Source organism: Chelonia mydas, chromosome 4, assembly GCF_015237465.2.
Source record: "Chelonia mydas isolate rCheMyd1 chromosome 4, rCheMyd1.pri.v2, whole genome shotgun sequence".
Taxonomy (NCBI): Eukaryota; Metazoa; Chordata; order Testudines; family Cheloniidae; genus Chelonia; species Chelonia mydas.
The window spans coordinates 39,201,596-39,273,684 of NC_057852.1; the positions used below are offsets into that span (position 1 = coordinate 39,201,596).

Sequence of the window (72,089 nt, forward strand, 5' to 3'; positions counted from 1 at the left end):
TCAGGTCATATACATTTATTTATAGGTGTATTAACATCCTTCAGATGATTAGGAATATCAGTTGTAACCTGTGTAGTTGTTATAAACAGCATGAGAGTCAATGAGCTTGCATGCTTTTTATAACAGTTATTAAGCAATAGCTCTTTGTTAAAGTTAATATGAAAGATATTATTCAGTAACAACAGTCCTAAAACCTTAACTATCCAAGAAGTTATAATACAAAGAATAATAAGACATGTAAGAGCTTTGACAGATGTTAGTGCCAAATATTTTAACCCTTAAATTATTCTCAAGTATTTTATAATGTGCAGTAGAAAATACTTAAATATGTTTCAATAACTAATGAATACATAGTGTTTGCCCATCCTAAAGGGAAAGCATGTTAACAGCACATTCAAACAAAAGTATTTATGAATTTAAGGAAGCACAAAGTATATTTTAAGGAGGACATATTGACTTCAGTTAATTATATAAAGACTGGTTTTTAACAGAAATTACACATACAAATGGGAGCACATAGGGTTATAGATAGACAGGAGCAATACCTTCCAGGTGGGATTTTTCAAAAGCGCCTAAGAGAGTTAGGCACCCAGCTCACATAGAATGTCAATGGGCACTGAGCACCTAAGAACTTCTAGTGCTTTCGAAAATCCTACCCTCTAGTCTTAAGCACCATCAGGAGAGTGCAAAGAAACAGAGAGATTAAAAGGCCAGTGTCTCTAACTCAAACAAGTCTGTCCTCTTTCCTTATTTTCTCATCTTCGCCCCCCCCCCCCACCACCACCTCCCACCCCAATTGCTTCTCCTTTTCTATATTCCATCTTCCAGGCCAAATAATTATTTTATTTACAATGTCTTCTCTGGTGCTGACCATTGTAGTATCTGAACACTTCACAAACTTAATAGATTTAGCCCCACATCACTCTTGCTGTGAAGCAAAGCTACTTGCCCAGGTCACAGAAGACTGTAGCAGTTCCAAGAATCAAAACCTGATTTTCTGATTCCCAATCCTGTTTCTTACTCTCCCTCTCCAGTCAGTGGTCTACTTTCTCTTTTCAATAGATTCTAATACTTAGAAAAAATTCCAAGAAGTAGCACCAGAAAAATTAACACAAAACAAATTTCCAATTTCTTTTACCAACAGTTACTATGCTGGGGCATCTGAAATTCTGCTGTTATTTCTTAACATATAAAATAGGAGATAATGGCAGTAGTTTAAATGCTGTGATGTGGTAACTGATGATATATTATTGACTGTATATTTGTAACCAGAACACGGTGATGGAAAGAGGATCTCTATAAATGAACATGGTGCTTTGAAGATAAATCTTTGTATCTATAGGTTATCTGGCCTCACGAACAATTCTGATTTAGGGTTTTAGATGTGGGACCTAGAGTGAGTCTATCCCAATAAGACAACATACCATACAGACAGAGCCTCAAAGCATGTATGTGCATATGTGCACACATTACTATGATGCAGTGAGGTGCTCTCGGTTTTGCCTAAGGATTGGAAAGTTGTGGCCCTATTTTTATAAAGCTTTCTGTTTTTGTTCTCTTTCATAAACTATTTTGCACTCGTTCATGTCATACTACAAATTGATTACTGTTATCAAGGCAGTAATGTTTGATTTTTTTCATAGCTGTGATGAAAATAGCTTTGTAACATTCTATTTATGTAAGAATAGGAGAAGTAGTTGAGGCCATTTTGACTCAAATGTCAACATTTTGTTGGTCTCCATTTATTTTTTGAAGTTTTTCACTCGACTAAGAACAATCTCTTTCCCCCTCAATTTTCCAGCTTCCCTAAACTCTAGGTGTTAAGATTCTTGATCTAGTTGCTAGAATTTTTGTCTGCTGGCTCCATTTTTTGGTTTATAGTTGCATGTATCATTGCTCAACATGTTTTAGGGTGAAATTTGCTCCAGTGCAGAGGGTCCTACAGAGGACACTGAGTGCCACTTTAGTTTTGTGTTAAAGGCTTAAGTGGGGCACAGAATTTTGTGTGGGTCATCTGTACAGGAAGCAATTTCATTGTGAATGTATTCTATTATTCGTATCCCCATAGTAAATAGAGGCTCCAATCCCTGATTGGGTCCCCATTGGATTAGGCCATGCACTACATCTGCTAGTAAGGCAGTAAACATTTTTCCTCCTTAATCAAAAGTACTTTCTAGTGGAAAGAAATCTGAATGCCATATAGAATAGTGGTTCTCAACCAGGGGTGTATATACCCCTGGGTGTACCCAGGAGGTACATCAACTCATCTAGATATTTGCCTAGTTTTTCAACAGGCTATATAAAAAGCACTAGCGAAATCAGTACAAACTAAAATTTCATACAGACAATGACTTGTTTATACTGCTCTATAAACCATACACTGAAATATAAGTACAATATTAATATTCCAATTGATTTATAATTATATGGTAAAAATAAGTAAGCAAATTTTCAGTAATAGCATACTGTGACACTTTTGTATTTTTATGTCTGATTTTTGCAAGCAAGTAGTTTTTAAGTGAGGTGAAACTTTGGGGTATGCAAGACAAATCAGGCTCCTGAAAAGGGTACAGTAGTCTGGAAAGGTTGAGAGCCACTGCTATTAAAAACCTGTAGCAACAGGATTTTGACGGGGGAAAGGATTTGAAGAATCTGTATTTTCTCTCAACACCTGTGAGTAAAACATAGATGACATAATTATAGACACTTGTCAAAGGGATAATCCCCCCCTTAGTAAAGATGCCAGCATACTTCAGTGACTAAGAGTGAGTCATGTGAGAAATATAACTGCATTTTAAGTCAATGCCATTTGTACTAAGGAAGTAACTGCAATTCAGTCGTAATGCAGAATCAGTCATAGGAATTTTGTTAGTTTTAAAAGTTACCACAGATAAGAGAGGTAAGCCTCATGGATTACTTCTCAAAATTATTTGAGACTTGTATTAATAGACAGTGCAGATCAGCAACTTGTAGGAAGAGAATATTATGAAAGAACATTAAAACAGCATGACTGACTTTTATTAATATGGCGGCTCTGTAAAGAAGCATGAAGAATTAATTTTTAAGACTGAATATTTATACATTTACATCTGGTATTATGATTGTACAGTAGTGGGCACAGAACAAAACATTCATCCCATCATGACAAACGAACTTCTCAAAGTAACTACTCTTCCCTCCACTAAATGCAGACAAAATTGAGGAATGGCCCATTAACTGCAAAGCACACATCATTAACTAATCTAAGCAGACTTCCCTGCCAACTTCATACAAGTGTTGGTAGTATTGAAATCACCTCACCTGGTCTGTTATGGACCAGGAGTAGAAACATTGCCAAGTATGACATTCATCCTCTCACAGTAAAATGTTTTCTGTTCTTTATTTCCAATTTAAAAGCACAAGAACTGGGGATGTGGAGGTGGGAGGGAAGAGTAGCTGGCATTCATTTTTACATAGAATATCAGGATTGGAAGGGACCTCAAGGTCATCTAGTCCAACCCCCTGCTCAAAGCAGGACCAATCCCCAATTTTTGCCCTAGATCCCAAAATGGCCCCCTCAGGGATTGAACTCAGAACCCTGGGTTTAGCAGGCCAATGCTCAAACCACTGAGCTATCCCTGCCCCCCATCATATGTTATATTATATAATATAATATGGAGATATAGCTATCTCATAGAGCTGGAAGGGACCTTGAAAGGTCATCAATTCCAGTCCCCTGCCTTCACAGCAGAACCAAGTACGGTCTCTTATTTTGATGCCTAAATGGCCCCCGCAAGGATTGAACTCACACTGTTGGATTTAGCAGGTTAATGCGCAAACCACTGAGCTGTCCCTGGAAGGAGGGATCACTCTGTGGTTTGAGCATTTGGCCTGCTAAACCGAGGGTTGTGAGTTCAATCCTTGAGGGGGCCATTTAGGGCTCTGGGGCAAAAATTGGGGATTGGTCCTACTTTGAGCAGGGGGTTGGATTAGGTGACCTCCTCAGGTCCCTTCCAACCCTGATATTCCATGATTCTATGACTGTTACACTAAAATCAACTCCGATTTACATTGGTTATGCTCTCCTGGTATTCTGTATATCCTGTAGGAATTCCCTGATCCTGCAGAGAAAATTGCATTGAGTAACATTCAGTCCCTGTAAACTGCTCCCTTCTGGCAGGGCAAGTGAAGTTCTAAGTTTCCTGGACATCAGTATCATTAGACAATGTGCTTGAATCAGCTAAGTACTTTTAGAGAGGAACTGAGAACCCTCCATTTCCATTCAATGTGAGTAGAGAGCCCATCCCAGTATACTGCAGGATTTATACCATTTTCAAAGACCTGTATGGTGATCATTGTAAAATATAGCTGAAACCTACAGATCTGACTATGAATTCTTACACATCTAGGAGGAAATTCTGGCCTCACAGAACTTTGAGTCAACCTCAAACCTCCATTGACTTCAGTGGGGCCTGGATTTCACCCCTAGTCTCTAGAATGGAACTAAATGTCTATCCATAAGTAAAGCATTAAGATACTGAGTTTCAATAGAACATCAGAAATTATTTCACTTCTAATCTTCATTTTCACACTAAGAAACATCACCTGTAAGGTGCTGGGCACGTCCCACAAATAGGCCTGAAGAGGGATCAGGGCAGTCAGCCCTTCACAGAAGGTAGCTAATACATTGTTAGATTGGGCCCAGACAGAAATACAGCCATTATGTCATGATGGAATTATACTGTATTGTAAATCATTCTCTTATTTTGGCCCAGTCATGCATGGTGCTGAGCAAGAACTCCATTTAAGTCAATGGGAGCAGACAGTGCTCAGAATATTAACCCAAAAGAGCTTACCACATTGCTTGTGCCCAAAGATTGGGGGTTTTCAAATTAGCCCAGGGGAGGTGCCCAACTCCTGTGGAATTTCAATGGGACTTGAGCACCTAACTTCCCTAGGTGTCTTTGGAAATCCCAGCCTAAATCCTTAAATCACGATCAGCTGGGCACATAATTTAATGTAAATACACTTGATTAAGTTCTCTGCTTCTGTTCTCAGCTTATGCAACAGACTTCAATATTTATGAACGTGTCTATTAGTCAAAATGATTTGACAAAAGATGTACAGAAATGGTTGAGCGCTCTTTAGTAACCACAAGTGACAAAGAGCCCTATTTGCATCTGATCTGAATGATTAGCCTCCAAAAGAACAGCTCCCCTTACACTATGCTGAACCATCAGTGCTGGATTGATTTCAAGGGAAGAGTGTCACCAACTGAATCACCATTACTTTCTTAATTGCCTACAACATGTATTCCTTTCTCTCCCATTAGGGACAACATGAGTTGCCCCAAGACAGCAAAGATTTCAATGTGCTGAAGGGAGAATGTTGTGCCATGAGTGTCTTCTCTCTGTGTGGTTCTGTTGTTAGTGCATGAGAGGGATATTGTCTTATGGCTGAGTGGAGTGTGACTCCTCTCTCCAAGGACTGGACCAGCATATGAGTTATTGGCTCACTTAAGACTACAGGGCCCTTAAAGCATATACAGTGGTGCTTATGCTCAAGAACTGTCTTGCTGTCTTGTATCAATCCAGCTACTCCTTGCTGATAGAATCTCAGGTATATTAATATGTACTATACCTGTGTGTACTATTAGTTTTCAGATTTTAGCATCTAGTACTACTGTGAAGGGCAGCCAGAAGAGGTTAAAAGAAAAGAATAAAGACTGAAAAGCACAAACCATGCCATAGATGATTTAGAGATTAACCAATGCAACCTGACAAGGTAGTCAGTTGCAGTGATTATAGCAAAACTGCTTTTAACTGTAAGAAACTTCTCTCTATTCCTTGTGCTACAAAGTGCTGTCTTACTTTATTTTTCAATAAATAAATAACCTCTTTTCTCAACAAGGTTCACTTTTATCTCTGAAAATCTGCCTTCTATTCCCTGGCTTTTTGGCTTACTACAGGTATGACGTTATTGGCATTTTTATTGACAAGCTGAAAACCAACATGTCTCAAGAAGTGGAGAGGGGGAAAAAAACCAAGTGCTATGATGGTTTTTACAGGTTAAAACATCAGTTTACACCTGTCAGGCAAATTACTGGATGTGGTTGGTGCATCATGCTTTAGACTGGCATAATGTCAGTGTGCCTAAGATGACTATTGCTTGCAGACATCACCTTTTCTCCCATGGCTACAGGACACTCCTACTGAGCTGAAAAAGCAGGTAGCTACATTCAAACAAAATTTTAAAAAGAGAAAACATCATTTTGTTTGCCCAACTTGCAAAGGGCCTGGAACTGTTCCTATTGAAGGCAATAGTAAAGCTCACATTGACTTCAGTGAAGCAAGATCTCGAACCTACAATAAAAACTGTCCACCCCATGTCTTGGCTCCAAATTGGTCACTTTAAAGGGGCATTTTGAACGTTGACAGATGTAAACACTAAACCAACCCAAAAGGTAGCATTTTTGTTTAAAAAAAGAAAGATTCTTAAATATCTACCAGCACTTCCAAACCAATAATTGCAACTTCGGTAAAATGCCAGCTGCTAAGCTTAGAGAGACAAGGTAGGTTGAGATAATATCTTTTATTTAGGGTTACTATATGTCCGTATTTTCCCGGATATGTCCGGCTTTTTGGTTCTTAAATCGCCATCCGGTAGAATTTTTAAATATCTAAAAACATCTGGGATTTTGCCATTATTATTTTTCCCCAAAGAAGAGTTGCTCATTCAAGAAAGAGAGTGAATGTTGCTCATTCAAGAAAGAAAGTGAATGTTGATCGCTCGAGAGAGTGCCCGCTTTTTCCCCCTAGTTCCCAGCGCTTGTGCTGCGAAACAGCTGTTTCACACGGCTGGGAGGGAGGGGGAAAGAGGGGGAACGTGGCGCGCTCAGTGGAGGAGGCGGGGCCAGAGCGGGGATTTGGGGAAGGGGTCCAATGGGGCAGGGTTGGGGCGGGGACTTTGGGGAAGGGGTTGGAATGGGGGCGGGGAAGGGATGGAGTTGGGGCAGGGCCGGGGTGGGGACACGAGCAAATACCCTCCCCCCAGTGGAGTGTCCTCTATTTTGAATGTTCAAATATGGTAACCCTATTTTATTGGACCAACTTATGTTAGAGAGACAAGCTTTCAAGCCACACAGAACTTTTCTTCAGGTCTGCTAAGTTGGTTGACCCATCAACACCAATGCCAAGTACACTAAATCCCACTAATCTTCTTTGCCTGCCTTCCATATTCTAGCAATGCAGTGAAGCTTTTGAAATTTGTAAGAATAAGACTTAACATGAGGCTGGCCAGCTTTCAGAGTGAGCTTTAATAGCATCAACACATCACTAACCTTTGCTTTTCCATCTTGACCCTGTAGTTTAGAAATTGTATGATTCTCCTCTTTTCTAATTGACAGGTTTCAGAGTGGTAGCCGTATTAGCCTGTATCAGCAAAAAAAACAAGGAGTACTTGTGGCACCTTAGAGACTAACAAATTAATTTGAGCATAAGCTTTCATGGGTTAAAAACCCACTTCATCGGATGCATGCAGTGGAAAATACAGTAGGAAGATATATATACACACAGAGAACATGAAAAAATGGGTTTTGCTGTACCCACTATAACGAGAGTGATCAATTAAGGTGAGCTATTATCAGCAGGAGAAAAAAAACCTTTTGTAGTGATAATCAGGATGGCCCATTTCCAACAGTTGACAAGAAGGTGTGAGTAACGGTAAGGGGGAAAAATGAGCATGGGGAAATAGTTTTACTCTGTGTAATGACCCATCCACTCCCAGTCTCTATTCAAGCCTAATTTAATAGTGTCCAGTTAACAAATTAATTCCAATTCAGCAGTTTCTCGTTGGAGTCTGTTTTTGAAGTTTTTTTGTTGAAGAATTGCCACTTTTAGGTCCGTAATCAAGTGACCAGAGAGATTGAAGTGTTCTCCGACTGGTTTTTGAATGTTATAATTCTTGACATCTGATTTGTGTCCATTGATTCTTTTACGTAGAGACTGTCCAGTTTGGCCAATGTACATGGCAGAGGGGCATTGCTGGCACATGATGGTATGTATCACATTGGTAGATGCGCAGGTGAATGAGCCTCTGATAGTGTGGCTGATGTGATTAGGTCCTATGATGGTGTCCCCTGAATAGATTTGTGGACAGAATTGGCAACGGGCTTTGTCGCAAGGATAGGTTCCTGGGTTAGTTGTTTTTGTTGTGTGGTGTGTGGTTGCTGGTGAGTATTTGCTTCAGGTTGGGGGGGCTGTCTGTAAGCAAGGACTGGCCTGTCTCCCAGGATCTGTGAGAGTGATGGGTCATCCTTCAGGATAGATTGTAGATCCTTGATGATGCGCTGGAGAGATTTTAGTTGGGGGCTGAAGGTGACAGCTAGTGACGTTCTGTTACGTTCTTTGTTGGGCCTGTCCTGTAGTAGGTGACTTCTGGGTACTCTTCTGGCTCTGCCAATCTGTTTCTTCACTTCTGCAGGTGGGTACTGTAGTTGTAAGAACATTTGATAGAGATCTTGTAAGTGTTTGTCTGAGGGGTTGGAGCAAATGCAGTTGTATCTTAGAGCCTGGCTGTAGACAATGGATCACGTGGTGTGGTCTGGATGAAAGCTGGAGGCATGTAAGTAAGTATAGCGGTCAGTAGGTTTCCGGTATAGGGTGGTGGTTATGTGACAATCACTTATTAGCACCATAGTGTCCAGGAAGTGGATCTCTTGTGTGGACTGGTCCAGGCTGAGGTTTATGGGGGGATGGAAATTGTTGAAATCATGGTGGAATTCCTCGAGGGCTTCTTTTCCATGGGTCCAGATGATGATGTCATCAATGTAGCACAAGTAGAGTAGGGGCATTAGGGGACGAGAGCTGAGGAAGCATTGTTCTAAGTCAGCCATAAAAATGTTGGCATACTGTGGGGCCATGCGGGTACCCATAGCAGTGCCGCTGACTTGAAGGTATATATTGTCCCCAAATGTGAAATAGTTGTGGGTGAGGACAAAGTCACAAAGTTCAGCCACCAGGTTTGCCGTGACATTATCAGGGATACTGTTCCTGACGGCTTGTAGTCCATCTTTGTGTGGAATGTTGGTGTAGAGGGCTTCTAGATCCATAGTGGCTAGGACGGTGTTTTCTGGAAGATCACCAATGGACTGTAGTTTCCTCAGGAAGTCAGTGGTGTCTCGAAGACAGCTGGGAGTGCTGGTAGCGTAGGGCCTGAAGAGGGAGTCTACATAGCCAGACAATCCTGCTGTCAGCGTGCCAATGCCTGAGATGATGGGGTGTCCAGGATTTCCAGTTTTATGGATCTTGGGTAGCAGATAGAATACCCCAGGTCGGGGTTCCAGGGGTGTGTCTGTGCGGATTTGTTCTTGTGCTTTTTCAGGGAGTTTTTTGACCAAATGGTGTAGTTTCTTTTGGTAACCCTCAGTGGGATCAGAGGATAATGGCTTGTAGAATGTAGTGTTAGAGAGCTGCCTCTCGTTCATATTCCAACCTATTCATGATGACGACAGCACCTCCTTTTTGATTATGATGTCAGAGTTGTTTCTGAGGCTGTGGATGGCATTGTGTTCTGCACAGCTGAGGTTATGGGGCAAGTGATGTTGCTTTTCCATAATTTCAGCCTGTGCACATCGGCGGAAGCACTCTATGTAGAAGTCCAGGCTGTTGTTTCGACCTTCAGGAGGAGTCCACCCAGAATCCTTCTTTTTGTAGTGTTGGTAGGAAGGTCTCTGTGCACTAACAGCATTAGTATGCTGTTCAAAGGTGTGTTGGAAATATTCCTTGAGTCGGAGACGTCAAAAATAAGATTCTAGATCACCACAGAACTGTATCGTGTTCGTGGGGGTGGAGGGGCAGAAGGAGAGGCCCCGAGATAGGACAGATTCTTCTGCTGGGCTAAGAGTATAGCTGGATAGATTAACAATATTGCTGTGTGGGTTAAGAGAACCACTGTTGTGGCCCCTTGTGGCATGCAGTAGTTTAGATAGTTTAGTGTCCTTTTTCCTTTGTAGAGAAGCAAAGTGTGTGTTGTAAATGGCTTGTCGTCTTTTTGTAAAGTCCAGCCACGAGGAAGTTTGTGTGGAAGGTTGGTTTTGTATGAGAGTCTCCAGTTTTGAGAGCTCATTCTTAATCTTTCCCTGTTTGCAGTAGAGGATGTTGATCAGGTGGTTCCACAGTTTCTTTGAGAGCGTGTGGCACAAGCTGTCAGCATACTTGAGTGGTTTGTAGATTGTAATGGATTTTCTAATAATCCCCAAGGTCATTGCAGGACATTATTGAACATCACTGTATCTTGATATATAAGTAGGTTTGGTTTTTACTTTGTCTTTCCTGTTTACAAAAGATTACTTTGTAAAAAAGTATTGCTTTCTTGTTCTGAATAAACTGTTGGGCTTAAGTGCCTATTGGTTAGATTGGGACATTAGTGCATACAATTTCTCTGCCATAAGTGTTAATGCCATGGGGCTTAGTACAAAGAGATCCTGACTCACTCGGATCAAAGATAAGCACTCGTTTTGGTCTATTTGCCTAGGCCTGGGTGTGCGTTACCCTTAACTCTCCCACCCTACCACTACACACCATATACCCCAAATAAGGGCCAGGAGTAATTTCAGGTATACAGGGACTTCTCCACCAGTCAAATATACCAGTTTATAACAATCAGCACAATTGATTCAAGCTCTAGATTTTGTAATAGGAACTTCCTTATACCACGTTACTCTAGTGCATTTCTCTGTTCATAAACCCATACTGGCACTATACAGTGAAAAGATAAACAAATTAAACCCAACCCTTAAACAACTGTCTTACATTCACAAAATGCCTTCATTTCCATTAGGACCAAAAAAAAAAAACCCTCTGTCTTTACGGCTACTATTGTGTGCAACAAAATACCCCAGAGTAATTTGACTATAATGGAGAGACCCTCCATCTGATCTGAATCAGCACCTAAAATTTAACATGATTATCCAACCGGTCTCTTTGCTTTTCAGTTTTAAAGGCTTGATTGTCTTTCACACTGAAGTGTAAAGGGGCCTTGATATAGGTATAATATCTACATACACACTGCCAAAACAGTGTAAAGGTGCCTTAATTCAAATGAAAATAAGATTTGAATTTTTGTTTTCATCTTGGCAAACGTACTACACCCTTAATAACCTCTGGAGATTTATTTACACTGTCAATAATAGAAAAATATATTTTTGAAGTAACATTACTATAAATGCTCTAGTTTCAGCTGGTGACAGTAAGAAAACACAGTGTTCTGACATCCCCAAATAATCCTGTTTTGCCTGTTTTCATCTTTCCATGAATTTTAAGGTAAATCTTTGACACTGTTTTTAAAAGTGGGAAGGAAGAAGTTCTTTAAATTTATTTGTGCTGTTTAATGAGTGCCTAAAAGTGAAAGAGAAAGTTCCCGCAACATAAGGCTGGACTCTGCCATCCTTCTCACACTAAAGGTATGCCTATACTGCATCCAAGGTGTGATTTCAGCTTGGGGAGACCTACCAAATCTAACGTTGCTAAAAATAGCAAAGACAACAGTACAGGCTTCAGTACAGGCTGTACAAGCCCACCAGCAATCCTAGGTATGTACCAGCATTGCTAACCTATGCTGAAGCCCACGCCACACATCTACACTGCTATTTTTAGCCATTTTAGCATGGCTAAAAACTAGTGCGGGTGTATTTACCTGAGCTGCAGTCACAACTCAGAGTGCAGTGTGGACAGATGGTCAGTGACGCCACTCAAGTAAGTAGTAATGGGAATACATGTGTAACTGTTACTCAGGGTGAGCAAGAGTTAGAAAATCTGGTCTATAACAAACACTCTTACACAAAGGACATACGTGAAACAGGCAATAGAAAGCCTAACTGAAATGAAAACAAAAAACAGGAAACAAAACATTTTCAGAGAGGAATCATGCATGGATATGAAGCAATCAAAATGAATTTCACCCCTGTGGTAGGAGCACAATATCATTTCCATATCAAACTGCAGCATTGCTGCTGAAGAAATTGACTTCGTACAAAATCCACAAACAAAACTAGCAACCTAATGAAACCAACCAATCAGAAAATGTGCGCCTAGCATCAAAGAGCAGAAGGACATATAAACTAAAGGTCTTTTACTTGGGAAAAGTAGCCATTAAAGTCAAATGTTCTGGGGGGAAAAATCTCACATAGCACCAATACCAGAAGATGGTAATTTCACCACACAGACAAATAACCATGCATTGACTTTCCACATTCAGTGATGTAGACAGATTCATAAAATGGTGTTTAAAAATGTCATGATGAATTCCTATTAAAGTGATCCTGTATCAAGTTGTAAAATAAAGCAAATTAAGGCAGCAACTAGCTAGTCTGAAATTGTGTCTACAGAGACAGAGGTTCAAGCTGATATTGACTTTCAGCTGACAGCAATTATGCCATGTTCTGCTTCTGGAAACAACTTGCAAGCTAGCTAGAGAGAGTGATGATCAGGATTTAATGCATTTCCTTTTCCTGCTGGAATTGAATTTGGGATTTTGGTCTTTAACGCCCTGAAAACTATAAATGTTAAATGGAAGTGGGGAATTATGCATGAGAAAAATGTATATATTTTATGTTCCAGCTGATGGATGAATATATATTCTCACCGCAACTAGTTATCTACTGTATTTTACTTCATTGTCAATGAATCTATACAGTCTTATTCCTTGTAATGCTAGTATGCATTTAATGATCATATACTTCTACATAACCTTTTTTCCCACCTCTAAGTGCTATAAAGAATGAATTGGCACCGCCCTTTATAGCGCAAGGTAATAAAAAACATGAATAATAAGATTCATGATGTATGAAATCAGCTCTTTACTAGCCATTGACTTACTCAGCATGTCGCTTGCATAGATCCTTTATTGATAAATTAGCAGCTTTTACCAGAGTAAGGTCAGACAAGGGATACCACACAAGGGCTAATAGGCTGCAAAAAGTAAAGCCTGGGAAGTACTGTGGGCAGTGAAGAGGGTTGTTTTGTTTCCTGTAATTGTAAATGACAAACTATATTATTAATGCTAATGTAATACAATATTTGTTACTGCCTTGACATAGTCCATTTAAATATTCAAGAAGCTGTTCTTTCCAAATATTTGCATTCAGCTCCAGTCAATTAAACCATGAGTTGTCCACTGCAGTTTGAACAAATTTCTTGGGCTACTTCATCTCTCAGTGACCCACACTGATTATACAAAATTTGGTAATGGTATTTATAAAGAGCAGTTTTGTGAGGTTGTCTTCCATTTGTTAGTGGCTGATATAAGGGATTGTATCCAAACAAAGGGATTCTGAATCTGCTGGAGCAACTATAGCACCTTGTACTAGTATAAATAAGAAATTTGATTGTTACTCTGTACCTGTACCTGGGCACTAGGATCTGATCTGCCATTTTACTTACTCATGAAGAGGTTGCAGTGCTGATGTCACTTGTTTATCTGGCAAACCTGAGATCAATAAACTCCTGGGGAAGTCAGAACCCACACAACATTGCATTTTCTATGGAAGATTAGCTGAACTGAAACGTCTGACAGCTCTGTGTCAGCTTTTCACATTACAAAAGAAAACGTTATTCCTTTTCCTTCACAGTCTCTGAAGGAAATGAGAGAGATGTTAAACTGTCAGACACTTAAATCTTAGCCACTCATTAAACAAGAAGTGTTATATAAAATCAGTAATTTTGCCTGCCTGGAATAACCTACAGCATTAGCAATTACCTAGAAACATGTCCCCCATTACTTCCATAAGCTGTTTAATTTGAAGGTCAAGTCCAATCATTATATCCGATCATCTTTATTCCTACGCCTTCCTGCATGTGTGGTGGGGCTTTTCATTATTGTTATTTATTATTATTGCTACCTCTAAGGATTCACTTTCTGGTTTCATTTGAAAGGCTGAGAGGCTTCAGGAACATGCCTCTTGTACTTTGTGATTCAGATCAGTAAAGAAGAAATTCCAATGTTTTCCTTGTCAGTTAAAATACCTTTGTATTTATTATACATGGGTAGTTATTCTGATATTTTCAGAGGGAAAACATTAGGTGTTTTAGAGATGGAAGGGAAAAACCTAATATCCAATTAAAGATATATGAAGTCACGATGACTATTAGAACTAGTGGGGAAAATGGGGAAAAAAACTTTGAAAAAAGCTTGCAAAAAAGAAGTTGAAAAAAATGCGACCATCTCCCATGACCACGGGTCTGATATAAGTTATGTTTTAATTGGTTTTTCAAGGAGATCATTATAGAAATCTAGGTGAGAAAGTGTACAGTAGCTGCTACAGGACAGGTTTTATCTAGGAGAAGTATAAAATCAAAGTACTTACAATCCAATTTTACAAATTGATCATTTCAGTGTTACACTGCTCAATTTTTTAGTTTCCTAAACTTATACTGATGAGGCCTTCCAGAGTAAAACTTTACCTTATGCTGCATTTCAAGTCTTATTAATTTTGCTACCATTCCCAAGTAGAGGCATCACAATGTTTTCTTGTGATGTATAACAGCATTCAGATGATCTTACAATTGTTGCATAAGTCTCTAGAACATGGTAGAGACTCTCTTCCAGTTCTGAACAAACATCACATTGCTTAGTTAATGGCCATATTTACTTGGAATTTGCCTTCCTCATCAGTTATTGGGTAGAAATAGAATGTGTTTTTGTTTTTAAAAAAATCTTGCCATTTTTATGGACCAGTGAGCATAAATCTGAATTTAACTTCTCCCCACAACAGTGGCTATGACTCTCCCTTCATCAAGAAGGGAATGTGCAAAATTTATAGTTAAAGCAAATCTATGCCCTGTCACACTCATTGGATCTAATTTAAACTTCGTCCTTATTAACTGACGTGACTGGAAAAATAGAATATAGTTTAATGCATTGATATACTTATCTCTTTTTTTTTTTTTTTTTTTTTTAGATTAAGATAAATTAATGTCTCTTACAGAGCTAAGACACAAACAAAACATGCTAAACTTTCTTTTCTTTCAGAGTAGCAGCCGTGTTAGTCTGTATTCGCAAAAAGAAAAGGAGTACTACAGCTCACTTCATCGGATGCTCACGAAAGCTTATGCTCAACTAAATTGGTTAGTCTCTAAGGTGCCACAAGTACTCCTTTTCTTTTCTTTCTAGATAAGGAGCTTTCTCATTCAGCCTAAAGATAAAGTTGCTAGAACTAGAGAGCCCTTTGTTTTTGAACAAATCAAGTTTTAAATAAGGAAAATAAGAATGTGTGAGGAAATTTGTACAAAGCCTTTTCTGCGATTCATTGGCCTAGTAAAGAAAAGTAGTTGATTAAAAAGGAAAAAAGGGCACATCCTCTTGATCTGGAGAGCTCCATTATGTTTGTTCTATTTCAACAAATATATTAGAGATGTAACATAAGATTGTATGCAAATGTCCTTGATTCCAGCGAAAATGAGCAAGATGACAAATCACATTTCTGAGAGATGTTGGAGGTGATGAAATAAAGGAGGAACCCTGATTTACATGCTCTAGTCTCGCCTGAAATTATCTCAATATTGGGATAATTGGGCCCAGATGCACAAAGGTATTTAGGCTGATTTCTGATAAGTTCAATGGAGAGACAAGGTGGGTGAGGTAATATCTTTTATTGGAACAACTTCTGTTGGTGAGAGAGACACGCTTTCAAGCTACAAGAACTCTTCTTCAGGACTGACCTAAGAAAGAGCTCTGTGTGTGTCTCTTGAAAGCTTCTCTCACTTTTTCACCAACAAAAGTTAGTCCAATAAAAGCTATTACCTCACCCACCTTGCCTCTCTAATATCCTGGGACTGACATGGCTAAAACAATACTGCGTACAATGATTTCAGTGATAGTTTGGAACATAAATACCTTTGTTAATCTGGGCCTTGTTCTTTATCACACTAGGAGGAACAAATCTGGCTTTTCAATACCAGGTACTCTGGAATATTATACATTGGGGGTACTTAAACTCTACGGAATGTAACAAGAATAACTGGATGCAAATTTGCTGTATTTTATATGTGGCTTATTCATGATGATAAAGCCTCTTTGCATGGCATTTTGTAATGACTTTGTCTCTGAATATATTGCACAGCAATAAAAATAAAATTGGGAGAAACAATAAATTGTGAATTTCTTTTCACAGTTTCTAAGGGGAAAAGTTAGAGGCAGCAAGCATTTCTGCACAGGGAAAGGTAAATGTGCCCAGACAGGGTCCCTGTGATGAATGTCTGACAAGAACAGGCTTTCTGTTACGATTCTAGTACTTCTGCCTTGTGTTTGGGTCAGAAATATCTTGGCAGCCGTCTTTCTGATAGTGTGTCAGCACTTCATCCAGCTGGAACAAACAAGGGCACAGTTGTTCACAGCTGGAAAATAGTGATGACAATGAAAAGCAGTGCAAACACTTTTAAACATTCAAAAAGCTTTGGTTTGGTGGATGTTTTGGGTGAAAATGTATTCTTATTATATCCAAACCAGTTCAACCTGCCTTATTCTGATGCAAGAATGATTGAGCATTTGTGAATAAAAGACTGATGGCAATTCAGTGGCAAGAATGTGGATGAATAATAAGTAGTCAAGGTCCTTTTCTTAACCTCCCTTTGAGACCTACTGCATTCTCTTTTCTTCCTGAGTTTTTGTGTGTTTTCCCTGATAGTAGAGAAAAAATGAAACAGTAATGAAAAATATGCTATCACTGTAGGAAAGAAAGAAAGATATGTGGGGAAATATTTTATTTATTATGTGAAAGAATATTCTATATACATTTAATATGATTTATTAGGTAATTTCGCCCATCTTCATGCCAATGCACAATTATATCCTACCATCCATTCTTGGTTTTTTAGAGTCTTGTGTAAAATTTCTCAAGTATCATGGCTTCTATCATTTCCCTTTAGAAATTATTCTCTATTAGGAGGCTTTTTCTGAAAATTAGCCCAAATTTTCATTTCTTGTTTTAATTCTATTTTTTATTTAAACTTTGTTCCATTATTACTAGGTATATCCCAGGAGAACCAGTACCTCTTACTGCTGCTAACCTGCTGTGTGTCTTTGGATAAGTCATTTGACCTCTGTGTTTGTTTCCCCACCTGTAAAATGGGGACAGTAATATTTCCCTGTGTCAAAGGGAGGTTGAGTTTAAATGAATTAATGTTTGTAAGGGGATTTCAGAGCCTCAGACAATGTGTTTAAAAAAATGAAAAAAGTCTTATATAAATAAAGATCAGTGGGTCCTGGCCAGACACAAGAAAAGACCTGGTAACAAATAGATTTTTAATTTTTTAAAATGATTCACACATAGCTCTTTTTTTCCCCAAGTTAAAAAAAAAAAAATTCTAAGTGCTTCCTATTTCTTCTGGGGCAGAATTTTGTTTGGATTGAAACTCAGAAGGTGAAATGAAAATAAATGTATTGTTTAGCTACACGGCCTCTTACAGTAGACAGGAGGGAGTTCAAATGACTCTGAAATAGAGGCAGTTCATACATATTGTATACATAACTGCAACAGTTTCCAAATGATTTTTAAAGTGGCAAGGTGTCCCCATAAGTTTGGAAGATCTCTTCTTACATCAATGTAGCTGTTTATCTGAGGATCAAAGAGGATCCTACACTTACCCTATGGACATATTACTCTATAATTGTCCATTACAGACAATTTTGACCTTGCCTTCACAAATAACACAAGGAGAATCACATATAATTTTCACCCTGAGGACAAGAATGGAGAAGGAACCACAGCTTTAATTTAATTTTTTGTTACATTGTTTAAATTTATCATTAAACAGCACTATGATACTTTATGGTACAGTAAGCTCACGTTTTCTTCTCAAGCAGGTAGAATGGCCAGACTATGTATATGTATGTATATGTATATTGGAATAAATGGACCATTATTCATAGATATTTAGGTCAGAAGGGACCATTATGATCATCTAGTCTGACCTCCTGCACAATGCAGGCCACAGAATTTCACCCACCACTCCTGCAAAAAACCTCTCACCTATGTCTGAGCTATTGAAGTCCTCAAATCGTGGTTTAAAGACTTCAAGGAGCAGAGAATCCTCCAGCAAGTGATCCGTGCCCCATGCTACAGAGGAAGGCGAAAGACCTCCAGGGCCGCCTTCTTATTAGAAGGGCATATGTGTGAGAGAGAATGAATAAAGCTAAGTGGATGAATGAACTTGCTAGCATCCACACTCAAGCCTCTAATGTAAGAGGACACTTCTGTTACATCACCAGTTATCCAAGAAAAGGTTTAGGATTCATTATAGACAAGTCTGATCTACCTTTTGTAATTGTTATCATTACTGATTTCTGAGTACAATTTTACAAGTAATATGGTAAGTAATCAGTTCACAATCTTACATAGCTTCTGTGCAAAGCTAGGTGAAACAGTCCCATTTCATATGTTTTGTTTTGAATTTGGGATTGTGAACCCCCAAACTAAGGAAAAAATTTACATGAGCCCCTGCAAGGCAAAACTGCAGTCTCATACAGTGGCATGAATGTTTAGGAGTTTTGGCAACTATGGTATGGCATGGTGTACTTCCCCCTTAAGGAAGCTGGAGCTCACAGAGGAAGCAAGCCTGGACACAGTCAAGGATCACCCTGGGACAGGGCTATTTTAACACGAAGAAGAAGCTGAATAAGAGAGGAGGCTAGAAGCCATGTAGGTTGTGGTGTCTCAGGCTACAGGGACTAGCCTGACTCAGTATGGCTACACTGTATCTGAGAGCATGACTCCCAGCCAGGTAGATTGTCATACTGATGTAGTTCAGGCTAGCACACTTAAAAAAGCAATGTGGAAGTTGTGACTCCAGCAAAGATTCAGGCTAGCCACTTGAACTCAGACCCAGGGGACTTGAGAGTCTGTCTGCCTTGCCTGGGAGGCCTGCTTCTAACTGCAGCCACTGGGTCCAGAGACTTTGTTTGCTGACTCCAAACTTGGGAGCTCTGAACCAGGACCCTGAGGGGCCTTATGAACTCTGCTAAAACTGTTCTTTTCCTGAGACCTTTTAAAGGGGACGTATGTTTGGTTTTGGGGTTCCCCCCCTTGTTTGAATCATCTATATGTGGGATTAAGAAGAGAGGCCTTAGAGGGACAGTAATAGACTGAAAGCTCCTGGAAAATTCAAGGGCACCTTTCCCAGATTTCACAACTTTGCTAAACAAGTGTGCTGCAGCAGGTGTTCCTCATAGGGCTATATCTCTTTAAGAGATCAGTGGAGAAAGGGAAGAATATTGCTAGCCAGGTGCACCATTAGCACTCCACACTCAGAAGTTTCTGGAATTGGGTGTGGTAGTTTTGGGTAAGTTCAATAGGTTCCCTATTGCTGGACTTCTTCCATGAAGGCAAGAGGTCAGCACAGCTGCTTTATAAAAGGCTACATGACCTGTGTGGGTTAGAAGAGGCTGAGCCCTGTAAGTAGAAAGCAGGCTGTTTCTCTCTACCTCTGAAGCATTTTGCAACAGGGTTTTTTTTTAAGCTATATACTTAAACTGCGTGCTTAGTTAATTAGTTTTAAGTGAATGATTTCTGCTGAGGAGGAAAAAGGTCTGCATGGATTCCAGCTGAAGTTTTCTACAAGCAAATAGAGGGAAGATGTTGTTGCAGTACATTTGACTCAGCAGACTGTATAGATTTTTGGTGAGCAAAGACTAACTGAGACTCAGGTGAACTCATCCTAAGCTTTTGGGAACTCTGAGTTTCTTCTCACTGTTTCTGTGGGGGATTGACCTATTTAGATTTAATTGGTTTATGTGTATGCATAACTAACTGCAGATAATGTATGTGGATTATAAAGGAGCAATGTTATGTTGTACAAACTATTTAAAAACACAACCTGATTACTATAAATACAGGTGGATGAAGTGGGAAGGGCCCATATAGGTGAGACAGTGAGCAGATGCAGATTCTGCTGTTCCTGCCAAACATTGGTTTGTTTTACTCTTTGTCCCTGATTCAGGAAAGGTGCTCGATCATCCACTTAGTGTTAGATTCCCATCTTAAAATATCTCCTGCTCAAATGAATTGTTTTCTAACAATAGTCCAATTTTCCCTCCTGCAGTGAAACATTTGAAAGGTGGCTCTGGGTAGAATATCTCTGTGGAGCTCCATAAGAGAACCCCCCTCTGGCCTATTGGAGAGGCATGTTTTGTCCCACTATAGAATGGGCCACAGGCCACACCCCCAAACCTGGTGGATACCCAGAGATACTGTGTGTCCAGCTTTGGTCCTTGGCATCCCCCATGCATTTCTGCTGCCATGCTAGTAGGGTCTCCCCGAGCTGTGGTGTCCTGATCCCACATGATCCTGGTGTGGGGGGGCTCCTTGGAAAAGATAATACAATCTGAGACTGCTCAGCGTATGGTGTGTATGTTCTCCCACCCAATGCTCATCTTGTTCAGACCTCTTCCTAGTCTCTGTCCCCTTCCACTGTACAGACCCTGTGCCCATGGCATATACTCCATAGGGTTGATGATAATGAAGGAAAATATTGAAATAGTCACCTGACAGCCCTTCCCTTTTAACTCTGTAGGAGTGCAGCCATCTGCATGCAGATCTTGGAAGGTATAACCTGGGCCTTTAATAATAAATCAATAATGATAAATAACATCTATCACCATGGATAGAGTTGGTCAAAAATAATTGAAACTTCACCCTTTTTCAAAAAAAGAAGTCTTAATAGTTTTAAAACAGCTTATAGTGGGGTAAAAGTGTTTCAAGAAATAGAAGGTATTTCCCCAAAATTTCAAACACTTTCAACAGGCACTAATCACAAAGGGTCAGAAAAGCCCTTCACACAATTAAACATACATAAATTGTGAAATCTCCATGCATAAGCAAGCAACAGAAGGGCATTGCTTATTTCCTTGACAATCAGACAATTATAGTTCCTATAATTTATTCTAATACTGCTAATTCCATGTATTCTCTTCTCTTTATAAGAAAAGCCTCTCAGCCTTCTATGTTCAAGCCATTTTGTTGTTTTGTGGGAATGGGGAGAAAAGTTATGGGAAGGGTTAAAGAAGATCAAATCTACAGGGAAGAATTTGTAGGGGAAGTAGAAGTGGGTGGCAACCTGGGCAGCAGTGACCATGAGATGTTGAGTTCAGGATCCTCACAAAAGGAAGAAAGGAGAGTAGCAAAATACGGACCCTGGACTTCAGAAAAGCAGACTTTGACTCCCTTAGGGAACTGATGGGCAGGATCTCCTGGGAGGCTAATATGAGGGGGAAAGGAGTCCAGGAGAACTGGCTGTATTTTAAAGAAGCCTTATTGAGGGTGCAGGAACAAACCATCCCAATGTGCAGAAAGAATAGAAAATATGGCAGGCAACCAGCTTTGTTTAACAGTGAAATCTTCAGTGAGCTGAAACGGAAAAAGGAAGCTTACAAGAGGTGGAAACTTGGTCAGTTGACTAGGGACTAGGAAGGCCAAAACACAACTGGAGTTGCAGCTAGCAAGGGATATGAAGGGTAACAAGAAGGGTTTCTACAGGTATGTTAGCAACAAGAAGGTCAGGGAAAGTGTGGGACCCTTAATGAATGGAGGAGGCAACCTAGTGACAGAGGATGTGGAAAAAGCTGAAGTACTCAATGCTTTTTTTGCCTCGGCCTTCACAGACAAGGTCAGCTCCCACACTGCTGTCCTGGGCAACACAGTATGGGGAGGAAGTGAGCAGCCCTCAGTGGTGAAAGAACAGGTTAAGGACTATTTAGAAAAGCTGGACATGCACAAGTCCCTGGGTCCAGATCTAATGCATCCGAGGGTGCTGAGGGAATTGGTTGATGTGATTGCAGAGCCATTGGCCATTATCTTTGAAAACTCATGGTGATCAGGAGAGGTCCTGGACGATTGGAAAAAGGTAAATATAGTGCCCATCTTTTTTTATTTTAAAAAAAAAAGAGGAGGAAGGAGAACCTGGGGAACTACAGCCTCAACTCAGTCCCTGGAAAAATTATGGAGCAGGTCCTCAAGGAAACCATTTTGAAGCACTTGGAGGAGAGGAAGGTGATCAGAAACAGTCAGCATGGATTCACCAAGGTCAAGTCATGCCTGACCAACCTGATTGCCTTCTGTGATGAGATAACTGGCTCTGTGGATATGGGGAAAGTGGTGGATGTGATATATCTTAACTTTAGAAAAGCTTTTGATACAGTCTCCCACAGTATTCTTGCCAGCAAGTTAAAAAAGTATGGATTGGATGAATGGACTATAAGGTGGATAGAAAACTGGCTAGATTGTCAGGATCAATGGCTCAATGTCTAGTTGGCAGCTGGTATCAAGCAGAGTGCCCCAGGGGTTGGTCCTGGGGTTGGTTTTGTTCAACAAATTTATTAATGATCTGGACAATGGGATAGATTGCCCCTTTGTGGCTGTTCAATGACAAGACAGAACACAGCTTTAAGCAAGTAAACAGGCTGGTCTGCTAACGGACTGGACTGATCCTGTCAGCTTTCCACCCTCTCCTTTATTCTTTCTCTCCCCCCGCGCATTACATTCTCCAACAGATAAAAGGAATACACTGGCTTTGTTTAACATTCTTATTTACCAATTTCTATCTACCGCATTCCTTGCTCTCGGGCCTTGAGCCCAGTCCTGGGAGGCTTCCCACGGTTCATGTCATCTGGGCGAGATTCCAAGGTTCATGCCCTTGAGAGGAGCTGTGTGTGCACAGGTCCAGCACAACACTCTGGGTGTGCCCTGAATGTTGCAAAGCGCATGAACCCCATATGAATCCCACAGCCCTTAGAAAATTTGCGGATGACACTAAGCTGGGGGGAGAGGTAGATATGCTGGAGGGTAGGGATAGGGTCCAGAGTGACTTAGACAAATTAGAGGATTGGGCCAAAAGAATTCTGATGAGGTTCAACAAGGACAAGTGCAGAGGACGGAAGAATCCCATGCAGCACTTAGGACGGAAGAATCCCATGCAGCGACTAGCTAAGCAGCGGTTCTATAGAAAAGGACCTGGGGATTACAGTGGACGAGAAGATGGATATGAGTCAACAGTGTGCCCTTGTTGCCAAGAAGGCTACGGGCATATTGGGCTGCATTAGTAGGAGCATTGCCAGCAGATCAAGGGAAGTGATTATTCCCCTCTATTCGGCACTGGTGAGGCCACATCTGGAGTATTGTGTCCAGTTTTAGGCCTCCCACTACAGAAAGGATGGGAATAAATTGGAGAGAGTCCAGTGGAGGGCAACAAAAATGATCAGGGGGCTGGAGCACATGACTTATGAGGAGAGGCTGAGGGAACTGGGTTTGTTTAGTCTGCAGAAGAGTGAGGGGGATTTGGTAGCAACCTTTAACTACCTGAAGGGGGGGTTCCAAAGACGATGGAGCTCGGCTGTTCTCAGTGGTGGGAGATGACAGAACAAGGAGCAATGGTCTCAAGTTTCAGTGGGGGTGGTCTAGGTTGGATATTAGGAAACACTATTTCACCAGGAGGATGGTGAAGCACTGGAATGGGTTACCGAGGGAGGTGGTGGAATCTCCATCCTTAGAGGTTTTTAAGGCCTGGATTGACAAAGGCGTGGCTAGGATGATTTAGTTGGTGTTGTCATGCTTTGAGCAGGGGGTTGGACTAGATGACCTCCTGAAGTCTCTTCCAAATCTAATCTTCTATGATTCTACACTATATCCCTGTAACCTATCCAAATTCTCCCTGCGATCATAGGAAAATGGTTAACTTCTGAAAGCTGTAAACATCCTAGGCACGTTGGTAGAAATCATGCTTGTCTAAACCCCAGGAAATCTCTGGCACCAGCCACATCCAGTAAATTACCTAAAACATAAAAAAACAAAAAAATCCACTTGCTACAGTATCAAATTGGGTTTTGTATTTATTCCCCTTCTTCAAATGTAGTTTATATTGCATTAAACCAAAATGAAAAGAGGCCTTATGCTATTGACTTCATATACCATATAAAAGAAAAGCACAAAATATTAGTGTAGGAAGGGTTTTGTCGGATGCAACAATAGCATCCAAAATTTCAGTGGAGTGCACTCTTTTTTGCTTTGAAGCTAAAAACACAGCAAAACCTATTTAAATTAGAACAATAGTGATTATAACAAATGGCAGACATTTACATTGTATTGCTTAACTTTTGGATCACAAACAATACAATTGGTTATTTGGACTGTTTAGTACTTTCCCTGCAAAATATAATTTGAAGAGCCTTCTAATGCTACATTGTGAAGTGTTTAAGTTGTAGCAAAGCTTTGCTTAGACCTACTGTATTTGGGCTTATTACTTACACAATCAAACTGATAACTTGTATTGCTCCCTCAAACGCTACCTCCAATAAACTTGTATTTCATCCTACAGTTCGCCCAGGAATCCTGTACTTCAGGCAGCAGAATAATGTTTTGACTACAAGAAGTTCTCCCCCCACCTTTCTGAAGGAATAATAAATTGTCCTATTCATCACAAACTTTCTATTGTTGTGATAATTATTTTTGCTTTTTCACAAGCTTACAAAATCAAGGGGCCCATTTCTGAAGTTCTTGCTCTGGGCCAAATCATACCTTCTAGGGGAAAATCCCACTCAAGGACCTGGAAACTCCAAAAGTGCAGCTTCTAGACTTTTTTTCATTCAGCTTTTTGATTGCCCTGTTCTGCCACTTCCTACCTTCCCCTCCGCTCTCCCTTCAAAAACAACAACCAGCAGACTTAATTTTGAGAAGATTTTATAGGTTCCATGGGCCTGGAGTAGGAACAATGCAATTTACAAGCTCCATTTTAGCTAATATGTGTACTGGTTTCCTTTCCTCCAGGCATATATTTTGGCAGGGTGACTGTCAAGGCAACCCTCCTACTACAGGCTATAATAAGGTTTCCCAAAGTAAGGAACTGGGACTAGACCTATAACTGTCTTTTGCCAGTCTCCTTGCACTAAGAATTTTTTTCTCCTTCATTTTGTTCCAAGTAAAAGCAGATCTTGAGGGTGGTAATATTCTGTCTTACGTGAGTTTCCTGCTACAACTGACTTCCCCTTTATTCATCTCTCAGTCCCTCAAGAACAGGCCTGAGGCACTTTGATGCGGCATTGTGAGGATACCTGCATTACAGTACTATACCTAATCTGTAGATAGGCATAGGGCTTCTTTTTCCATGGGTGTCAAACCAAGATTTTGTACCAGTCAGTGGGACTCTGTGTTTGTCTATGCTAGGCACCTTCTAGTGACACAGCCATAATGGTAAAAGACATGCAGTGTAGCTGCTGTTTCTCGGCAGAAGAGAGCTCTTCCACCGACAAAAAACTTCCACCCCTAACGATCAGCGGTAGCTTTGTCGGCAGGAGTGGTCTGCTGCTGACAAAGCACTGTTCACACCAGTGCTTTTCATCAACAAAACTTTTGTCTTTTGGGGGTTGGTTGGGGTTTTTTTAACACTTCTGAACGGCAAAAGTTTTGTCATTCAGTTCCAATGCAGACAAAGCCTTAGTCTCCTAAATCCCTTAGGGGTGTTTGAAAACCTGCCCCTAAATTCACTGTTCCAAAGTGATGGGACCAAAATAATTCCTCCTTCCTCTGTGGAAAAATTTAGTAAGACTAGGTTTGCAGGCAGCCTACATCAACAAACACATCAGAGACTTCAGTTGTATTTTACATTGGCAGTATACTTTCTTTGTGAGGTACTCATCTTGCTTTTTGGCTTTGTGTACCCAGAACAGTAACCCAAAAATAATATACAAGAGTCTATGTATGTACACGAAATATGAAAGTGTTTTATTATATACTAATAGGCGCACTTCTTCTTTTTTTTTTGTCAATGGTGACATTTCACACAGCACATCTGTCAAGCAGCAGAGCGCCTCAGCTCCACTTTGAAGCTCTTACACCCTGACATGTAATGACACTCTTGACAAGTACGGCGAAGTGAAAGTGTCTTCACAGATGAGTTCATTTGAACACATTTACACATCCATCAGTGCTTTAATATGATCATCATTAAATAGGACCAGAGCTTAAAACGAGAGGGTAGGATGGGCTACTATTGTCACTGATTGAAATTATTATTTGCTTATGGTTAAACATTAAAGAGATCACTTTAAACCCCAGATGCCAAGGTCCACATAAATAAGCCTCCTTATATTTATCAGATAACATTCTGTGTTGTGGCTCAACCAATGCTCCCTCTGTGTGTTTGGTCTATGTGCATAAGACTAGAACTGAGCCCAAAATTGTTTTGCATTTATTTTCTTTGGAGGAAATGCTGCTAATTTCTTTCCTTTTAGGATAAAGCCAAACATTCCTTTTTGTTTGCCATCTTCCTTCATTGCATTCAAGTAAGCAACACAAAGCTTTTCTGCACTGTAGTGGGACAGTTGCCCCACTGTGGGAAGAGGAAGGGTTAAAGCAGGCCAGAGGGAGCATGCGCAGAACCATCCAATTAGAGGAGGGCTCAGTAAGCGAACCAATCTGGAGGTGGCTTGTTGCAGTGGCCAATCAGGGCCAGCAGGGGCCATATATAAAGGGCTGCTCAATAGAGCAGAGGGTAGTCTCTCACTGGCCTGCTAGGGAGAAGTACTGGTTGCCTAGGAGCCCAATGGCTTGAGTAGTGCTGGGCCTGGTAGCAGAGCAGAAGGGGCTTCTGGCTGACTGCTGCTAGACTGAGGCCCTGGAGGAAGGGCAGATAAGGTGCTTGGGCTGCCCCCACTTGCCCTGAGGAAAGTGGCCAACACAGACTGTAGTTTGCCCCTGGAACAAGGGACTAAACTGGTCCACCAAAGTGAGTGGCTGGACTATAAACTGCCAGTTCCCCTGAAAGTGGGGGGAGACAGCGGAGCGGGGTGCAGCCAGAGGGCTGTACCCAGAAGAGGTTGCCAGGGACCAATGTGGGTCACAGAGTGGTGGAGACAGCAAAGCGGGAGTAACAGTGAGCGAGACACCACCAGAGGAGGGTGCCCTGTGGCAGGACTTGAGCTAATTCCAGAATGGCCAGCAGGAGGCACTACAGTGGTGAGTCTCAAGGTCCATCACATGCACCATTTACATCTTCCCTTTTTATACTCTATTTTTCTGAATGGACTCTGACTAAACTCCACTGTCTAGACTACATGCAACTTCAGTTGCATGTAAAGATTTATTTAGAAAAAAATATTTTATTTTACTTCACTGACAGGCTATCTTTGAAAATAAAAATAGGCTCTTGACTGCTTTTCTTTTAGAAGACATACTACATCTTAAACCTCCTCTAGAAGCAATATAAATCTATGCCATTTATTCTGTTAAACTCCCTCCCCCCAGGTAATCATACTGTTCTGTTGATCTTTTATAGATTCATTTTGCAAAGAGAAGCTGCCAATATGTCAATAAAACCACAAAGTGAAGTCTAAAGCAAGTCCAAGGCATAAAACTTAACCCTTTCAAGCCCACATCCAATGCCCATTTAAATAGGCTTTCATTGACTTCAGGGGACACTGGATCAGGGGCTTGAAAGTGTACAGTTTGTGTTATCAGTCCTGGATATCCATAAAGACATCCACCCTTAAACATATGGATAACATTTTCACTATTACTAGCACTGATGCAGTTTCACGCTGGGAGCCAAAGTGTAGATAAGGTTCCTGTCACCTGCAGCAGCCTTGCCTACACTAAGAGGACCTGCTAACTGTCACCTTTCTTGACATGCATTTGGGAGGTCTGTCCCATTCCTGCATCTTGGAGGAAATATCACACTTTTGAGAGAGAATGCAACTTAACCTCTCCCCTACAATAATACCCTAGGGAAATCCACACTGAACTGTAAGCCAACAGGCCATACATTCTGGTCCCAGTTCTTCTACAAACCGCTCTAAATATTGCGCAACACTTATTAACTGAGATTGCATAAAGTCACTTCAGGAAAAGAGGTTCTATCCCATATGTCTCTAATATGCTAGACAGTGTGGCAAGGTAGATGAGATGTGGACCAATTAGAAGGTATGTGCCCAATTAGGTGGTTGGCTATGCTGTTTCTAATCAATGGCCCACCATCTATTCCCAGGGTCAGAAATATATCCCACAAATCCAACACCTGGACCTACCTTAAATTTATTGTTCAGAAGAAATGTAAATGGAAAAACTTTTTTTCAACATTTTCTATAACTTTTCCTTTTGAAACTTTCCAATTTTTCAATGAAAAAACCACAAATATTTTGTTTTTCACAAACACAATTTCCAGACAGCTCTACTAATACTAAACATTCCAGTGCTGTCTCACAAATAGTTGTATAAACCACTGGTAAAATATCTCTCTACATGGGGGTACATAGTGAAGATAGCCTGAAGTCCACCACCAAGTATTCCAATTGTTCAAGTGAAAAAAGTCTGTGCCCTTAACACAAAGATTATGGGTTCAAAGCCTGTTCATTTTTTGGTATGAGAGGAAAACATAAGCCTGAAGTAGAGTTATATAAACTCCACTTAAGGTAGTGTGAGTTGTTAAAAACATTTTCTATTATGACCCATTGTATTTACATGTTAACTTGGATGTTAAAAATTTTTTTTATTGTTTTCATGTTGATTTATGGAAGCTGTTTTAGTTATTGGGCATGGCAACATTTGATTACTACACACCTGGACTAGATTCACAAGGGATATGAAGCCTTATAAGTGAAGGGCTTAGTACTTTATTACTGGTCACTAGAGTCATCCAATTTCCTCCCCCATTCTTGAATTCAAATTTTCAGTCCAAACAGGCATCAGAGAAATACACAAGTCAAGTTTTTAAATGCATCTTTGCTTTTAAGTTATAAAAAAGTTGTTTAATAATCAGACTGTGTGTTATTCTAATAATTACACCAGCTCTCTTGATGATCACAAGAAGGAATAAAACCCAGTACTTTGCGGTGCTGGTTTGGTGATGTTATCAGCAGTAAAAAAAATAGTGAGAACTTATTTTAATCACTGAAGTCATCAGATATAATTCTGAGTATACACAGAAAGTAGATCAGCTCAGTACATAGGTGCCCTTTTTTTACATAGCCACTTCTCAGTTTAGAACTCCTTCAGTTTTTGCTGTTAAAAATAACAAAACATCAGGAACACAACAACTACATTTTCAATGGTAATGGTAACTCAGCTTCATTGTGGGTACATAGTAATTTGTATTCCTGTTCTTCTGGCTATATGTGTAGCTTGATGAATTACAGCTGTACACATTTTATAACAATAAGTATGTACTATGCAGCTGAGTTAACAATACTGTTAGAACCTTATTTTCTCCATTCCTGGCAGTTTTGTAGTTTTAACTATGAATCTGTATCATTGTATTAACACAGTGGAGTTTTTTTGGTTTTATTTAAAACAAAAAAAACCTCAAATCTCCCAAATGCTGAGTAAAATTATACCAAATTGTTGTCTGGAAAGAGGCTGCGTTAATTATTAATCAGGTAGAACAAATTCACAAAACTTACACACCTGTGCAGAAGTATTAGAGTGTATGCACTGTAATTTGCAGCCATTAGAGGATGACATCTCTCTTGCTGTGCACACACATGCGCACACACACTTGAGCAGATCTGATTTTCCATCCAGTAGAAGGCAGTAGGGAACATATACATACTGTAAGAACACACATGCTTGATAACTGGTTGTCATAGACAGTCTGAAGGGGCAATAGTTAAATCCATATCTACATAAGGTTTTGGGTAGGGACTGAAAACAGTGGCAATGATCTCACAGACTATTCTCCTGAGAATTCAGGTGCATAAGAACCAGAAATGGAAAAACCCAACTCAGAACACAGACTGCACAGGCTGGGTTAGATCTGGGGATTCAAATGCAATCTCCTTTAAGTCCTTTCACCCTGCAGAAGTTGACTGGCTTAATATTTCAAATTCTGGCTTTGTTCCGTGGCTGTATTTATTTATTTTTTTTTATTTATTTATATATATATCCCATAAGCTCAAATTTTTTAAACAGGTTATGGGTCAAGAATAAACTGTCTTTTGAGGACATGGGTTAACAGAGTTAAGGATAATTAATGCCTAGTGCTAGTGTTGTGCACTGCTCTTCAGCAGACACATTTGTTTCCCAGTCTCTCCATCCCTGGGACAAAATGGTGGATGGGAATACCCAACACGATGCAACAGAGACCAAAGTCTATTAACAGGTTTCAAAGCCAGCCCTGGTCAGTCCTACTCAACCAGAACAATGATGTCTGGGGTACAAGGCCTTGAGTGAAGATGAGAAGTGTGAAGAGATAAAAAGTGAGGAATTGATAGAAGTGCACCAGGGATGCAGAAGTCATCTTTAGAAAAATAAACTCTGGTGTTTAGATGCTGCTTGTAATTATTAGAACTGGGATCACTGGCTGTTGGGAGTCTGAAAGGACAGGAAATAGGAAGGGGGGGAGGAAGTTGAGGAGGCAGAGTGAGAGCTACCGAGGGTGCAGCAGCAGCTTGGTAAAGAGGTTTCCACTTTGAAAATAAAGTCCTTTTGAAGTTTGTTAGTACCTTGCCTGGTTGCTACAACATTTTGGTGATGAGGATGGATCTTCTGCCTCTGAACCCACCTGCACCCTTTCTGTAAAGCCCAGGAGAGCCTCCAATTGCTTTTATTGCCTGGATCCATATGTTTGAGACTTATCTGCTTGCAATCACTGGTACAGAGATTTCTGAAGTAAGAAAGCATGCTCTGCTAATCCACTGCCTTGGAGCAGAAAGGCAGTGTATATTTTACACTTTTCCCCTTGCAGATGATAAATATGAGACTGCACTCACTGCATTAAAGAACTTTTTTGTGCCAAAAGTGAATGTAGTAACTAATCGCTACAGATTTTGCCAGCGTGAGCAGAAAACAGGGGAGACTATAATGCACTATATAGCTTCCCTGAGGAGTCTGACTGTAACCTGTGACTTTGGGAATATGGCAGATGGCAGATGAATATGGCAGATTAGAGACCAGCTCACTGAGAAAACAACCATGTTTCATGTAAGAGAACGCTTACTGCTAGTGTAAGTTGTGGTTCTAGAAAAAGCAATAACCATTGCTACTCAGAGAGTCGGCTACAGCTGACACCAAAATAATGAGCATGGATACAGGAGGCACAGTCCAGGCTGTGACGCCTTTGCAGAAAAGTTCACTATCGCTGCAGACAAACGATTACAAGAGGAAAACTAATGGAAAACCAGCAAATTCAAAATACAGTAAAAGCATGCTTTCGCTGTGGATCCCCACAACACCTTGCAAGCTACACACTATGTCTGGCAAAAGTAGCTCAGTGCATTCATTAGCAAAATTCCCAATCTTTTTGCAAAGTATGTTGCAGCAGCCAGTTCAATCAACAGGTGCATGCAATTACAATACCAGATGTTACTGTGCTGAGTGTGGACAAAAGCACTACTGCACATATTCCAGAACAAATAAAGTGCACTGTAAATGTTTCCGCCATACCCTCAGGCAAATCACACTCTATTCAGCTAACATTGGACACTGGTTCAGCAGTATCTATACTACCTGATTCCACCTATTTGCATTACTTTAAAGATGTGCCTCTTACTGAACCCAAACTTCACTTGGTGTGCGATTTGAAAAACCATATTCCAGTACATGGCTGCCTGCCAGAAATAAGAAAAGGAGGACTTGTGGCACCTTAGAGACTAACAAATTTATTTGAGCATAAGCTTTTGTGAGCTACAGCTCACTTCATCAGATGCATTCAGTGGAAAATACAGCGGGGAGATTTAGCCGTCTGGAGTGGAAATCTATCAACTTCATGAAAAAACTTGTACAGATACAGACATCATCTTCCTTTCCAAATGCAAACAGATGGACATCATACCAAAAGGACTGAAGGTAAAAAATCCATTATAATCTACATACCACACGGACTATGCTGACAGCTTGTGCCACACGCTCTCAAAGAAACCGCGGAACCACCTGATCAACATCCTCTACAGCAAACAGGGAAAAATTAAGAATGAGCTCTCAAGGTGTATAAATCTCCCCGCTGTATTTTCCACTGAATGCATCTGATGAAGTGAGCTGTAGCTCACGAAAGCTTATGCTCAAATAAATTTGTTAGTCTCTAAGGTGCCACAAGTACTCCTTTTCTTTTTGCGAATACAGACTAACACGGCTGCTACTCTGAAACCTGCCAGTAATCGTTACTTTTGGTGATTGCTGTGTAACTGCAGAGTTCTACATTGTCCACAAAGGCACTCCTATCCTTGGCAGAGATTTATTGGCTGCTTTAAATCTCAGGGTAGTTAATGGACAAATTGATCTTCCTCAGCAAAGCACTCTTGCGGTACACACACCAATTTCAGCTGGGACCCAACACCAGGTTGAGGAGAAACTCAGCTGTGCTTATGGGTTTCTGTATAAAGTTAAAATGTGGAATAATGTGATGCCTGTATGACAGAACTTACGGCGCTTGCCATTTTCAGAATCATTTTCAGTCAGGGAAGCTGTTTCAGAGGAACTTAGAAAACTTGTTCAAAAGGACATTATTGAAGAGATTGACTCCTTGGAACGGGTTTCACCTATAGTAGTGATGCAGAAGAAGGATGGAGGCATTCGCCTTTGTGTGGACTTAAGGGAGCCAAATAAAGCTATTGTGATTGACAGCCATCCTCTTCCTCACACAGAAGTATTTGCAGAACTCCGTGGAGCAAAGATGTTTTCTACTCTTGACTTGCAGAATGCATACCACCAGGTTATGTTGCATGAAGATAGCTGTAAGAAATGCTGTGAGGTCTCATATGAGGGACTATTTTGTTTTAAACGATTTCCATACCATCTCGCATCTGCCCCAAGTGTCTTCCAAAAAATGATGTCATTGATTCTGAAGAATCAACATGGAGTTCAGTGCTATCTGGATGATATTATCGTGTTTGGGAAATACTTCTGAGGAGCATGACAATAACCTGCAGTCTGTACTAAACTGCATCAGCAAAGCAGGCCTCAAGCTCAATAGGTCCAAATACAAATTTAGACAAACTGAATTCTCTCCTTTCTGGGGCATACAATTTCACAGGATGGACTAAAACCTGATCCAGATCATACCCTGGCAATTTCAAATGCTCCTCCTCCAACAGATTTGCAAACCTGGGTCTGACCTCCTGGTATGCAAAAGTCATTCCCAATTATGCTTCTGTCATTGAACCGTTACGAGAATTATTCCCGAGAAGTTCAACCTCAGTGTGAACAATGGATGCACAAGCTAGTTTTGAAACCAGTGAAAGACTTGATTGTACATAGTCCAGTACTTGCACTATTCAGTCCTGCATTGCCCACAATTGTAACTACTGATGCTTCTGATTATGGAGTTGGGGCTGTCCTCACACAACTTCATGAGGATAACACAGAGAGGACTGTTGCATTTGCTCCAAGGACAAAGTAATGCTGAGAGGGAATATTGTACAGTCAAACAAGAAGCACTTGCTTGTGTCGGGGCTACTGAAAAATAGAGAACTTACCTGTGGGGCCGCACGTTCAAGTTGCCACAGACCACAGCCCTTTGACAACATTGCTCACCACAAAAGGACTGGGAAGAGCAGGATATCGTATTGCTAGATGGTCTGCAAGACTACTCTCTTTCAATTATAAACTAGAATATAAGCCTGGAAACCAAAATGTGGTAGCTGATTGCCTTTCTCACCTGCCTTTGTCTTCTTCACCAGATGGTCCACCGGAGGATGAGGCTGTAGTAGTTGCGCTTATTACAAGCACTCTCACTGCAGTTACAAAAGAACAATTTCAAGCTGCTTGTTCAGCATGTCTAATTCAACAAACACTATGGGAATTTCTGACAAAGAGATGGCCCAGTAACCCTAAAAACCTTGACCCAGTTTTGCTGCCTTATTTTAGAGTTCAGGATGAACTTTCTTTGCCTGATGGCTGTGTGCTACAAAGTACACACTGGCTACTTGTGACAGAAGAATTACAGTCAGAACTCATACACCTGGCACATGATACTCATCAAGGAATAGTCCGATCCAAACAACAACTACGGGATCTGTATTGGTGGCCAGGGATGGACTCTCAAGCACTCATAAAATCCTGTGTCTCTTGCCAAATGCATGATAAGACAGCAGTGACATGTACCCCTCCATTACAGCCTGTTCCTTTGATACTGCTCCAAGTGACTGTCGTTATGCCATCACTTTAATAGACTATTTCTGTAAATGGCCTGAGGTTGCGTTTACATCACAAATCTCTTCTGCTACAGTAATTAAGTTCCTCTCTTCAGTTTTTAGCAGGGAAGGAAACCCCAAAGAACTGGTTTCAGATAATGGTAGTCAATTTACTTCCCTGGAGTTTGAAACTTTTCTAGCAGAAAGGAACATTTTACACAGAAGGTCATCCCTATATTACTCTCAAGCCAATGGGGAAATCGAACGGTTTAACAGAAGTTTGAAAGAGAGTTTGCAAATGGCTAAACTGGAAGGGCAATTGTGGATAACCTTCACTACTGATTTCTTGCAAGCATACCGGGCTACAGGACATTCCACAATGCAAAGATCGCCCACAGAGTTACTGCATGGAAAACAGATGAATACTAAACTGAACATTGCTGGATTGTTAAAGGCACAACCTGATGCCCCAGACGAGGATGATGTGAGAAAAACAGTTGAACAGAACCAAGCAAAGTCTAAGGCTTTCACAGACAAGCGGCAGGGTGCAAAGTTTGAGTGTGGTTCCTTTGTTAGAATACGAAAACCTGGAATTTTATGCAAAGGGGACCATAAATTCACAGCTCCTTTTAAAATCATAGAGAAGAAGGGACCTTACACCTAATTGACTTTCTGATGCACAGGTATGGAATGCTTCTTATCTTGCACCTGCCTATGCACCACAAGGAGATTATGCCAACACCCAGTCTACATTGGATGACTTCACCGTAGTACCAACACAACAAGACATTGCACTGGAACCAGGGCTTGAGAGATGGCCTGTCAGACCCAGACGACCACCTGTCTGGACTAGAGACTATGTTATGTAGTATCTACAGTGTTTTCAGTGTAATATTTCTGCCAACAGTATAGTGTCTTGTTTCATATTTGTTCCTGTGGTTAGAACGTTTGTTTTAATTGGGAGAGTTTAAGAGAGGAGGAAATGTGGTGTTTAGATGCTGCTTGTAATTATTAGAACTGGGAGCACTGGCTGTTGGGAGTCTGAAAGAACAGGAAGGAGGGGGGAGGAGTTGAGGAGATGGAGTGAGAGCTCCCGAGGGTGCAGCAGCAGCTTGGTAAAAAGGTTTCCACTTTAAAAATAAAGTCCTGTTGAAGTTTGTTAGTACCTTGCCTGGTTGCTACAACAGAAACTAAGTTAGTTTTTGCCCTTTAATACAGGGAAAAGCTGATTGAGTGTTATGCTTCTTTTATCTTTGGATAAAGGTTTGCAGTTATAGTTCATATCTGTATTGTATTTAAACTGATCATGCAGGATTCATGGATATATATCTTAAGCTGCCTGCACCACTGTAAATTGACAAGCAAGGGAGAGGCAGTGTAAAAGCACCTCCTTGCTATCATATTCATAAATTTTAAATTATTTTTGTAATAACTGTCTGACTTCTTTTGTTTCGGGGGGGGCGGGGGGGGAAGAGTTCTTGAATGAACCCCCCAGAACTCCTTTTGGGACAAGCTGTAATAGTATAAAGAATTTTAATGTAGTGTTAAAGATTAATTGATTATTACAGTGAATTCCTTTTTTTAGTTTTATATTCCTTATAGACATGAAGACATTCTACATACAACATTAAACTTATGGGAAAATTTATTTACCAGCATGAACCTCAGATGGAAACTGGGGATCTCCGAAGGAGAGGTCTTACTCCCTTAACTGTAGCAGAGAGCCACTCTGTGAAAGCTACTCCAACTTAGTAGCTGGAATAGCCTTTGGGGCCTTAGCACACCAATTGATTACACAGTAGACTGCACACTAACTTACATACACATTCCAGATTTAACAGTTCAAATATGGCTCATTTTGGTTATTTTCTTTGCCACCTCAGTTCAAGCACACCCATCAAGGCCTTCCTATGCACAATCAACTGGGCAGGCAGAGAAGTCAGTGTCTTTAACAAAGAATTGTACTTTAAAATAAAACCCTGTTGAATTCACAGAATCCATACTTTGATATTCTTAGACGACTATAACGTACCTCCCATGGATATCACTGGCTCTCATTCTTGAGGTCATCCACAATGCTGCTGACAGTGCTTCTGTGCTGATAGAGGTAACAAGTGCCTGCCCAATAATTGACAATGAACTATACTTGGGAAAGCAAATATGGGCTTCAGTTAGTAGATCCATGACAGCTTAGGAATGGACTCCTGCAAAAGGAACCCTTTGAGAATAAGTGACCATGTAATAAGAAAGCCATGGATGTTGAGGGAGAGTAATTACTGATGTCAGAATAGAAGCAGACTAACGCTCTCATCAGCAGGAGGTTCAGGTAGCATAACCCTCCTCCTAGACATCTAAGTTTGCAGTGTTAACCATTTCACATGAGTTTGGGGTTATTTTTCTGTTGATACTCTATTTTATACACATGGATTTTTGTTTTCCAAAGAACAGGGGAGATGTATTAGTAGCCAGAAGAGTCTGAGGATACTGACCCTTGGCGTGTGACAAGAATATTAACCTTTTTGAAATACCCAGCTTCTGTCAGCTGATTGAAGCCACAAAATAAATCATTCAATAACTGGCAGCCTGTGTGCCTTCATACACCGATGGACTGATGCACTATCACTATCCAAGAATAATTTATTTCTCAACAACCATAACATAATCCCGTTTTGTTGTTCCCATGCTAGTCCATTTAGTTTAGACACATATTCAAATACACTGAATGAAGTTCAAATTAAGATTTACTTTGTTGCTGTATATTTCAAGCACTTATGACACTCTGATGAAATAGCCTTTATATATTTTATTTTTTTAGCACTCCCAAAACCTGTACCTTCCATATGTAATCAGCAGTGTCACCTAACCTCCATTTTTTGAGCTTTCCGAAGTACAGTGTAGTCATATGGACTGGTATGCAGAAATGTAGTATCTGGGTATCTTTTCCATTCTGAAGTCACACCGGAACGTAAGGAGACATAAGCGACCTTTGTGATACTTCTGCCTAGCTTTCCCAAAACACTACTATGCTGACAGAGGAAAGCTGCTAATCTCCTGTCCTCTGCACAGGTGGGTAGAGAGTGGGGGGGGGGGGGAATGGGGATGGGACGGGGGAGCGGAGGGGAGGGGATGGACAAAGGGAAAGAATAGCACTGCCTTTGTCTTCCACCCCAGTGCACCATCCAGCACAGCTGAGCTGGCACAGGAGCAGGAGGAATTAGAACTGGTTAGAAAAAGCTGTTTTCTACAAAAGGAAGAAAAAAACTTTTTGAAATGAGAAATTTCAGAATTTCCAATTTGTGGGTAATTTTTGTTTTGTTCTCAATCAGAACAAAACCAAATTTTTTTTTTAAAAAATTGACATTTCCCACAAAGTGGAAATGTCACATTTTAGACCAGCTCTAGAAGTAATTTATGCTTGTTTATGGTACAAGGAAGGAGAAAATTATGACTGAGTTACAATTCCTTTGCTTGGGGGCTGGAGAGATGGTTCTATGGGCTCTCTCTTCCTGAGGCAGAGACGTTCAGTCTGGCCTAAATCCTGTAACTAATTAGCTTTTTATCTTGTTCAGTTTACTTATTTGAGCAGTGGGTAAAATTAAAGTTTAAATCTCTTCCCCTTCAATATAGTGTAAGTAAATAAGAATTTTGATGATCTGCTTTAAATGGAAATCTTAATATTGCAGACACCTGAATCTTTCATCTAATTCCTCTAAAAGAGGACTCCAGAGATATTTGCTTTGGATTTTGAAGCTGTTTCTTATATGCCTTTTGTAGAAAGTCTCTTGGCATTAAATATTGCCAATGTGCATTCTTGTGATTTTTGTTCTGTCACTTTGCTTTCAAAAGACAGTTCCCTGGATTGCTATGCTTTCATGATGAAATTTTCTATCTTGACCCATGACATTAACTTTCCTTCTTGTTTCTCCCTATCATGATTACCTGTACCACACTGAAAGCTATTTCAGATTATAGCTAACTGGGTAACCTTAATCCACCATTTTCTAATGTCTCATGCATTAGAGTTATTTTTAGTCAGTGTTCTTTCTTTTGCCGTATAATAAAAGAAGGTAAAAACTTCTCTGATTTTTAAAAATAAATAAATAAATAAATAAATAAAAATGTTCGGTTGGTAGTTGGCAGCTCTTGTGACTAATAGTTAAACCAAGATGCTGCAATGATTTTGTTACTACGTTATTCTTCCCACATATAAACTAAAGCCCACTGTTTTCTTATTGGTAGGTCTTGTTGATTTTTAATGCCTGTGCACGTGGGGTGAAATTGACTCTGGGTGCATAAAGTCAGAGTTATCAAGTGAAGTGGAGAGGGGAGCCATAGTTCCAGTGGCCCCTCTCCTGGCGCACTCCCAGTGCCCATATCATGGCATCCTGCACCCGCTTAGGGTTTGTGCTGTAACCATGCATTTCTGCTCTGCATGCAATGGGTGGTGTGCCAGCATTTCCTCTCTGCCCATAGGTCCTGTGCAGGGCTCAGTTGGTCCCCAGGGGCTTTAACTGGGTTTCTGAGAATTTCATGCTGTGTACCATGAGGGGCTCACCTCCCATGACAAACTGATGTGGAGGAATCTGCAGTAGAGACTCTTCCAAAAGAGCTCCATCTTGTCGGTTTTCCAAGAGAGGGAGTGCTTTGGCCTACAGAATTTGCCATACCTGATCATATTAGTAGTCTATAAAATCTGGTAACTTATCCTTGGCAGAAGTCAATACCAGATATTTCGGAGCGGGGAGGGGAACCCTGTAATATACAGAACTAATTTGGCTATTGATGGTGGGGAAATTCCTTCCTGATCTCTTTAGTTAGCAGTTTATGCCCTGAAGCATGAGATCTGATTATCCTTAGTTTAGCATAATTAACTATAAATGTTGTTGATTGTAAAATGTATCCAGCAATTTAATTAAAATAAAACAGTCAGTGTTTGATACTTTACTCCTTGTGTCAGGAAATTGGCAATGATATCCTTTATGCCCTTGAACTTGTATATAACTCATAAAATAAATAAATAAATATAGCCTTGTTTACAGACAGATGGGAAGCATCTTATGTAGCACAGAAGGAAATGAGGGGCTATTTATACCTTCATCTTACCAGGCGGTAGCATAAGAGGGACATTGCTCAAGCAAAGATGTTCAATCAGCTCTTTTCTCCTTTGTGAAAGGCACAGTTTATCTGACTGAGGGATAATTGAACGCATCACAAGATGACAAAGTGAGCTAATTTTATCAAGGGGTGAGCTGTAAGGATTAATTTTTAGACTTCAGCTATGCCTAATTTCTTTTTGATCCTAGCAAAAGTAATAATGTCTGTCTTTTTGACATGGCCATTTTAGCATTTATGTTGCAAATTACTATTCAGGGTAGAATATTAGAACGTGATGGGAAAAAAGGCATAGACAGACTCTTACTGTACACAGTCATTTTGATCCAAAAGTGAGGAAAAATGACCCAGGTTGTGAAAGAAGTAATATCTGGGTCACTGAATCAATCTTGCACCAGTTTATGACTGTGCAGAGAAACAGAAAGGGAACACCGAGAAATAGTCATTAAATCCTGTTAACAAATTATATCCATCACTTGGGCTCAGTTTTTCTTCAGTTTTAGGCATACGAATACCATAAGCAGCAAGCATAGCTCTGAGCTCATAAATCAGCTCTGAAATGTAAAAATCTGTGCGGCTCTACAGGGAATGTTTAAAGAAGTGTTGTATTAAACCAGCAACACAGATGTATAAAAAGTAGATGAAGATTGAGCTTATCTACTGCCTTCCACTTTGGAGAATTACAAAGGAATGTTATCTTTTTTTTTTTTTTTTTTTTTTTTTGTAGGCTGACAAAGGCAGGAACACAATTTATGTCTCTCCCTCATTATTTCTTTCTTTCTTTTTTTTTCTTTAAGGGTGGGGGGGATTTCTGAAATTGTAAAGCACTGCTAAATCTCATCAAAGAACTGAAATGCCAATCTACCGAATTAATTTAACTTGTTCACTTGGAGCAACGATGAGTATTTTATTAGGGAGGATGTATGCATGGAGAATTGCTTTTTCATTATCCTTCTGAGTTGCAGGGAATTCAAGCTGATAGAAACTCAATAGATTCTGGTTACTGCCTGTTATGTTGTTAAAAGGAAGAACATGTCAAATCATCTGCTGATCGGATAATGTGTTGGCAAGAACAGATCTCTTGAGTTTACATTACTTGTGGACAATGCAGGAGTGTCAGATGTAAAGCAGGTTATAGTATATATCTTAACAAGGTCTCTACTAAAGATGTTTCCTCAGGCAGTGGGTAGGATGGGAGAAGGTACCTAACTGCTAATGTAAAGTGAATTATTCCTGCCTGTAAAGTTTCCACTTTGTGATATGATGTACTCTGCATACCACTCTGTGCTGAAGCTGTACATCTTGGACTGCGATCTTACCATTTCACCACGGACTGTATGGTTTTGAGACCAACAGAGGAAAATAGTGCCTCATTTCATAGCAGTTTTATTCTTTCCTCTAAGCCAGTGCTGAAGCTAATGCTTTTGCTGGGGAATGTGGTGTTGGAAGCTCTCTTTCAAATTAGTCTCAGAAATCCTTGTCCCTTTTTGGAAGCATAGGCGATTTAGCCATATTATTCTAACCAAATTCCAATGTGTGTAATTTCATTCTACCTGTTTATAATTCTCTGTGCAGTTTCATAGGGAAAGTTATGGCGTTTTTTACTACTTTCTGATCTCCATTGTAGAATAGTGCTTTTGAGTTCAAGCTATGTATGAGCCCAGAAATGGCTGCATTTTGGTGGTTGGTGAAGTGGTTCCTGAATATAAATAAGGCCAAACGCTGCAAGACGTAGGTGAATGAAGTTTACTCAAGCGAGTAGTCCCAGGTGAGTAAGGGTTACTCTTGTGAGGAAAAAGGCATGTGTTGTGATGTCTGATGTATGCATTTGCAGCAAGGGAGGCATCTGCATGCAAAGGCAGCTAGGTAACTGTACTCCATTCTTTGGGGTGTTTTGAGTCTTGCTAATGATTATCTTGCACCAGTGATGCTTCTTGAGATCTGTTTTTTTCTTTATTACATATTTATAAACAAAAAAACAAAACAAAACTAAAGTGTGGAGGTGATTTTATATATACCACCCAGCCTATGCTGGAGGGAGCCCTTGAAACAGTAGGAGAAGGAACTGAAGCAAAATACAGTGGAAAAGTTGGAGTTGGTGGGGTGCCAGGAAGTCATGGAAGAGGAACATAAGTAATGTAGAGAGGGGTGGTGGGTGCAGGCTGGCAGGCCCACTCAGACAACGAGGAAGGAACTACTGGGAGAATTCTGACACGCTCTGACAAAGATTTTGGACCAAACAACTGAGTTATCTAAGACCTGAAACTCTCAGTTCCAGCTGTGAAGGCCAAAGGCTCAACCCCAAATAGTTTTATAACCAAAACACCAATAGTGGGCTGCCTCCCAGTCTTCCAGGAGAAAGGCACCTACCTCAGCCCTTTCCTTTGGGCTTGGCTCCCCAACCAGTCTCTTATTTGAGTGTTTCTTGGTCTGTCTGTTCCTCCCCACGGGCTGCTCCAGCTAGCAGGCCTGTCTCCACAACTCTGCAAGAGACACTCCCTTGGGAGACAGCTCTAGCCTCCTTTCTGGCCCATCAGTCCTGAACTGAGTCAGGCTTTCTCCTTTTAGTCCCTCTCCAGATTTGGCATTGGCTGCAGGTATAGCAGGGCAGGGCTAGCTGGACCCAAAAGGCTCTCCTTAACACCTCTGCTGGTGTGGGACCTCTCTGCCCAATCACACTTCCCTTCATCTCCTACTCCTTTTCCTCTTTCAGGGATTCCGCCTGTGTGGTGACTTCTTTTGTTTCATAAAGATAATATCTCCTGCTTCTGCATTGAAAAGCCCAGATGCAGGGGGGAAAAGGAAGCTTGCATCATAATGCCTGTTTGCTTTGGTTTCCTGTCACATCTGGATTACTATGGCAGTTGCGGCTCCTCAATCCACCACTCCTCCTGACTACAAATCTGGAAGTGATACGTTGTGAAGCAACTTTGTTATATAGCCTAGAGCTCACTGCAGCAAAATCAAACCACATCTTCTTCCAGGGTCCAAGTACGCTGTGTTACTAGTAAAGATGTCATGGCTACCCCTGAAAATTCAATCTATGAGCTAACTAATACCCATGCATTATTTAGTGTATATCCAATAGGGTTTGTTGCTAATGCTAATAGGAGAAATATCATCTTCCAGGGACAGTACTTCCAAGAACAGTGCAGGCATGGCAGGGAGAGAGCCAGCGGCATGATGCATGATTCTGGAATGTAATAAAATTGTATGCATGTATTCATTGCTTATAGAAAACTGCACACATTTTTAAAGGTGGGAAAATCTGCAATTCATTGATCAAGAATGGAAAAATAGATTATTTACAATGTAAGGAAACTTTCATTTTTGTGAAGACTTTCAGATGAGGGGGGGAAATTACATTTGTGCTTAATTCCCCCCGCCCCCGGCCGCCTTCATAAACGTAATGTGATATAAAAATTCATCTCTCACATTTCCCAGAAGCCTTGTTAACTTCTTGCTTTCATCTCCCGGGCAACTTCACTAATATTAAAAGCTCTTCAACCTTTCTTTAAAGAAAATTAAATTAGGAGTTAAATTTTAGATGATATTTCAGTTTTAATGAACTGTCCTTGCTTTGCAGTTGTAGAAGGCAGGCAAGATAGAGAGGCCAGAAGGACAGCAGGACCTGTGAAATTTAGGGGCTGATTTGCTGGGCACTGCTGGAAGCCTGCTGGAGATTTCTCCCCACCCTCCCCCGACCCCGCATCCAGCAATGGGGATGAGAAGTGGTAGGGTGGGGTACAAAGCTTGTGAGGAAGTGAAGCCAGCCTGTGTGTGTGTGTGTGCGCGCACACAAGTGAAGAGGTGGGTGTTGCTTCAGTGAAGGGAAATGGCAGTAGAGCTACATGAGAATGCAACCCTCAGCAAGAGAGATGGGGGGGAGAGGGAGGCGAGCAGGTTATAACTGGGACCTGTTCCCCATCCACGCTGCCGGAGAAGCAATTGTCCCGGACTCTGCTAAGAAGATTCTTGCAGCCTCACCCACTGACAGAGCTGGAACCCTGGCAAAATTGTCTTTCTGTAACTCTTTGTCCAGACTAGAATTTAAAGGTGTATTTTTAGAATGTGTTAGCTTGCACCTTCTATTTACTATTTGTATTACAATAGCACCAACATCCCCAACCAAGATCCAGGCCTCATTGTGCTAGGTGTAAACACATGGGGCCAGTCCTGTCTCTTTAGACAATAAAGAAAACATAGGAAAAGGGAAAGGGAGGCATAGAGACTTGCCTAAAATCCCACAGGTCATTGATTGAATCAAATGGAACATGTCTGTCCTGACTCGACTCAAGTTCCCTATCAATTAGATGCCTCGATTAAGTAACACATTCTAGAACAGCGCTGTCAATTCTTGAGTATGTTGTGACTCTCGCTATTTGGCATTTTTCTTAAAGATCCAGCTCCTGGATTCAAGTGGTTATGTGAGACTCTTGGCTTTTTTTTTTTTTTTTTAATGAAAACTTCTAGCCCTCCTGGTTGCAGAGAAAAGCTTGGAAAAACTGACCTCCTTGTCTTTTTATGTGTATTTTGAAGAGTAGAGATATTTGGATTATTCCTTTCTTAAACAGCTGCTACTAACAGCTAGAATGACTAAATTAAATATTAGTGAAATATCTAAGCTAATTTATCACAATCTGGTCATTTGTTATTGGTAAGTAACAACAAGAGAGCCTGAAAGGATTAAGAAAGCAGGATTTTTTTTGCATACTAGTTAGATTTCATTTTATGCGTAATAGAAATGCTGATACTCTTTATTTTACATTCCAGCTGAAATAATACATTTCTGATGGGCCATCACAGCCACTGCACCATCTGCTTTCACTAGGCTATTTATTCCTGCTTTTCTAACCCCTTTCCTTTCTTCCTTAAAATCAAATGTACTTTCTTAAACCTGATTACTTAAGTAAAACATCTACTGATTTCTTTTTGAAATGTATTTAAAAAGCCATAGTGGATTGGACCCCAGGTCCATCTAGTCCACTGTCTTGTCTCTAAGTGACCACTACCATATGCCTCAGAGGGAAGTGCTAGAAACCCTTTAGCTGGACTGCTACAGCGTAGTTTGCCCACTCATAGAATATGACTACTCACATTGACCTTGGTGGGAATACTAATGAGCTTAAAGTTAGGGTTAAGCTTGAGTATCTTCCTCAGTTGGCACCTGGCATACAAGGGCTTATATTCCTCCTTTAAGAAATAATGTTCTAATCCTATCTATGGTAACTGGATTTTCTAATTCACTGTTTAAAAGGCTAGTCCTTTTTTATTTAAAAAAAAAAACTTCACGAATATCTTGACTTCAACAATAATTACTAGCAATGAGTTCCACTGATTAATTTTTTGATATATTTTCTTTTCCCAGTTTTAAATTTGCCTTTCAATGGCATTGAGTGCCCCTTTCATCTTGGATTATGAGAATGGGTAAATAAAAATGCATGCCTTACCTCTTCTAGATAGTTACTTTGAATATCTATATCACAACCCTGTGATGGGGTGTTTACCCCTCACTAGCCTAGAAAGGGTTAATGAAACTGAGATGGGGCCAGTTAAGCAGATATGCAACACCTGAAGGGGATTGGACGACCTAAATAACTGCCAGAATGACGAAGCAGCCCAGCTGAGAAAGAGTGGGCAGAGTAGGGTCCCAATTGTATAGGGACAGTCCCGATATTTGGGGCTTTTTCTTATATAGGCTCCTATTACCCCACACACACACAGCCCCTGTCCTGATTTTTCACACTTGCTGTCTGGTCACCCTAAGGCAGAGCTAGTATAAAGCCAGGAAGTTGGCAGTCGAAAAGGGTTGTAGTGAAGGAGTGTGTAGCCATACTCTGGATATTAGGGAGAGAAGGAAGGAAACCTAGGGGGAGAGGGTGTAGGAAAAGGCTCAGGGAAACTGCAGCAAGGTCAAAGATGGTGTAGACCTTGGCCTCTGATTAAAAGGTCCCTGAGCTAGAACCCAGAGTGGAGGGCAGGCTCAGGTTCCCCTACCAGCCACTGGGGAAGTGGCACAGTCAGGGCAGTGTGGAAGACTGCCATTTTGGATGGAGAGATTTTGATAACCCCTGGAAAGGGAAAACACAGTGACCTGGGTCGGAGGTCCAGGCTATAAAGAAAAAGTGCCCTGAGTTGCAGAGAGAGAGAGAGAGAGGCAGAAGGGTGCATGAGACATAGGAGGGTGTTGGACCTGGAAGGAGTGAAACCCCAGAGCCACTAGGAGGAGGCAGCCTACTGATGAGTGGACTCCATGACAAACCCCTCTTATTCATTGTCCTCTTAAACTAAGCAGTGCCAATCTTATTTATTTTTATTGTGGACCATGACCCAACTGTGTGAGGTAGTACAGAGAATAAACACAGAATAAAACACAAACACAGAATAAAAAGATAGTCCCTGCCCCAAATCTTGTCAATCTCTGTTCATATGGAAGTCTCTACATCCATTTAATCACCTTCATCACACATCTCTGAACCCCCCTCATTTCCTCTACATCCTTTTTTTTTTTTTTTTTAAGATGGGATGACCAGAATATGCTCAGGGAAGATGTATCATTGTCTTTATGTAACAAAAGTAAAATGCTTTCCATCCTGTTTCTTGCCCATTCTCTGTGGGATTGGAAAAGAAGTGGGACTTGTGCATCTAAGTCACTTGGGTATTTTTGAAAATCCCACCCTCAACACTTTTGCTCTTATACCTACTGCTGCACATAGGGTGAAGGTTTTCACTGAGCTGTCCATAATGTCACTTGACTCTTTTCCTGAGCTATTCGATAACTTGAACTAGTTTTGTTATTCTTACTAATGTACCTTATTTTGCATTTACCAACATCACATCTCACCTTCTGTCATACTGCTCATTCAACTAGCTTTCCAAGGTGCCTCTGAGGCTTCTTAGTCATTTCTAGACTTTACTACCCTAAATAAATGTCTCTCCTCTGTTTCTTGGGCCCTCTTCCAGACCATTTATAAATATATTAAACACCACAAGCCTTAGTACAGAAACTTGGGGCAGCTTACTGTTGATCTTATGCCATGATCAAAACAAGTGTTCCCTATCCTGTGTTCTCTGTCTTAGCCAATTTCTGACCCATGCCAAAACTTTACTTCTCATCCCATGACCACTCAGAAACCCTAAGTAAAGTCTATGCAGTAGATCAAAACCAACACTTAAAGTTCTCAGTGATTTTTGTCTAGATGGTCTCAGAGATTGCCTCTCTCCCTGCCTGATACAGAAACAGTTAGCAGAAGCACTCAAACTCTGTCCCTCTGGCTGAATGAGAGAGCAGAGCATCAATGAGGGATCCCTGATTCTGCAACTCCCTCTCTCCTTGCCCAAAGGAGCCAGGCTCTTTTTAACTTCAGAACATGCTTTGTTGCTTACCTATTCTCCCTGGCTTTCCCTGAGAGGCTAGATTAAGGATTTTGTTTGGAGGAGTTTCCTGGTGCCTATTGAGCCATTTGATTTGTGGTGGTTGGTGGGGTTTTTGTTTTGTTTCCCCTCCCCCCCCCCCCCAGAATGCAAAGCACTGATATTAGAAATGCCTATTGGCTATTTTATCTTTATGCATGAACAAATTCAATATTCAAAACAGTCCTGATGCAAATGTTCTCTTGCTTGTGGAAGTTAAGAGCTGGAACCCCGTGCATTGTGTCTCAAACCTACCTCTAGCAATCTTTTCTAAAGTATGAAACCATATGACTTTATTAAAAAGAGAGATTCTGAAGGATCAAGGATCTATCTCCACTTCAGAAAGGACGGGAGTCTTTCAGCCTTGTCAGTCACAATGCAACCAAAAGACCCAAACCTCGAATTGGATCTGCTAAGTAAACTTCACTGGAACTATGCACAGGATTGACAGGTTCCCCAGTATAAATCCAATTACAGGATTGGGACACAGATGTATCATGTGACGCCCTGTGGCCTCAGTTTGTCATTTCTTAAATAATAAACCAACAAACTATGGATTTGTATTACAAAAATATATTCCATTTAAAGTATTACCTTGCCTGTATGTGTGTGTTCTCTCTGCAGTAGCTTATACTGAAATTCTTGAATGACAGAACAGATGGAAACCTTATTTAAATTTAGAAAGTATGAATACCACATGCTGAGTTCAATAGAGCAATTCAAGCTAGTTTCCCATACATGAATTTATTTAATGCTGGATTCAGTTTAGAATTTGTAGAATAGCATAAACACTTGCTATAAAGCATTTGAAGATACCTGTGTTTCTCAGGAATGAACACATAATGCTTCACTTGTGTATAAGCATGAAAATGTGTCCTAAGCAGATCAAATTTCCTAGCTAGCTGTCCAAAAGGACGTTAACACTCCATTATTTATTAGAGCCAATATGAAAGAAAGTCCTGCAATGTCCCCAAAAGAGAGAATCTGTCATGGTTCCCAGGAAAAAGAAGCAAGGATTATCCTTGAAAGCAATCAAAGGAGAGAATAGGGTTGTGGGTGTTTGGGTTTTGTTTTGTTTTGTTTTTAAACCAACTTGTCAGTAGAGTTGCCATGGGCACCAGCCAGGAGCATAAGGTTTAAACATCAGATTTCCTTTCCGCTACTGTCCTTTTTACCATTTGTCACTTTCACATTGTTCCGTTATTTTTTCCCCCTTTTTTGTTGTTTTTAGAATTTCTCTGAACTCCATTCCCTTTCATTTCTATCTAGTTCCATGTCTCTTTATGCCCATTCCTAAATACTATCCAAAATGCAAGGAAAGAAATTGCTTTATTTTAAAATATCCATAAATCACCGCACTGTTGTGGTGGGATTTTTTTTTTGTATTTTTTTTTTTAATAAGTAGGACATGCAGTTGTCTTTTGTAGTTGTCAGTGTGTTAATATTTGGCCATTCTCTAAAAGAATGACAAGATTAAGAGTGAAACAACTCTGCATTTTATTTTGTGTTTTATCAGAGACTTTACTTGAACGTTATTGTGCCTTGTTGTTTTAGGACCTATGGTACATTTCACTATTAACTTACTGAAATATTCCATTTTCAGGGGAGAGGAAACGGGGGTGTGGGGTGGGAAATCCTACATTTGTAGTGGTCTCTACAGGGAGGAGGGGAAAAGGCAAATCCTACTATTTGCAGAAGATATTCATTGGATGCCGGCTGGCTAAACTGCACGTCAATTGAATTAATGTATCTGGAATCTAGATAAAAGGTTTGAAAATACTTTTTTTTGTTTCCTTAATTCCACTAAGCTGGCACGGGACATCTGGGTTAGGTTTTGTTTTTGTGTGCTGGGTTTTGTCTTGTGTATCTTCACGGTCAAAACCCAAAACAGAGCCCAGCTGTCTATTTTTAAGCCTTGCATTGTAGTTGGCTTACTTGTTAACATGTAAATGAACACAACCAGGCTATAAAGTGAACAATTTATGAATGGGTGGGTGTGAAATTTTGGTGCTATTGTTTTAGTCTGTCTGGCTGCAGACTTAGCAGGGCAGCAGTACATTCATTTACATAACTGAAGATGATATTTGCAAGCAGGGAAGAAACCCTTTTTTCTTTTTAAAGAGAGCCAAATAATTCTTCCCTCATTTATGCATATGTAAGTCCTATCCAGTTTCTGTTTGTTTTTTGGAGAGCCCAGAAAAATTTCTAGTACTAGTGAGGTGTTTTTTAAATCCTATTCTGACTCCAGTTCCACCATTTATAGTCACTGCCTGGCTGCAGCTAAAGAGGATTTGGCCCCTATGTGCTTGTGGATTTGAACTGCTGCTCTGGTTCTTGCACACAACAGCCACATTGCCCTGTCTCTGCTTCCTTTCAAAAATCATTTTAAAGATGTTTGAAGTGTGCCTTGAAATATTCCTTTGTGAATTATAGGCTGTCTTTACTGATTTGTTAATATTGCATTCAAAATTGTTAATGTGACTTTAAGGGTGCATGTTTGTGTGTGTGTGTGGGTTTTTTTTTTTTTTTTTTTTTTTTTGCCATTTTAACTAATACTGAAGTGAAGATTCCTACAGCATTCTTTAACTGGTGGCATTGTACGTCATGTTTTGTGGCATAAATTTTTATGGCCTAGACTGTGATATACATAGAAGGGACATCATGACAATGTGGTATAAACCTTTTATCGCCTTGCAATGGGGATAGTAGAATTACTCATAAGTCAAGAAGTCACTGTGCAAAAGCTCAGTGGGATCAATAAGTACCCTAAAAATATTATTTTTATATACATATGATGTCAGTTTTAAGGTATGACAGCTTGGTCTTCTAGGGCTAGAAGTAAATCTTTGGGTCCTGCTGGAAATGTCCCTAGACCAGAGGGAGAAGTGATCAACCTGGGAGTGGATTCGCCCTGCCTCCCCTCTGTTCTCACAGCTCTTAACCAGCTATTATTATCTCTTCTGCAGAGCCTCCCATGGGACTGTGGCTGTCCCCTAAGAACCCTAGTGAGATCATGCTAACAGGCAGCCCAGGAGAAGGGGACACTAGCCTCCAGAGTCCTTGTGGAGGTATAGGATCTCCTAGCAGATGACCTAGTATTCTGCTGATACCTGAGGATCTGCAGGGATTCAAGTCAGGCCCTTTTCCCTGGTCAAGAATGGGGAGCCAAACCCTCTCTCTTGGACGAGCTTTTTTCCTGTAGGTTTTTGTCTTCTCTTGACTCATTAACTTGGAACAAACCCCTTCAAAGATTCAGGACACGAACAGTAAGCATTCTGACCATGATGATGTCTACTGAGGAGCAAGATGTTTGCCAATGAGTGAGAATGACTGGGGCTGTGATGCATCCAAATAGTGTGATATCATTCAAGCATTTCTCTAGAGTAGGGACCAAACTTGCAGGCAGTATCATGGTGTGACATCAGCATACTGAGTGATAATACTTTTCCCTAGGTTTAGAAATGATCTTGCCAAGGGGCCTTTATGGTTTGAACAAACTGGGAGAGCAGAAACAGCCTTGAGGAATATTGCATTTCATATACCTAGGTGGTGATGCTGATAATCTTCAATTGTCCATCACCACCAGTTGACTCCCTTTCCTAGGTATAATTAGAGTATTTCTAGACACAATTAATATTAATATCCCTTTTTAGTTGAAACAAAATCCTATTGTCAGTTGTATCAACAGCTCCTGAGAAGTCTATGATGATCACACCAAAGGCCTATCTACTTTATTCTAAAACCAAAAAATTATTCATGATCCTGACCAATGCAGTCCCAATTCCAAAGAAGGCTGAACTCCAGGTTAATATCAAATAATACAATAAGCTTCACTGAATGTGTGTAAAAACTATCTATCTTAAGGTTTTATACTGCCACCCATCAACTTCTGAGCTGAGCTCCTTCCGTGTACAAATCAATAGCAAAATCCCTTCATGGAGTTTCTGGTACATCTCCTTTTTGGGGGATAAAACCTCTGTTTTGTGTAAGGTTTATGCTTTTGGGGTTGTTTTTCTCCTTACAAACTATATGACTACTTTTTAGATTTTACTTTTTTTGTTGATTGTAGGTTGGTTTTGTTTTATTTTTTGTTTGTTTCAAAAACCTTAGTAACTCTCTTATTTTACAGGATGCTTGAAATCAAACCTTACTTGTGACAGGATTGTTACTAGTCATATTTCATTCTGTTCCCTAAGCCTAAAACAACCTGCTTCCTCCAGTGTGAGATGTATTTTTGCTTTTCTGGTTGAAGTCCCTTCTCTAAATTTTCTAAACTCTAAATTCTCATTACTTTTGGTGAGCTTTTTGCCACCACGGCTCTCATAATTTACCACATATTCCCTTAATTTCACTCACCTTGAAATATAATATCACATTGTAATAGAAAAATATTTAAAATATAAATGCAAAAAACACTTCTTCCCCTGCCTCCTTTCTCTGCATCTTCTGTAAGTTAGAACTGAATCCTGCACGCACTTACTCATACATGGTCCCAACGAAATGAATGGTTTAAGCGGGACTTAGATGGCACATAAACTTTGTGCTGGCCCTCTGCATAGTGAGAACTTCAGCCATGATGAGTAAGGAGTACTCAGAGTAAGGGTTTGAAGAATTAGGCCCATAAATTACATGCTGGTTGGGTCATGGACCTTGTCTTTATGTCTGTAAAGCAGCATATATATCTCTGGCTTTGTATATGTGATAGATAATGTTGATGGTTTTACAGAACCATATTTATTCTTAATATTCAATGAAAAAGTATCTGCCTATAAAGTCTTGTTCTTCCCTTCCCATTATCTGCATTTCCCATGCTGCTATCTTGAAAATGCTTTTCAGTGGAACAAATTAAGACACAAGTGTAGCTATCCATTATTTTATGAGCTATGGATTTCAGCCCAGATATGTGCTAAGAATAGAACAGATGGAAATGTAACAGATGAAATGTCAATATATCCCAGCTCAAGTCTGTTGTCCTGTTTTAGCACTTTTATTTTATTTGTAGTTTAATTAATATTCTGATCCACTAATTAAAAGGGACAGGTTGATAGGTGAAATAATAATGACTAGCACAGGGACCTCATAAAAGTGAGGATAGATTCCATTAACATCACACTATCCTGGTGCAATGAAGTGGCTGTCGGGAAAAATGACTTTTAAAATGAATATGAAGTGGAAAGTGATGTTGAAAGGTCACTTTTTTTTTACTGATAAGTTATGCCTTTTTGCCAGTTTCCAGTGGATTATTTATATTACAGTAGCACCTAGAGGTTCTAAGACGGAGGCCCTGTACAAACGCAGAGTAAAATTCAGTCATTACCCCCAGAGTTCACTGTCTAAATAGATAGGACAACCAAAGTGAGGGAGAAGAGAGAAAGATAGACTGCCGATGGGATTTCCCAAGGCGTCAAGGCAGGTCCATGTCAGAGGCAGGAATACAGCAGAGTTCTCCTAAATCCTAGCCACTAGACCACCCTGCCTCACCTAAGGAGTGTTTTTAATTGACTGGCTTTATTTCAATGGCATGTACATGTTACTGTGACTTGTGGTGTTACTCATGAGCCGAAGTCTTGTTGAAAGTGGGACTTGGGCAAATTTCAAAGGGCCTCATGAGACTTTCCCAAGGTCACATAAGGAGTCTGATGGTTAAAGAAACTGATATATGAATTGTATCAGGTCAGTTGCCATAGCACAAGTCAGGTATCACAGTAACATGCAAATGCTATTGAAATAAAGCCAGTAAATTAAAAACACTCCTTAGGCTCCTATGGGCCAAATTTTCCCAGGCATTTATGTGCCTAAAGATGCAGATAGGTGCCGACTGGGATTTAGAATAGTACATAAGCAGGTTTAATGGGAGTTAGGCACCTTATCTGTTTAGGTGCCTTGGATCCTGCTAGACATCTTTAGTTGCATAAACAGCTTTGAAAATGTGCCTCTCAGTTCAATTCCCCATTTGTAAAATGGGAGTGTTAACTCTACTTCCCCAGATCATATGTCTGTCTTGTCTAACTAGATTGTTACAACCCTGAAGAATTTACAATCTCTTACTATGCACCAGATGACAATAGATTTACTCATGTTGAATAGTACCTTGACGTTAAAGGGAACTCTCATAGAGTAAACCTTACACACACTGAGCAGTGTCCATCACTGTCTGTATCTGGGTTTGTATAATGCTAAGCACAATGATGCCCCCATCTCAGAGGGGATCTATACGTGCTACCATAAAGCAAAGAACGAATAATGATAAGATTAACTGCTATGCTCCTTGGATACATGATGATACACAGGTTTCAATGGCATGATTGTGGCCTGGACACTACTTGCACAATCATGTATTTGGCTGATATCACATCTTAGGAGTAAGTCATTTTGGATTTTTTTTTTAAAAATAAATCACCGTACCAGTAAATCCAAGTTTCCTTAAAGGCCAGGTCCTGAAAATCTGCTGCCTCTTTCATTCAGTTTCTCCAAATAAAAACTGGTTAGGCCACATATTATTAACACTTGAGGGTATCTACATTACTACAGTCTACTATTTTTGTTACCATAGGGAAAGACGCTTTTAAGACTTTGGGCTTGCTACCTTGACGATTTTCCAATTCTTTGTTACTATGCATGTCCCTTGCAGTCTTTTTGTGCCACTGAAGTACAGTAAGCCAGGAAGATCAATCTGGCCACCAAAGAATTCCTCCAGCAGAGAGGGAATGTCTAAGTGGCTTAGTGCCTGTGCAGAGAGCATGGCTGAATACAAGGAGGCATGCCTAGGGTGTCTCTGTTCTGCCTGTTCCCAGAATAACCTCTGGTTTCCATAGGCCTCAAGATGTATGTCAGAACAGTCTTCAGGGAACCTGAGAATAAGGGAAGCACAAAGGTGGTTCAAAATCATCTTTGCCCCTTCCCAGAGCTCCGCCAAGCACAGTTTGACTGGAATAGAGAAGTGAGTCCAATGTTTCTATAAATCAGTGTCACAAATTTAAAGTCCAAACTCTCAAACCACCAGGGTAGATATAAATGATTTTATACTATTGGAAGGTGGCTTGGGGAGGCGGCTCTGCTTTATCCCGCTCTTTCTAATCATAGTTATTTGTGAGATCAGACCTTAGTCTCAATTTTTTTTCCAGTGTGACCCCTTAGAGGGTGCAAGTTTGACCTACTAAAAAAGTGACTACTATTTTTTCCCACCAGTAACCAATCAATAGCACATATTTTATTAATTTGATGGTTAAATATCTGTTTGCAGGCAGAAATCAGGTACAGTACCATTCATGCAATAGGTTTTACACTGGCAACTAATTATGGACACCCCCCAATCAAGGTATAGTTTTTGGGAGTGAAGCCTTCACCTGCAAAAAAGGAAGCCATCTGAAAATGTAGACTTAAAACTCACTGGTACAGGTCTGCATCATCCTTGACCTCAGATTAATGCAATTTTAAATGCAGCTTATCATAAGATGTCACAGTTTATTATACGGGTGACCCAAAAGAGACATTATCACAGAATGGACAGTATAAAAACTTAGCTCAAGTGTAGTGAAAACTAGAATCAGAAGACATTTTAGAACACATGGGGCAACAAGCTGCCATGTCTTATGCTGATGATATTATACATGTACAAAGCACAGAAATCAAAGCAGAGACAGGAAACTTAAACCGGGAGGGGAGGAAATACCTTTCAAGATTTGTTTGTTTGCTTTTCAGATCCATATTTTCTTTCTTGTTGACAAGAAAGCTTGAAAGTAATAAGTGCTGCATGAATTAAATACATCACAGTTGACTGCCTGGATGTTATATACTGGTAGAGCTTCAAGCCAATCTGGGTTTTGTCAATGTGCTGCTATTGATTTTTGTCTTGACAGAGAATAGGTGAAATGATGAAGAGGAAAAAAATCATACGAACTATTTTCTTATGTTGGCTGTAGCATTTCCCCCATTTAAAGAAATGCCAAACCTGTAAACAAGGTTTTGTACTTATCTATCAATATAGGTTTTTTTTTTTCTGTTTTTGGCAAAGAAAACTATATGTACTTTTCTGTCTCTTATGGATTATTGACAACAAACCAGTAAGCTCATTATTCTTGTCCACCTACAGAATTTCTGTTCCAAAGCATCATCAGCCTTTTTCTGTTCACATGGCTACAGAAACAGAAAAGCACTTGGTGATTTGTGTCTGTATCAGAAATACATATTCTAAACTCATTGCACTGAAACAGGATTCTGCAAATATGGTATGTCACCAATCACTATTTATTTCCACAACTTGTCAGGTAATTCCAAGATAACTATTAGCTTTGAAAAGTTCCATAAGGCTTTCCTTTCCTACCCTTACTTTTTGTTGTTGCTGCTGTCTTCTCCATTTTATATTAATAAACTTCTGGTCCTGCCTAGTTCTGGGAGGAGAAGTGCAAGCAGGTAGGCCTGGAAGAGGGCTTGAATGGGAGACTTAGGGTTTCTAATGGAAAATTTCTATAGAATGGAATAGCAAATATATAATTGAAAATCCATAGAATGTAATACAATATTATATCCCCATTCTAGATAGCCATCTATAGGATGGCTTTTAAAATGTGTAGAAAGGGCATCATTCTCTAATGGAGAGGGCAGGGCACTGGTTTGGAATGCTGAAATAAGTTCCCAGCTCAACCACATAGTTGCTGTGTGACCTTGGGGAAAGTGACTTCACTTCTGTTTCCCTTTCCATGTGTGTATTTAGTTTATTAGCTCTCTAGGGCAGAGACCACCTCTTGCTATTTGGCCCTGTTTCCAATTAGAGCCTCTAGATACTACTGTAATACAAATCTATAATAAATCTTTACAGGACCCAATTACTTTTATGTAGAAACCCAGTTGAATTCATCCCTATTAATATCTGTAGCAAATTTCTGTAAGGGACAAAGTGCACAATGGGACCTGCTTTGCTGCTCCTCCGAATCAGAGGGGTGTGCAACCTATCCTATACTGCCAGCACTAGACAGCTGGATACACCCACTGGCTAGCAAACTGCGCCCCCCTCTGTGACACTTTCCACACACTTACTTAGAGAGAGATGCTAAAAAATCCCAGGGTTAGATTCTGCTCCACTTATTGTGGTTGGATGGAGGAGGAAGAAGCTACCTCTTCCTTCTCTCCCAATGTACCATGTAGTCTGAGGTAGGATGTAACCCGTAAACCTCTGTTATCTAATGTCTTATCAAATACAGATTATTTTAAATTACACTTTTAGTATTTGATATGTAAATTCCTTAATGTAAACATCTACTATAAAAGCTCACACACACAAGTTTTTATTTCAATAGGTCTGTACAAAGTTTAATCTTCATAACTTCCTTCTGAGAATAGGTAAGAATATTATAACGTGGTTATAAGGGAAGTGTTTGTCAATGAATAAAGGTTTAAAAATCAGAAAGATTTTGAAATACTTTAGATTGAAGTAAACCACTTTTATTCCAGAATAAGAGCATCCACACGCGGAGTTAGTTAGGAGTAGCTATTCTACTCTAAATTCAGACTCTACCTTGATGCAGATTATTTTTTTCAGTGTAGACAAGCTCTTAATTACAGTACATTAAATCTCTGTGAAAAATGAATTAAGCTAAACTGAATTAAGGTCACTTTAACTCTGAGTGAGCGTGTCCACAGAGGAATTCAATGTAGTTTAATTAATCAATTTTAATTTGGATTCATTTTCCTGAGTGTCCTTTTCCTAGCAGATACTTCCATGAATGTAACATGATTCATAGGAGGGGAAAAACTGGCACATGGGTTTAGAAACAGAATACTGAATTGCAAACCAGATCATTTCTAGCAGTTTCTAAAAATTCAGGTGGCAGACTGACTTGTTATGTGTTTCTGCAGCTACTTTAACTGATGTGTTCCCAAACAAAGTCCTTAATTTCTACCAAATGACCCCTGTTAAGTATACACTCTATTGTGGAAGGAAACTTTCCTTGTGAGGATAACAGTCCTCCAGGTATTGGAGAAAAGACAGCAATGGAATAGGCAGAGGGTGCAGATCCAGAACAGATTTATCCAAGAGAGCTGCCTCAAACAGAAAACATGACCTACCACTCATCACCCTGGAGAAGCATTTGTCTAGAGGCAGAATAATGCACTTGGACAGATGGAGCCCAGAAATTGTTTTGGAGAGCTATTCAAGCAGGATTCCAGAATCAGATTCTTAGTCTATCCAGAAATAACCAGGAAGTGGGAGCAGAGAAGAATGGGACTTCTAAGTCCACCATTGTAAAATGGTTCAAATGGTGCATTACCAGAAGCTTATAAAATGAAAAACTCCTTTGTTAAAAATCAAAGCTTACTCTCCAAGAGCAATGGAAATCACATGGGAACAGAAGCTGCATGCTCTACATGGGGGGGGGAAAAAAGTGTAGATCAACAACCTGTTTACCACTCCATACTTTCACTAAGTATTAGAAAGGAGATATGCATGCCTCACCAGGTGCTTTATATAGTGCTACTTTCAATACCCCTCCTTACTTTGTTCATCTGAAATTGTATATGGTTATTTTACATGGTTTAAGTACCTGCTGTCGCGAGTATTGCTGCAGACTACTCTTAACTACTCTGTTGGATTCTTTGAGCCTGACCAAGGGAAAAAAAACATGTTCTTTTCTGCACACCTTTCTTGGATCAGGCAGGTCTACAATTTCAGCCAGGCCTTCAACTTGCTTCAAGTTTGGAATGTTATGGGCACCCGTATGTCATGATGATGTACTCCAGTCCTTAGTCCCCATGCTCTGCAATAGAAAGTGCTGTCAATGTGAGTCATCCTTTACTTGAATAGCAGTAAAATTGTAATGTGGATTCTTCTACAGCTCTGGAAATGATTGTACTGGCTGTCTCTTCAATGGGAGAAGTTGAGCCTGGAGGAGCCAGAGGTAAGAAGTTTGGCTTCAAGGCAGCTAAAAGTGATTGAAGACACACTACTAGAATCTGCAGAGCCAAGAAAGAACACGTGCAGAAGGAACAAAAATGTTTCCATTTACACAAGGATTTGTTTCTAAAAGCTTTAATGCCCTAATGACTTCAAATTTTCAACTTCTTCAGTAATGCACATATAAAACATCCCAGTCATCTGCAATGTATTGGTAGGGGACCTTAAACAACAGGTGCTCTGAGAGCATTTTTTTTATCCAACAATACTTATGTCCAAACTATACAGCAGGGAGGACATGTAATGAGACCTAATGTAGCTGTGAGACAAGACATCACAGGCAATTTCCTGATGGAGATTTAAGTACTCAGAGCTGCTTCTGGAGCTTCTGGTGAAGCATGTTAGTTTCACCATCAGAGAGAGAAAGAGAGAGAGATGCCTGTCAAGACTGCAAGCAAACTGAATTGCTGCCAACTTTTTGCCCCCAGTCAACAGATGATTCTCATACACCATTTGTTTTATTTCTGTACATTTTGATCTTGTTTTGTGCTATCTTTGTAAAATACAGGGTTCTTTATATTACAAGAGAACCCTTTAAAAATTATTGGTATTAAAGCAACACATACATACCCCTCTTCTCTCCAATGTTTCTTTTAACTAATCACCAGAACGTTGTTCAATAAAACCAAGTTAATTGTGATCTCCATGAGTGCTAACAGTTTTGGGGCAGAAAATTAGAATATCTTTGGTCTGTAAAATAAAAATAAATTTGGAGTAGGCAAGGGTTTGTGTATACTGCATGGAATTCATCGCTCATTGCAAAATGTCCATTTGGGGGAAGAAACTAATTGGGGACAAGGGAATAGAGTTCACCTCACTCCCCAGCCCCAAGCTCTAGATAGGTCATGGTTCTCAGCCCATCTCTACTGTGGTAAACTGTTGATCTACAGTGGTAAACGGGTTGTTGATCTCTGTTCCAGGCTTTATGTCTCCCATATACTAGTAAAACTAACCCCACTTAGCATCCTTGTTGTCAGTCTCAGCACATAAGCCACTGAGTAGGCATGGGGACTGAGCTACCTTCTAACTCATACTGGTGATGAGCCACATTCATACCTGTTGTAATTACAATGAAATAATTCTCAATCCACAGGCAGGTCACGGGGCTGAAGAGCAGCCCCTCTCAGGTCACTGTTCCAGCCTCTCCACTGAGATAGCAGCCACTGCCCTTCAACACCCTCTCCTCAGTCTTCCTTCCATTTCCCTTCTCTGCTATGGTATCTTAGAATCATAGAACTGGAAGAGACCTCAAGAAGTCATCTAGTCCAGTGCCCTGCACTCAAGGCAGGATTAAGTATTATCTAGACCATCCCTGATGGAGATTCCACAATCTTCCTAGGCAATTTATTCCAGTGCTTAACCACTCTAACAGGAAGTTTTTCCTAATGTCCAACCTAAACCACCCTTGCTGCAATTTAAGCCCATTGTTTCTTGTCCTATCCCTAACAATACCATCCCTGACAGGTATTTGTCCAACCTTCCTCCTTTTATGTACTTGGAAACTATTATCATGTCTCCTCTCAGTCCTCTCTTCCACACTAAACAAATCCAATTTTTTCAATCTTCCCTCATAGGTCATGTTTTCTAGCCCTTTAATCATTTTTGTTGCTCTTCTCTGGACTTTCTCCAACTTGTCCACATTTTTCCTGCAATGTAGCACCCAGAACTGGACACAATACTCCAGCTGAGGCCTGATCAGCGCAGAGTAAAGTGGAAGAATTACTTCTTGTGTCTTGCTTACAATACGCCTGCTAATACATCCCAGAATGTTAGCTTTTTTTGCAACAGCGTTACACTGTTGACTCATATTTAGCTTGTGATCCACTATGACCCCCAGATCCCTTTCCACAGTACTCCTTCCTAGGCAGTCATTTCTCATTTTCTATGTGTCAACTGATTGTTCTGTCCCAAGTGGAGCACTTTGCATTTTTCCTTATTGAATTTCGTCCTATTTACTTCAGACCATTTCTCCAGTTTGTCCAGATCATTTGGAATTTTAATCTTATCCTCCAAAGTTAGTGGGTTACAGTTTGTTGTAATAAGCCATGAATCTGTACGTAGATCTGTAACCCACTAACCATTCTTTTTGTTCGATGACTACTGGGTTGTTAATGGGCTGCTTCACCTTGAATGGTGCCTTAGTTTAGCACATTCTCTCTCTTCAACCTTGCATTTGCTAGAGGAGGTCAGCAGGTGACTTTCTACCCTACAGTAATGTAGCTCTATAGTTGAGTAGTGTTAAATATGGATCTTCTCTTGCATCCTTTGGTTTGTCTGAACAATTTCTTCACTATGTATACTCCAGTTCTAGATAATCCATTGTTTTGATCATATCTGGGATTAGATGTCTTACAAAAGTCATACATTTTGCCAAATCTAGCAATTCCCTATTCTTGAACTGTGGGCTGTTTGTCAGTTATTACTGTTCTTGGAATTCCGTGATGTGCAAATATAGATCTAATGGACCTGGCAACCTCTTGCTGCTGTGGTACCTTCAAGTAGTAGTATTATTTCTGGGAAATTGGTAAAGTCCATTATAACCAGGTGAACATGTCAATTCTAACTTTGTCCTATGGAATTGCGAGTTGTTTGTGTGGTATCATTGGTTCTGTCTGCTCGGAATCTCTGTACTCTGACATGTTGCACACCTGTTCACCATTACTTCAATGACAGGTTTCAGAGTAGCAGCCGTGTTAGTCTGTATCCTCAAAAAGAAAAGGAGTACTTGTGGCACCTTAGAGACTAACCAATTTATTTGAGCATAAGCTTTTGTGAGTTACAGCCAAATCTGAAGATGTCGTCAATGTAACGCAAGTAGAGTAGGGGCATTAGGGGACGAGAGCTGAGGCTCATTCACCAGCACATCTACCAATGTGATATATGCCATCGTGTGCCAGCAATGCCCCTCTGCCACGTACATTGGCCAAACTGGACAGTCTCTACGTAAAAGAATAAATGGACACAAATCAGACATCAAGAATTATAACATTCAAAAACCAGTCAGAGAACACTTCAATCTCTTTGGTCACTCAATTACAGACCTAAAAGTGGCAATTCTTCAACAAAAAACTTCAAAAACAGATTCCAATGAGAGTCTGCTGAATTGGAATTAATTTGCAAACTGGATACAATTAACTTAGGCTTGAATAAAGACTGGGAGTGGATGGGTCATTACACAAAGTAAAACTATTTCCCCATGTTTATTCTCCTCTTTCCCCCCCACCCTCAGACATTCTTGTCAACTGCTGGAAATGGCCCACCTTGATTATCACTACAAAAGGTTTTTTCCCCCCGCTCTCCTGCTGGTAATAGCTCACCTTACCTGATCACTCTCATTACAGTGTGTATGGTGACACCCATTGTTTCATGGTCTCTGTGTATATAAATCTCCCCACTGTATTTTCCATTGAATGCATCCAATGAAGTGAGCTGTAGCTCACGAAAGCTTATGCTCAAATAAATTTTGTTTAGTCTCTAAGGTGCCACAAGTACTCCTTTTTTCATTACTTCAATGTCACTAGTAGTCTGGCCACAGATGAAAATGTCTCCATCTCTCCTTTTTGGTTTGGTCATTCTCAGGAGCCCTTTGTATATTTGTTCCAATATTTTCCTTCTTATCACTGTGGAAACCCTGATCTGGGTTCCCTTCGAGAGCACTCCTGAGATCACTGAAATCTTATCATGGGAAGCGTTGATTTTTTTTCCCCTTCTTTTACTTGTATCACTGTTTGTTTGCAACATTTCATCTTCAGTTGTTTGTGTCTGATTTATCCCATGTGTCTGGAAACACAGCATGTCACACTTTTATCATGTTCACATGTAAGTTTACTGTTTTTTTTCCAGATTGTCAAGCTGTGTATTGTCAGATAGAGCAGATGCTCTTGAGTGTGTCTGCCATTATTAAGTGGTGTCCAGGCTGGAACTCCAGGATCACATCATACTTCTGTATTTTCAAAAGTGGTCACTGTAACTGTGGTGGTGTTTCTCCAAGTCTCTCTTTTGTTTATTGCACTCAGTGGTTTGAGATCAGTTTCTGCTGTGAAGCTATGACCACACAGAAAGTCATGAAATCTTACACATCCATACACCAGACCTAGTGTCTCTTTTTTTCAATTGGTACATACATCTTTTCTGCAGCTGTCATAGCCGTAGATGCATATGAGACTCACAATCAATCAGTTCCATGACCCTGTAATAGTACTGCTCCCAGCCTTCCTTCTGAGGCATCTGTGGAGAATTTGATTTCTTTCAGTGGGTCAAAAAATTGCACCACTGGAGCTGATGTCAGGATATGCTTTAAATCATTGACCTCTCTCTTTTATGCCCTGGTATCCGAGCACATTTGGTGACCTGGTGGAGGAGATGTCTTAGGGTGTGCAAGCTGTATACAGTAAAAGCTGTTTTATCTGGCATGTTGGGAGAATGCGGGATGCCAGTAAGTGAAAAATGCTGGTTAACTAAGATAGAGGGAGTTTGGGTGCAGGAAGTGGTACAGGGCTGGGGTTTGAGGCATGGGAGGAGGTACGGGGCACGGGCTCGGACCAGCAGGTTGGGGTGCACGAGGGGGTTTGGGGCAGTGGTTGGGGCACAGGAGGGGGTGTGGGGTGCCGGGTCTGGGGGGGCGCACATCTCAGGCAGCTCCCCACAAGTGGCGACCTGTCCCGGCTGCTCTTAGGCAGAGGTGCAGCAGGCAGCTCCACGTGCTGCCTCCACCCTGCCCCAAGCACTAGCCCCGCAGCTCCTGACCCCCCATGTAATAACATCTGTGCAGGCACTCTAGCATCTGGCTCGCTCCAGCGTAATCTGAAAGGCAGATTTAGGAAGCAGTATCTCCCAAATGTTGTGTTCAAAGTGAAAATCCTAGAGCTCTGTGTCCAAGGGGTCTGCCAAAATCCTACCAATGCCTCTGTGACAGGCTTGTTAGCGACAGCACTCTGGTCACTGCAACTCTAATTAATTATTTCCAGAGTAGACCTTATTAAAAAGAGTTGTGCCTAATTGAAAGGCTGAGGAGAACTGAAAGCCTAATTAGGCCATTAGCAGATGATATAAAAAGCACAGGAAGGAAGTGAGAAAGGGGGAAGCAGAGAGCGATCGACTGACTGACCGACCAATCTCCCCCTTACCTGCCTCAGGAGCTGTGGGCTCCCTAGGACTGTAGGTGTAAGGCTATATAATGAATAATAGTGGTGGAAACCAAACATTGTAAATAAACTGCCTGGGGTGTTTTGCGAGCAAATGTCTCTGAGCCATTTGAAGGCTTGAACAGAGGCAGGAGGAAGCTGGCACTGCCACAGCATCTGATTTGCTGAAGAATTTGGATCCTGCTATTTCAGACAACAGTTTGCTTCTTGTGAGCAAGTGGGAGTGTTGTGGGGTTTTTTTGTTTTTGTTCAGCTCCTTCAGATCCATAGTCCCACCCTCCCCTCTTTTTTCCCCCCTCCAATTACTAAGGAGTGAATTCAATCTGTTAATGGTTCTAATCTCCAAGTGATACCATTTGCTGTCACATTTTGCACCTGTTCTATCGTCTTTCTTAAGGCTTGTGAAACTTTCATGTAGCATGTACCACAGGTTCTGCATCTTCTCTTAACCATATCTTGTATGTTACTGGGAGGCACCCATTTCCTGTGAACACATCTTCATATGAATCTATTCATTTTTTCATATCTGGTTCTATGTTGGCTTTGTGTGTCTCTGACAGGGGTAGTCAATAGAGGGACCATAGGCCAAATCCGGACTGCCAGAGGCTTTTGGCTGGACCCCAAAACTCTAGGGGGCCATGGCCAGTTACTGCGGGAGGTCTACCATGGATAGAGGGGTGACTGACTGTGTGCGGGCAGGCTTGGGGGAGCTGGCGCCTGAGGCTGATTTGTAATGGGGGGAGCTGTCTCCCCATCCTCTCTTTATGGAGCCCTGCCAGGCATACTGGGGCTTCCGCCCCCACCAGTGCTTGGGGGCTCCCAACCCTGCCAGACATGACAGGGCTTAGGGTTCCATTTACGGAGGGTAGGTGGACACCTGCCCCCCCCACCCAAGTTATGAGTCAACCCCAGGCACATGCTGGGGCTCCCACTGTCAGCCCTTTGGGGATGGGGCTCCATTTAGGGAAAGCAGGGGCGGCACCTACCTCCCTGAGTCATGTGTCAGCCCTGGGCACCAGCACACGGCCAGTCACTCTTCTACCTGCACTAGCCCCACGCCGCACACCCACACTAACTGCCCACAGCCCCTCAGAGTTTTGTGGTCCAGTCAAAAGCCTTTGGTGGTCTGGATTTGGTCCATGGTCCACCTACTGACTACCCCTGCAATAGGCCCTAGGTATATTACGCAGCATTGAACAGGGGTACTTGCAGTGTGAAAAATATTTCTCTGGAATCTGGACTTTGACTATAGCTTGGCCAAGAAATTTGGACATTTGACAAAATATAATTGACTATCCCTGCCCTATTGTATAGATTCTCTTAACAAGACCAAGCATCTCACATGTGTGTAAGCCCAAGACTTGTTGTTTGCCCCTGTGTATCAGCACAAACTCTACTTGTATTGTTTTTCCCTTTTGTTTTAAGCATCAGTGTGCATTCTTCCAACACTGGAATTGTTCCTCCATTATAATTTTTCACAGACACTTTGACTCTGCCACTTTTATGTGCTTCATACATCTCTCTATTCTATTTTCTGTTATTGCATTTCTGTTATTGCATCTCTCTATTCTACTTTCTGTTAGTGCCCCAGTGTCTCTCCTGCATGTACACAAGTGTCATTCATGCACATTTTAATTGGACAATTTTTGGAGTTTTCAGTCTCTTACATTATTGTGCTTAACTGCTCTTCCTTAAGGAATCCCTTCCTGCCCTTAATACCTGAACTTTCCTACTTTCTCTGCACATTTTAGCATAATGGTTGGGTTTATTACACTTCCTACATATTTGCCTGAATGCTGGGTATTTCCTATACTCATGCTGGTTGCCACATCACTGGCATGGTTTCCAGCTTTCCATGCTTCTGTCCTTGGCCAATTTAATTTCTGTGAATTTTTCCCTTGCTGTTTTAGCTATAATACTCATTGTCATGTAGTCTGTGCCTTTCCCGAGACTTTTTAATTTGTTTGTTCTATTGCTTGGCATATACATAGTGCCCTTGGTAGCGTCAGATCCATCTCCCTTAGTAACTGAACCAGCCTTTTTTATTGTTACACTCCAGGACAATCTGGTCTTCAATTAGTCTTTTAATATTCCATATTTGCAGGACTGACTTTTCAGTTTTAAGTCTGACTCACTCCTCCATTGTTTCCCCTTAATTCTGTGTTCTCGGCTGAACATACATCTTTCAAAAAAAAATTTTTTTTTCTAAGACACAATGATCCTCAAACATTTTGATTATTTCTGCAAAGCTTTCCTCCCTCTCCCCGCTACCATCTGTATGGAATGCATTGTATATATCTAGGGCTTACGTGCCTGTCACTGTTAAGAGCAGACTAATCTTTTGCTCATTCTCCAGTTTGTTTGCCCCCATGGCTTTCATATACAGCTCAGGCTGTTTGTTTGAAACTTTTCCAGAAACAGTCAGCATGTCCCCTAATTCTAAGGGGTGGTGGGTGAGTTGCAGTTGCACAAGTTCTGTTGCAATGATTGCAATGTTACCTCCCTCAGTGGATCTTACAGCACGCTGTGCCTTCCACTTCTGGAACCATGTATTATCGAGCAGATTAACAAAGCAGTTTCAAGATAAACCCTTTATGAACAGAGCTATGTACAGAAATGCGGCAACAAATTTCCTACCATTCTGTGTAGCTGCATTGTGCAAATGTCCTGCTCCAGGCTTTTGTTTCCGCCCCAGTATGAGGTGTCCCAAAATGTATAGGAAATGTAGCATCTCTATGCTTCGTGGACAACTTATCCTATAGCATATCTGCATAAAACTCTCCTCTGTGTTGTGTAGCAAGTGCAGAAGCCCCAGTGCACAACCCCTCTTGCCTGTACCACCTCAAGGGCTATGGCTGCTCAGATACCATGGATATGAGCACAGCACAAAAACTTGGATAAAGTGGTATTTCTGTGGTATGAAGACTCCTGTACAGGTCCTCTGTGGGGAAATGAATTGCACCCTTAAGGAATAAGGGTCAGATCAGGCACTGAGTTATGCCAATGAAACCTACTGATAGCAGTTGGTGTGCCTGTGCCCTTTATGTTGAGTTCTAGTGGGTTGCACAGGTTGTAACTTAGGGCTGAATTCCCAACTAGGAAAGAAGAGAAAGAGATAGAAAGGAGAATGTGGGGAGGAGAACATGGTCCCAATTGTGTTAGGGAAAGTGGGGAGGAAAATGACACCACTGTCCCATCTTGGCTGTGATTGTTTTTGAATGTGATCAGATACTATGGGGATGGTATCATGAGGTAGAAAGACAGAATTACCCTTTAAAAAAGGAATCTATTCTGTCCCCCTCGGGTTTTTTTCTGATTAGATTGTAAGCTCTTTGGGAATGGCTCCCATGTACTCCTTGTATATGGTGCTAAACATTTTGTCAGTGTTCATTAAATTATTATTTATTATAGAAGAGAGAAAACTTACACTGTATATCACAAGGTTTATATTGTATGCCTCCAATTTCTTTGCTGTCTCTTCACAGTTAATTTAAATTTTTGCAAGAATATTGAATATTTTTCATAAAGGATATCTTCATACATAAGCAATAAAACACAACCCAGTGTGTGACGTAGCCATCCTGGGTAGTAGACACTTGACCAAGGTGTAAACACTTTACCCTAGGAGTGCCAACTGCCAGTGGTTCAAAACCTCTCCTTGTGTAGTAAAATTATGAGAGATAACTATCCTCTTACTACAGGGGCTGCTGAAGAACCTACCCATAGGAGACACATGGCTGAGCAAAACTATAGCTAATTACTCCATTAGGGGAAAGAACTAGCAATTTTGAGAAAGGTGTGCAATCTCTGAGTATGAATTAATCCAGAGAACAACCTCACCCTGGGGGGAAAAGGACAAAGAGTTTGTGTGAGATTCCCCTGTCTGGACTCCACCTCCCAAAAGATTTCTTTCCTCTATATTTTGTCAGTAAACATCAGCCAGCTGTTTTCTGAAATTCCCAACAGTGGGCCAGCCAGATGACCTGATAGTATGTGCCTTTTCTTACTACTATTGTAATTGCTGTGGGTAAAACATAGATACTATTGTATAGAGAGAAAAATCAAAATATGCTCTATTACTTCCCAAATTCCAATTCATTTGGACTTCATCACAGATGCTGAGAGAGGCAGCCATTTCAGTTCTCGCTGCTGCTGCTGCTACCAGAGGTACAGTGGGCCTGAATTCCTACTGCTTATGCCTTGTGAAGTCATTTATGGCTGTATAAAGTGGATCTAAATCCCTACCATTCTGATTTTATGCTTGCTTTGCATAGGTGTATGTGATTACATCAGGGACAAGGCAGAGAAGCATCAGACCTTGTGTTGAACTATTACTGTCATTACCTCTACTCTCTAGTTCAGCCCTCCTAAAAGTGGTGTTAGGGTTTTCATTTCTTAGGTTATGTCTACACTATCACTTATGTTGATATAACTTATGTCGCTTAGGGGATGTGAATAAGCTACACCCCCTATGCGACGTAAGTTACCCTGACCTAAGTGCTGGTGCTGACAGCACTAGGTCGGGGGAGAGCTTCTCCCACCGCCATAGCTACCACCACTCCTTGAGGGTGGAATAATTAAGTCAAGGGGAGAGCAACAATGCAGCTCTGCCACTGGAAGCTCTCTCGTGTAGCCATAGCCTTAACATTTAGAGTGCTTGATTCTGTAATGCCAAGATAGAGAGGATGTTCCTTCATCTTACTTGGGCCGTTTCTCAATAAAGAGCCTTTAGTCAGAAGTCAATTTCAAGTGTGAAACTGGCATGAAGCAGGATGGAATTGAAACCTAAACTTACAGAGAACAGGAGCAACATAAATGTGTTTGGGGTATCTATTATGGTTGCATTCAATTTATCTCTTATTTTTTATTGTTTCATAAGTGAAATGCAACTAAAACATTTGATGTTCTCTTGGCCATGTCTTTATTCTAATAATCTAGAACTGATGGGAGCTGGCAGTGTTCCAAAGCTGTGGTCTTTGCAGGACTCCCGTTTCTCATGCTCCAGATCCATAAAGTTGTTACCCATTTTCTGCATGTTTTTATTTCTTGGGTTTGACTGCTGATGTGCCTAGAGCTCCCCCTGACTATCTTGAGTTGGTATGAGGCAGAAGATGGTGAAACCATTGTATATCTAAGTAGAGTTAAAAACACCAACAGTTTAGAAGATGGGCTCTAATACAGCATCTCTTTTAAAAAAACAAAAACTCATACCCTCCTGAAGACAGTGTCCCAAGGATTATCTTTCATCTTTCATGACTATGCTATGGATATAGATACACTGGTGACCAGAACAAATTATGCACTGATCCTCATGGTGCAATGTGCTTTCCCTACACTGGGATCTCACAAAAAATGGAGTTATAATAATTCTTCTACAGGAAAGAATGGCTTATGTTTCCAAGAACTCTCACTGAGCTACACTCATAGCTCTGGCTTGTCCAATAGCTGTGCCATTGCCACACGTCTCCAGTGCAGCAGGAGATGAGTGAAAAGTCTTTTAGAGGAAAAGTTAGAAAGTTGGTATTTACCCAGGACTATATGCATAGCCATGGGCATCTGCTCACACGATTGTGTATGTTTTTATATCAGTGCATTAGTATCTGAGTACCTTACACAAATCATCACACCAAAGTATACATATCTCCCTGTGGCCTAGTCTGGTTCCCTCTCTACTTCCCCACAGGTAAATGGAGAGCAGGTTTTCTTCCTTATTCATCTTTCCTCCATGCCCGCCTCTCCCCACCTCTTTCTCTTGAAAGTATGAGATCACATTATATTAACACACTGTACAACTCCTGTCTGTATCTCCTCATTGAAACTAGTTAGGCTCCTTTTGACAATCCCAACCAAAATGTCTATTTGTGGCATTTAGCTTTAAAATAATATCCGTCGTCCTATTCATCCACCTTTCTTTTCAGGCATGAGAGATTTCTGCAATAGCAGAGCTTTTAAGAGAATGAAACAGTCACCAACCAAGAATCTTAGGGCCAAATCCTGAGAGGGGCCTAGGGACCTGTGATGTTTGTTCAGGTAATTGAAAATTAGAGCTAATTACTGTCAACATGTCTGAAAATCAGTGTTATGATCCTGTATTAGTTTTGCATGACCTGAGATTGAAGGCTTATGAAGTGACTGCTACCCTAGATGGTGAACCGTGATGCTGTAGTAGAGAGTCTTGGCCAGGTTCAGCTTTCATTTATACTGGCAAGGGCCAGGAGTGGAGGAGGCAGGGGAGGTAAATAGATTCCTTTGGAAAAATAGCTGCACGCTTGGACAAAATTTGGCACAGTGCCTTAAATTTAGCAATGGTGATTGGATTCTGTGTCTGTGTAAGCTTTATAGGTATTAATGGTACCTAGAGTCATTTTCCCTGTTGCTAAATAAAGATGCTTGACTACTTCTTTACTGAAACAAATTGCCTGCCATTGAGCACAATAAAGCATGGCAAGCAGTAAACATCCTGCAAGCAACTCTGTCTTACCTAATGCCGTGTGATTCAGAAGATTAAAATAAATAGAGTAAAGTTTTTCCCCTTAGCAATGCATTGTGAATGGCATCCCTGGTTTCAGTGTAATGTGGCTGGGATGGGTAAGCAAATGTGACTGTGTGGCGATGGCCTTATAGGAAGCTTGAAGACCAGCTTTTCCAAAAAGCACAGCAGCTCCTATTTAGATACCTAAGTTTAGTGGCCAGATTTTCAGAAATGCTCATCAACAGGAGTTGCTGGATGTCAAAACTTTTTTAAAAAATCTGGCCACTTCATTTAGATGCCTAAATGGGAGATAGCTGCTCTTTAAAATATGTCCCCAATTGTGGAGGCTGAGCACTTTTGAAAATCTACCTGTACGAATTTAAATGTGGGAATCTGAGGTGAGAATTGGAATGTCGATTGCAATAAAATATTAGTGATATAGGGCAGTCTGTTGTTTCATGTGATTTTATTACAGTGGCTTTTGTAACCATGTCGTTTCAGGCCCAATTCAATGTCTACAGAAGTCAATGATTTGGGTCAGGACATCCATAATATCTGGATGGAAGCTTTTTATGTTTTGTTTACAACCTGAAGTTAAATAAATAATTAATGATTTTACCAGAGATGTATTTTCTTCATACACTACTACTTTCACAGTATCATTAGCTTAACACAATTCAGAGTAAAATGTGAACAAAACCCTTATTTAGTACATCAAAAGCAAGTTACCATTAGACCCAAAAAAAAGTATTAAAGCTTTTTCTCTAAATAACCTGTAAAATGAGTTCAGTAAAATAGAATCAGTTCAAATTTGTCTTGAAGGTTTAAATTAAACCAAGCCATTGCTGAAATATAAACGTGTAGCTACATCCAAATCTAGTACAATTAACAGAGGAAAAAAAGTTCCATACCGTTCAAGGTAAGGTTGCTACTATGCAAAAATACCAATGAATAAATCAGCATAGCTCTACTAAAGCTATTGGAGCTATAATGATTTACACCTGCTGAGTGTCTGGCCCTTGGAAATAAGCAGGTAAGGGAAAATAGGAAAATATACACACAGCTGATACAATCACTTAAATGTCCATATGATAAATATCACATTGTAATTATAATGTGGTAATATTTCTAATAAATTATGCGATATCCAGCACGAGGGGTAAGTCTGGACTAATAGTGCAAAAACATTTCCACATTTTTGAAGTTTGCAAATTATCTTTAAGTGTTCACACCTCCTTTGTGTTTGCTCCCCATGAGTATTTTAGTGAATAAGTTCACTGAATAGACAGAAATGGCAAATGTTATACATTATAGGGCTAGTAGCTGAAAACAAATTTTGAATTAATAAATGTGAGTACTGTGCTTATATGAAAAAGCAGATTCTAATCCACTGAGGGAATGGGAACATACCACATGACAAGTATTTTCAATCAAAACTAACCTACATGATACAAATCTCAAACACTCAGACCTAAATAAATGCCTTGATTTTCAGAGATGCTGAGTGCTCACCACTAAGGAGCTCTGAAAAGCCGTTCAGGTGGGTACCTAAATATGAATTTAAGTCCCAAATTTTAGGCAACCCTGTTTGAAAATGTGGGCTTTAACCTGTCAGCCTCAGTGTTTCCAGTTGTATAATGGAGATAATGATATTCTCCTTTCTTACAAAGATGTTTTGAGGATTTATTCTTTTCGCAGTGCTTTGAGCTGCCAAAGTGCTATGGGTTATGTGATCGTTTCAGGCAGCTCTAATGTTATCCCATTGCATGTTAGAAGCAAGTAAATGGGTAATTGGGTTCCTCTTTGCCTTCATTAGATAAGAGATTTCTCATTTAAAACTATCAATAGAAAGATTAAGAGTCCTTGTTACTTCAAGAAAATAAAAATGTATAGAACAAGAGAAGTGAATAATAGGTAATGTAAAGCTGTCATTGTAAACCTATAAATCTGTTAAACATAGATTTTTCGAACCCCATAATACTTGCTTGTATAATCATACTTCCAGCTGAACACACAGTAACACATTACGTTGTATCACCAAATGTAGTAAAAAACTGACCCATTAATTGTCTGCCTGTAAATTTCTGATACTTCAGATTTTCACAGCTATCATTACTACTTACAAGACTCTCTGCTGTAAGTGAGAGTAGTCTGTGGAAAGTCCTCCTGTATGTAACCAGTCTGACTCCCAGTGCCTTGTATTGTTAATGCTTGCCTATGTGAATGCTACTGCTCTCATTGAAATATTTATTATCTGTGTCTGACATATCAGTTCTTGCTTTGGCATGTGCAGGGCCAAATGCTTCCATTGCAGTAAATACTGAAAAATTCAGAGCCATCCACAGAAACTAGAGCTGTTCCCTCTTTGCATTTATAAATTATAGCAATGCTGTAATGAAAGAGAAGTGCCAGCCATTCTCAAAACCCTTCCCTGCTGCATTGGTATACCTGATAGTTATCCTTACTTTGAGCCTCCTCATCCTCGGTTAAGGAAGTGACTACGTATTTAGATTCACAACAATGCCAACAGCATGCTGGTTAAGTTCCAGTCCAATGTAGGAGCTTCTTTTGAGGCTGTGGTTTCAGTAGTTGGTCCTACAGTTGGCTTTGATCAGGGTCACTTGGCCATTGTAGTGATGGTTCTGTATTGGCTTCTAAGATCTGGGAAGAACAAACTCTTTCTGGACATTCAGCTCAGTTCATCTTCCCCACTTGTAAATAACTGGGGAGGAGAGGGGGAATGTTTTCTCCATTATAAATAATTTCAGTCTATCTATTTTACCTGAATAGTACCATGGATATGAAGTACTTGTCCGGAGGACTTAGTTGTAAATAGCATGTATTTATTATAAATTCACATTATATGCCATCTTATGTCAATTAATCAGGGACTCAAAAATTCTGCAGCCAATAGTGAATT

General features: G+C 40.5%; 1 long non-coding RNA gene across 1 annotated transcript; it reads left to right on the forward strand.

Moving 5' to 3' along the window:
- The first annotated feature begins 26,508 nt into the window (after positions 1-26,508).
- LOC122465574 lies at positions 26,509-54,610 on the forward strand. The gene is made up of 2 exons (XR_006290512.1): positions 26,509-26,974; positions 49,569-54,610. It is a non-coding gene; the product is annotated as an uncharacterized LOC122465574 (long non-coding RNA).
- The last annotated feature ends 17,479 nt before the right edge of the window (positions 54,611-72,089 follow it).